This window comes from Tachypleus tridentatus, chromosome 13, assembly GCF_004210375.1.
Source record: "Tachypleus tridentatus isolate NWPU-2018 chromosome 13, ASM421037v1, whole genome shotgun sequence".
NCBI lineage: Eukaryota > Metazoa > Arthropoda > Merostomata > Xiphosura > Limulidae > Tachypleus > Tachypleus tridentatus.
In genome coordinates this window covers 248,660,345-248,732,433 of record NC_134837.1, presented here as the reverse complement: position 1 = coordinate 248,732,433, position 72,089 = coordinate 248,660,345, and the positions used below count along the sequence as shown (strand labels likewise).

The following is a 72,089-nucleotide window of genomic DNA, read 5'->3' as shown; positions in this document are numbered from 1 at the left end:
GGAGCTTCTCTAAAGGTATACTCCACTGGCCTCTCCAATTTCCCTGTAAAAAAGGCATCTATTTTCTGCCTTGGCACAATGAAAGCATATGACTTTTTGAGTCTGATTGTCGAAGTGTAGCCATGGGAACTCATCAAACTACTTGCCCTGGAAGTTGATATTTTGAGATTTTGCTTTCTGTCGTGGTATAGTTGTGCGTCTTGATGATATGGCTTTCCACACTGTATGTGTGGTGTGTCAGATTTTTCATCACTGCACAAACTTGTTTCACAACTATCTGGTGGTCATGATGTGCAATAGTTGCACAAGTATTTTCAGACTCGTCCTCTGATGAACATGGTATTTCCTCTGTATGGCAAGTTTTATTCCTTTGCTTGAGGTTGTTGGATTATCTGCATCTACATTGTCACTTGTAGTACCAGTAACTGGCTTGCAGAACTGTATAATATCGGAAAGTTTCAGATGCTTGCTTGTCATAGTTGGACTCTGTTTCTCAGATGACTCAACAGGTTAAAATACAGTCTTTATTGAAAAACTCTAACATACAACGAACGACGATAGAACAGAATGGAAGTAGGACTGAACTTTACAATGTATTTAAGTCGAACGCGCGAACCTCACAGTGACTACCGAGCCAACTGACCGCCTGGATATCGCTGGGACAATAATGTGTGCTAGTTACAACACAAGTAATTGCAAGTTTCTCGAAAAAGAGAATATATTGTTATTTTACCATAAAGCACCAGCACTTTATTAGAGGGCGGTGATAATCTGAAATTTCATGGATTAATGAGGGCCACAAACACAGGTCTAATGAGCTCTGTTGTAAAATCGAGGCTCAGACTAAAGGGAGCGGAGGGGGTGATGTAGGACGCGTATGGATCCGAGAGGCCCGAAACTGTCGTTAACTGTACACTAAACGTACAGTATGGTCAGCAACTTCGGCAGCTAAAGGTTGTTAGGCGTTCGACAATAAAACCGGCTAGATATGCATAAGAACAAATGGCGTAGGAAAACCGCACAATATACACATAAGATTGATGCAGCTACAATCTACAAATGGCCTGCCAGATCTAGATCACAGGAGTTTTCTCTTGGGAGTAATACTTTCGAATTTCATGCTCTGTTCAATCTATTGTGATGAAAATTTTACTTAATCTTACACTACGTACAAGACGTAGGTAGATTCTGTAATATTGCTTGCAAGCCTTGCATGTATACTTAGGTTTACTGACTGATACTTACGAACTATCGCTTAGTTCGAAAAGCTTAGAAACACGCCTATATTAAAGATGTACATTTCGGCTACTGAAAAGAAAGCTTACATCTAGGCTTAATTATGTAATTCGATTGGTAAGAACGCGAGAATTACAAGAACAAGCACAATTTGTAGGCCTGTGATGCAATAAAACAATTCAACAGACTAAACTATAGGGGGGATGATTGTATGCATCATACCCCCCACCTAAAATAAAGGGGGATGTATACCCTCCACCACCCCAGAATCTACGCCCCTGGTTGTAACAATAGTATTAAAAAGTAGATTTATTGTAACAATAGTATCAATATTTAATCTTATTTTAACAATGGTGTTAGTTGGTAGTCTTATTGTAACAACAGTATCAATAAGTAATATTGTTATAACAACAGTGTCAGTTGGCAGTCTTATTGTAACAAAGGTGACAATAGGTAGCATTGTTGTAACAATATTATTAAGGGAAGGTTTTGTAACAATAATGTCGATAGGTTGTCTTATTTTAACACCAGTGTCAGTAAGTACTCTTATTTTAACAACAGTGTTAGTAGGTAGTGTTATTGTAACAACAGTGTTAGTAAGTAATATTATTGTAACAATAGTATTAAAAGTAGACTTGTTGTAAAAATAGTGCAAACAGGTAGTCTTATTTTAACAAGAGTGTTAGTAGGTAGTGTTATTGTAACAAAAGTGTTAGTAAGTAATATTATTGTAACAATAGTATTAAAAGTAGACTTGTTGTAAGAATAGTGCCAACAGGTAGTCTTATTTTAACAACAGTATCAGTAGGTAGTCTTGTTGTCACAAAAAGTGTTAATTTGAAAGTTTGTTGAATGGGCAATAACTGCCTATTCGGAGACACGAGTGTAGTGGACGACGTTTCGAAAGTCTTCCGCCTTTTGTATTCTTATGAAAACAAAGGCGGAAGACTTCGAAACATCGTCTCTACACTGTCTCCACAACATGTATTTACTATACATTTTACGAAGTTTCATCATGAATACGTTGCCTGAACAAACTATAAAAAACAGTATTAATAAGTTATGTTGTTGTGATAATAGTATTAAAAGGAAGATTTATTGTAACAATGGTATTAATAGGTAGTCTTATTGTAACAATAATGTCAATAGGTAGAGTTATTGTAACAAAGTATTAAAATGTAGACTTATTGTAACAACAGTATTAATAGGTAGTTTTATTTTGACAACAGTGTATGTAGGTAGTCTTATTTTAACCACAGTGTCAGTAGGTAGTGTTATTGTAACAAGTGTCAATAAAAAGTATTGTTGTGACAGTAGGATTAAAAGGTAGACTTATTAAAACAATAGTGTCAATATGTAGTATTACGTGAACAATAGTGTCAGTAGGTAGACTTATTGTAAGAACAGTGTCAAAAAGTAGTATTCTTACAACAATAGTGTTAAAAGTTAAATTTATTGTAAGAATAATTCCTGTAGGTTATCTTATTTTAACATCAGTGTTTGTAGGTGTTCTTATTATGAGAACAGTGTTAGTAGGTTGTCGTACTGTAGTAACAGTGTCAATAAAGTATTGTTCTGACAATAGTTTTAAAAGGTAGACTTATTGTAACAACCGTATCAGTTTGTAATTTTATTGTAACAATAGTGTCAATAGGCAGCATTGTTGTAACAATAGTTTTAAAGGTCGACTTATTGTAACAATAGTGTGAATAGGTAGTCCTACTGTAACAATAGCATTAATAAGTAGTCTTATTGTAACAATAGGATTGATAAGTAGTATTCTTTTTAGCAATAGTATTATTAAAGGTAGGTTTATTGTAACAATGGTGTCAATAGGCAATCCCTATTGTAACAATAGTGTGAATAGGTAGTCTAATTGTGACAATAGTATTAATAGGTAGTCTTCCTGTAATAATAATATCAATAGGTAACCTTATTGCAAGAATAGTGTTAATAGGTTGTCTTATTTTAATAAGTGTTAATAGGTGGTCTTATTGTAGTAAGAGATGTAACAGATATTCTTATTCTAAAAATAGTATTTACAATTAGTTATTGTAAAAATGATGTTAACAGCTAACCTTAATGTAACAATTTTGTTTATATTATTTTTCTTTTTAATAGTTGGTACTGTTGTAACAAGAATGATAACAGCTGGTACTATTGTAATAAAAGAATTTTATAGCTGGCAGTATTGGAAGAACAATGTTAATAGCTGGTATTATTGCAATAAGAATAGTGTTGGTAGCTGGCACTGTTGTAACAAGGGTTAATAGCATGTACTACTGTAATAACCAGAATGGTAATAGCTGGCATTATTGTAACAAGAGTGTTGATATCTGGTGCCATTGTAACAAGAATGTTAATACCTGTAATTATTGTAATAAGAATGTTAATAATATATAGATGGCGTTATTGTAATAAGAATGTTAATAATATATAGATGGCGTTATTGTAATAACAATAGTATTGATAGCTGCTACTATTCTTAGAAGAATGTTAATAGTTGTTACTATTGTAATTACAAGAACGTTAATAACTATTATTATTGTAACAAGAATGCTAATAGTTGATACTACAGTAACAATAACAGTGTTTATAGCTGGTACTATTGTAACAATAGTGCTAATAGCTGTTTCGTTCTTACAACAATTGTGTTAATAGCTTCTCTTCTTCTTATTGAATTAGGTGGACTATCATCGTTTACCAGAGCCATACACTGATGGATGTTACAAAGATGACAAAAACGAACCAGGTGCTTACAACAAGAAGGTTAGTGACGTAACGAAATAGTACGTCACAAGGAAGATATGTCACGTGATAAAGACATGTGCTTTTAATAATAGGATTTTTTTTGTTTTGTTCAGTTGTCATTCAGAACTTAATGTGTTTTAATTCAACCTTAACCTTTGCATTTTAACATGTTTTAATTCAACTATAACTTTCGTATATTAACATGTTTAATTCAAACTTAAGATTTGTATTTTTGACATGTTTTAATTCAACCTTAACCTGTGTATTTATCGTCTTAATTCAGTCTTAACCTTTGTATTTTAAAATGTTTCAATTCAACATTAACCTGTGTATTTATCGTATTAATTCATTCAGAACCTTTGTATTTTAACATTGTTTAAAACAACCTTAACCTTGTATTTTAACGTGTTTTAATTCAATCTCAACCTCTGTATTTTTACATGTTTTAATTCAACCTTAACCTGTGTTTTTTATCGTCTTAATTCAATCTTAACCTTCGTATATTAACATGTTTTAATTTAACCTTTACCTCTGTACTTTAACATGTTTTAATTCAAATTTAAGATTTGTATTTTTGACATGTTTTAATTCAACCTTAACCTGTGTATTTATAGTCTTAATTCAATCTTAACCTTTATATTTTAACATGTTTCAATTCAACCTTATCCCATGTATTTTGACTGATTATATATTACTGTTCCTAGATGCACTGTTGTAAACCTATACAACATAGACACCACAGGCATAGCTTTGTACTTAACTACAAACACACACACACACGATCATTATCCACATATTTTAAATAAAATAATTATAAATATGTATACTGTTTTATTTTTCCATTAATAGCGATAGTAGTAAATGAATTCCATTTGAAAAGACTGAAAAAAAAAAATGTTAACACTGAGGTTTCTAGACTGGGATATCAGTGTTGAAGAGTTTCGTTTGTTTGTTTGTTTGACCCTCGGGCTACCTCCGCTTGCCTACTTTAGCACTGTATTACTAGAGGGAAGGCAGCTAGTCATTATCACCCACCACCAACTCTTGGGTTACTCTTTTACAAACGAATAGTGGAATTGGCCGTCACATCATAAGGCTCCCACGGCTGAAAGGGCGAGCATTTTAGTGTGACCGGGATTCAGAACCCGCGACTTTCAGATTACGACTCGAACGCCTTAACTCACCTGGCCATGCCAGACCCGATAAATTAAAGGGAAGGCAGTTAGTAAGTAGAATCAACTGCCAATTTTTTGGCTACACCAATTTAAACGTGGGATTTAACTTTTACTTCTAAACAGAACCGAATTCAGAAAATTTAAAGCTCAATTTTGCATCAGCAGGGCCCAAATCTTTGGTCTTCGGATCCACACTATACTAGTCACTGGGCGATGAATAACGGCGTATTGTTAATGTCATGATACATTATTGATTAATGTATCTATTATATGCATTTTTGGTGAATTATATACATTAAAGTTTCTTAAGAATATTTATATATTATAGACAACTTGATTTCTATCATAATTACTAGTTACTGATTTAATAACTTTCATCCATTAAAGTATTTCGACATAAATTTTATTGTGACAAATCTGAAATTTCTGTGTTCTTTAAATAATTTAATGTACTTTCCTTAATTTGTTATTAGTGACAGTCAGCTGTTTCTTATACTTACTTATTTACAGGTTAGGGGAGTTTAATAGTTGTGGAGCCTTTTTGTATACCATATATCATCTATTACCCCTAGTGGTGCAGTGCTGCATCTATATAGACCAACCACTAACCACTTTCATTTATAGCTAAGAAATTTGACCTTAGCACCTGATCTCATCCGACAATAATCTACTCAAGGTACTTCGTGGTACCTGAACTCCTCCAAACAATAATCTACTCAAGGTACTTCGTGGTACCCCTACAATAATGTGCTCAACCTTGTTCCTCACATCTCACCTTCCACCCTCTACGTGATACTTTGTTCATGACACTATTTGGAGACCTTAAAATTCTTTACAATAACTACCTTGACCAGCTGCGATCAATCACTTTCTAGTTAAATACGAGGACTGTTTATTATCACACGAGCAGCCAAAACTCTCAAAGGCTTTTTCTATATGTATAATAAAACTTGTTTTATTTCATAAATTCAACAACGTTGCTCAATGAGCTTTTACGTCTTTGTTCTCTCTAGGGATCAAGCCTTAAATTATCACTATAAACAATAGATCTTAGTGCTGAGCTGTATAAACACAATGTAACTGTATGATTGTATAAAAAACCTTAAATTATCACTATAAACAATAGATCTTAGTGCTGAGCTGTATAAACACAATGTAACTGTATGATTGTATAAGCTATTTTATCTTTTATTCTAATGTTTTTTCTCTTTTCTTCACCAGCAATGCTTCCAGAAATGTTTACAACTTTTAAGTAATGAAACATGTGGATGCGGGGACAACAATTAATTTACCTGATGGGTACCACCCTGCCACCTTAAAGAAGCTAATGATGGTAAGAAAAAAACAGTATTTAGTAGTACAATCTTACCATCTTAAGGAACCTACTGAAGGTAAGCAAAGAAACAGTATTTATGTGTACAACCCTGCTACCTTAAGGAAGGTACTGATAATAAGTAAAGAACAGTGTTTATCTAGTACCACCCTGCTAACTTAAAGAAGGTACTGATGGTAAGTAAAGAACAGTATTTATCTAGTACCACCCTATTAACTAAAGGAAGGTACTGATGGTAAATAAAGAATGGTATTTATGTAGTACCACCCTGCTATCTTGAGGATTGTACTGATGGTAAGTAAAGAACAGCTATAATGTAGCACAACCGTGTTATTTTAGGGAAGATACTGATGGTAAGAAAAGAAAGGTATTTATGTAGTAGTACCATGCTTCCTTCAGGAAAGTACTGATTGTAAGTAAAGAACACTATTACTGTAGTACCACTGTGCTAACATAAGGAAGGTACTGAAGGTAAGTAAATAAAAGTATTTATGAACATCCTTATTAAATCTATGTACCAAATAAAATGAATAGTATATGGAAAAAGATAGACATAGGAATTGTATAATTAATAGTTTCTGTGAGTGTTATCAAGACACCATAACTCATATTGACGGAGAGTGTTCGTTTTATTATAACCAAACCACATTGTGCTATTTGTTGTGTCTGTCAAAGAACATTGTACCACTGATTTTCATATTATAAATCCAAACACTTACTGCTGTCTTAACAGTGGATGGTTTACACTATCAACCATAAGTAGTTTAAAAAATTGCCTAAATATCATAAGTGTGTAAGCTCCATTCTACTCTAGAAGTACATTCTTTGCAAATGTTGTGTGAAATGACATTTCTTACTAAGTGTTAGCCTTAGCCTTTGTAACTGCATGATTCGCCTTAGTAACTGAGTGAGTAACCTTAATAACTGTATGGTTAGCCTTATTCGTGGTGGGTGGTGATGACTAGTTGCCTTTCCTCTAGTCTTACGCTACGAAATTAATGACTGCTAGCGCAGATAGCCGTTGTGTAGCTCTACGCGAAATTCAAAACAAACAAACAAACTAGCTGTCTTCTCTCTATTTTTTAGTAGCCTCAGAGTTGACGATAGCCATTGTTGACTAGCTGTATTCTCTGTAGTTTCTTAGTAGTCCAAGAGTTGAAGATGGCTGTTGTTGACTAGCTGTCTCCTCTCTAGTTTCTAAGTTGTCCAAGAATTGAAGATGGCTGTTGTTGATGAGCTATGTTCTCTCTAGAGTCTTAGAAGACCAACAGTTGAAGATGGCTGCTCTTTATTAGCTGTCTCCTCTCTAGTTTCTTAGTAGACCAACAGTTGAAGATGACTGCTGTTGATTAGCTGTCTCCTCTCTAGTTTCTAAGTTGTCCAAGAGTTGAAGATGGCTGTTGTTGACTAGCTGTCTCCTCTCTAGTTTCTAAGTAGCCCAAGAGTTGACGATGGCTGTTTTTGATTAGCTATATTCTCTCTAGTGTCTTAGAAGACCAACAGTTGAAGATGGCTACTCCATATTAGCTGTCTTCTCTCTAGTTTCTTAGTAGAGCAACAGTTGAAGATGACTGTTGTTGATTAGCTGTCTCCTCTCTAGTTTCTTAGTATACCAACAGTAGAAGATGACGATTGTTGTTGATTAGCTGCCTCCTCTCTAGTTTTTAAGTTGTCCAACAGTTGAAGATGGCTGTTGTTGACTAGCTGTCTCCTCTCTAGTTTCTAAGTACTTCAAGAGTTGAAGATTGCTGTTTTTAATTAGCTATATTCTCTCTAGTTTATAAGTAGAGCAAGAGTTGACGATGGCTGTTTCTGACGAGTTGTCTTTTCTCTAGTTTCTAGGTAGCCCAAGAGTTGACGATGGCTTTTGCTAACTAGCTATCTTCTCTCTAGTTTTTTTCAGCTTAATACTTGTGACAACTGTACTCATGTGACCCTTCTATATATTTATGCAAAACTTCTGTAGGAATTAAAGATGGTACCCAGACATATTTGTGAACTAGTCTTTGTCCAAGTCTACTGCTGAGAGGTAGAATTCAACAAAACATTTCTAACTAAAGAGATAAACGGTTAATCGAATGAAAACTGGACTTCATATTTCTCTCTTGCCAGAAGTTATGTGGCATAATATTAAATAAACTACATCAACACCTGACTTAGTTCTTTGCATTTCATTATTTCTACTGCTGGTTGAATGTTCTATGATCTGTATAGGCTGTCACAGATCTTTGTGTTTCATTGTTTCCACCGATGGTTGAATGTTCTATTATCTGTATAGGCTATCACAGATCTTTGGGTTTCATTGTTTTCACTGATGGTTGAATGTTCTATGATCTGTTGAGGCTGTCACATTGTCACAGGTCTTTATTTTCTTAATAACGACAATGCAGTGTAGAAATAGCAAGTTTATCAAATTTGCCAGTTTGCTATTTTTAGTTTTACTCTACAGTTTAGTAGCACCAGACTCTTTCTTAGTCGTTCACTTACTTTGTAATTAATGAAAGAAAATATTATTTTTTTGTAGATTAATTTAGTATTTTTATATCTCTATCGCTAATTTAAATCGTTGTTTGAGATTTTACTTGTTTTATTTCGTGATGACCTGACGATTACCGTAGAAGTTCGAGACGTTGTTCGCTTCTCTACATAGAATTTTCTCCAACCATACCATCCGTTTTTACATATACACTTGGTTTATTTGTAAATGATTTGCTCCTATATTTGCATGGTATACAGTATGAGTTACAGGCGTGCTATGTAGCATTTCGGACTGTTTGGTGTGTAAAACACGTTAAAGAGAACAAAACTATTACAGGATATCTTATAAATTAAACATATAAGTTTGAAAATTAACAGGTAGTTGGGTAAATGTTCTTCGATAATTAAATAATATAAGTATCCTGTATAAATTATACGACACTTTTATATTGAGAAATCAAATAAGTTAAAAATTGTTGACAAAGTGAAGTGACCGTTTATTACCAAATGTATGGACCTCTTTGGGACTACCAAAGCCCTCTACTGTATAAATGATGTACTATATAAAAACAGCAATAATTCAATTATGTCAGGTCATGTGGTGAGGGTGCTCGACTCGTGATGTGAGGGTCGTTGGCTCAAATCCCCTTCACATGTTTGATCTTTTAGCCGTGGGGTGTTATTATGTTACGGTGAATCCCAATATTAGATTTTAAAAGAGTAGCCCAGAATTGACGGTGGTGATGACTAGCTACCTTCCATTTAGTCTTACACTGCTAAATTAGGGACGACTAGCCCAAATAGCCCGCTTGTAGCTTTGCGCGAAAATTCAAAACAAAGAAACAATCAAATATATTCTGTGAAATTCTTATTAGTTGACGTCTTATAATGGCCGTTAGATGGTGTTAAAATCATCAATAACTATAGTATTAGAATTTTTTTTTTGTTTGCCTCTTTGTTTTTAATTTCACGCAAAGCTACACGAGAACTATCTGCGCTAGTCGTTCCTAATTTAGCAGTGTAAGACTAGAGAGAAGGGAGCTAGTCATCACCACCCACCGCCAACTCTTAAGCTACTCCTTTACTAACGAATAGTGACATTGATCGTCACATTATTACATCCCTATGACTGAGAGGGCGAACATGTTGGGTGTGACGGGATTCGAACCCGTGACCCTACCATTACGAGTCGAGTATCTTAACCAAGTGATCATGCTGAGCCATTAAGTGATTTAGATAATCGCCGGTCTTATGTTCGTCAGAATTAACGTTGAACTAGTTAGGCCTGAGAATAAGCGAACTGGAACTAGCCTTTATTCTGGGAGTCAATTTGAAAAACAAAACAAACAAAACAGTATCAGATGTGGCAGTTAACAGCTTTACGTAGAACTAATAAAACTAATTGTTTGAAATGTCACGGCCGTCTTAGTTATTTGGCCCAAGAGTAAAGGCCCTCATAACAAAGTAATCACTTAGTTTAGGGTAGTCGCTGTTGTCGAGACCTGCAGCGTCCCTCTGCTGAGCGTCTCACGTCCAGTGTTTGATAATAACAGCACTAGATAATCTAAACGTATAGTCACCAGAGCTTTTGTCCAAACATTTCAAGCTTCACGCCTAATAAAACTGATAAAATCTTCAATGGTGAGCAGACATATTTTTTGTCTAACACTCGCCTCGCGCCGACCACTTCGCAACCTGCAAGTTGTGAGTTCGAATATAATCAATTTTTATGATCGCTCTTTCAGCAGTGAGGGCGTTATAACGTGATAATCAGTCACACTATTTGATTAAAGTAGCCCACGTAGCAGGAGGTGTAATGTTGACTGGCCATCCTCCCTCTAGTGTAGGACAAAAAAGCTTTTCCGTTTAATTATTACCCATGTTTATCGACTCTTGTTTACCATAACCTTCTTAGCTCACCATGGCTACGTGGTTAAGGCACTCGACTCGTAATCATTACCAGTAAGTAGTACGAAAAACTTCTATTTGGCGCAAAGCTACATAACAGACTATTTACATTCTGTCCGGGCCCGGCGCTTGACTCGTAATCTGAGGGTCGCAAGTTCAAATCTCCGGAAAAGGCGGAAGACTTTCGAAACATCGTCCTCTACACTTGTGTCTCCACAACATGTATTTGCTGTGCATTCTACGAAGTTTCATCATGAATAAGCTGCCTAAACAAACTATAAAAAACAGTATTAATAAGTTATGTTGTTGTAATAATAGTATTAAAAGGTAAAGTTATTGTAACAATAGTATTTATAGGTAGTCTTATTATAACAACAGTATTAAAATGTAGACTATTGTTACAATAATGTGAATAGGTAGTCATATTTTAACAACAGTGTGAGTTGGTAGTTTTATTGTAATAGCTGTACCAATAAGTAGTATGGTTGTAACCAGGGGCGTAGATTTTTTTTACACCCGATGAGGGGATGATTTTTTGCAACCACTTATGTGGACTGTTCAATTTGCAAATTGGTAATCTCTGATTACGTGAACCTGAAAGCTGTAAACATGCAGTCACAGAGTAATCTTGTTGCCATGATACTTCAAGGTTTCCATGTATGTTTGTATAAGTGAGGTGCTGTGAACAGTTTTCAAAATGTTAATAGAATAAAGACAAATGTGCATAAATTAACTGCCACATTAATTTATTCCTGCACACTGCACAGTATGACCATTATCCTTGACAAGGTTACTAATGACTTTCATTGCATGAATTACGTTTTCAAATATTAATAAAATTAGTAATTACCCTTGGTAAGTTTATATCTACTGAAAAACTGTTCATGTTTTTTGATAAAATAATTAAAATGTCTTTGCAAATTCTTAAATTACACATCAATACAATGTAGCAAATAATTATTCATACTTTTCATTGAAGTAAGATTCATTTAGTCCTCTAGTCTACATGTTCCCAAACGTAGAACTCCTTTGTGATGATCTGGTTATGAATATTTTCATAAGCTCTTCTATATTTATGTTGTCGACCTCATATTTGTGAGTGTGACAAACTGCCACATGGTTGAGGCGGCACTGAGACATAGTTGACAACATGTATTTTGTACATTGACCTTAACCACGTCTTTAACCGTCTTAATGAAGAAAAGCTACGTTCACATTCGCAGCTGGTTACTGGACATACAAGCAAAATTTCATTAGAAGAAACACTTCACTAAACATCTGCTGGCTTGTTTCATGCATTTTACAGTAAGCATCCTTCGCACCATTCAGAGATACTGCTTTTGTTGTTCCTTTGAACATGGGCAATTGAAACTCGAGCTGTTGTGCAGAGATTTCTGGATATAAGTTTATAACCGAGTTGTTAATCTTGCCAGATGTGATCATGTTCTCAAGTGCCAGATATTGCCTCAAGTCATTGTTGTCTGCATTGAATCTAGTGGTCAGATGTTCTATGACGGTGTCCACAAATTCAAAATATTGGCTTCTGTAATAATCTCCAGCTGTTGCAGAATGGTGTGCTGAGCCATCATCTGTGATCCTTCTGGGGGGTCTGTGAATGCGTGGTAGTTCAATAGGCACCAGATCTAGAAAATTTACCTAATTGTCAGCTTCATCAAATATCTTGTTGTAATTTTTCTCTGTTCGCAATACCCGCAACTGCTCAACTGTCATTGCAGATGCTTCAGTCATGCCAGATGCTGTCGCTGATTATGCTTGGAATGCACGGTTTAGTTCCTCTAATGCAGCTAATGGATGCTGAGCCATCAACAATCCCAAAACTGTCTTTCCTTTGTCAAATCTGTCCAGCAGACCTCGTACTTTCACTGCTACATCTGATTTTTCATTTGCTAATTCAGACAAAGAATCAACAATGTCACTGTAGTAATCATTAGCACATGTAATTGGAGATAGGCGGCACAAGCAGCGTGTTGGACACAGTGGGCAGATGTATTTAACTGGACCATTGTGGCTGTCTGACGATACAATATTTTCAAATATTCCCTTGTATTTGCTTGACTTCTGAAGCAAGACATCAAGTTCATGTACCCACTGGATAGAATTTCGAACACATTCACAAGCTTCAACTGCATGTTGCATTATTAAATTAGCTTCGTGTGCTCCGCAGTGAAGAAACAAAGCTGATGGTTGCTTCTCTTTTATTTTTGCCTGACATCCACTGTACGCACCACTCATGTTAGCGGCTCCATCATAAGTTTGTGCTCTTAATCCTGACAGTGGTAAATTGAGTCTAGTTAGTACATCACATATAGTCGAGGATATTGTTTCACTAGTTGTATTGGAAACACTGTACAAACCAAGAATTGTCTCATGGACGTCAAGATTCTCATCTACGTATAGTACACATATTGCTTCCTGTTCGGCACCTGTAATATCTTGAGTGCCATCAACCATTCATGCAAAGATTTTACTTTGCTGCACTTCGCGTGCTATGTTCCTCAATATTTGATAGCTGAACATCTCCATTATTTCATTCTGAGCCTGGGGTGATGTGAATGTGGTTTTCTTTTATAAGTAGGCCGTCAACTCAGCATCTTCCTCTTCCAGGAGCTTCTCCTAAAGGTATACTCCACTGGCCTCTCCAATTTCCCTGTAAAAAAGGCATCTATTTTCTGCCTTGGCACAATGAAAGCATATGACTTTTTGAGTCTGATTGTCGAAGTGTAGCCATGGGAACTCATCAAACCACTTGCCCTGGAAGTTGATATTTTGAGATTTTGCTTTCTGTCGTGGTATTAGTTGTGCGTCTTGATGATATGGCTTTCCACACTGTATCTGTGGTGTGTCAGATTTTTCATCACTGCACAAACTTGTTTCACAACTATCTGGTGGTTCATGATGTGCAATAGTTGCACAAATATTTTCAGACTCGTCCTCTGATGAGCATGGTATTTCTCTGTATGGCAAGTTGTTATTCCTTTGCTTGAGGTTGTTGGATTATCTGCATCTACATTGTCACTTGTAGTACGAGTAACTGGCTTGCAGAACTGTATAATATCGGAAAGTTTCAGACGCTTGCTTGTCATAGTTGGACTCTGTTTCTCAGATGACTCAACAGGCTAAAATACAGTCTTTATTGAAAAACTCTAACATACAACGAACGACGATAGAACAGAATGGAAGTAGGACTGAACTTTACAATGTATTTAAGTCGAACGCGCGAACCTCACAGTGACTACCGAGCCAACTGACCGCCTGGATATCGCTGGGACAATAATGTGTGCTAGTTACAACACAAGTAATTGCAAGTTTCTCGAAAAAGAGAATATATTGTTATTTTACCATAAAGCACCAGCACTTTATTAGAGGGCGGTGATAATCTGAAATTTCATGGATTAATGAGGGCCACAAACACAGGTCTAATGAGCTCTGTTGTAAAATCGAGGCTCAGACTAAAGGGAGCGGAGGGGGTGATGTAGGGCGCGTCTGGATCCGAGAGGCCCGAAACTGTCGTTAACTGTACACTAAACGTACAGTATGGTCAGCAACTTCGGCAGCTAAAGGTTGTTAGGTGTTCGACAATAAAACCGGCTAGACATGCATAAGAACAAATGGCGTAGGAAAGCCGCACAATATACACATAAGATTGATGCAGCTACAATCTACAAATTGCCTGCCAGATCTAGATCACAGGAGTTTTCTCTTGGGAGTAATACTTTCGAATTTCATGCTCTGTTCAATCTATTGTGATGAAAATTTTACTTAATCTTACACTACGTACAAGACGTATGTAGATTCTGTAATATTGCTTGCAAGCCTTGCATGTATACTTAGGTCTACTGACTGATACTTACGAACTATCGCTTAGTTCGAAAAGCTTAGAAGCACGCCTATATTAAAGATGTACATTTCGGCTACTGAAAAAGCTTACATCTAGGCCTAATTATGTAATTCGATTGGTAAGAACACGAGAATTACAAGAACAAACATACAATTTGTAGGCCTGTGATGCAATAAAACAATTCAACAGACTAAACTGTAGGGGGGATGATTGTATGCATCATACCCCCTACCTAAAATAAAGGGGGATGTATACCCTCTACCACCCCAGAATCTACGCCCCTGGTTGTAACAATAGTATTAAAAAGTAGACTTATTATAACAATAGTATTAAAAAGTAGACTTATTGTAACAATAGTATCAATATTTAATCTTATTTTAACAATAGTGTTAGTAGGTAGTCTTATTGTAACAACAGTATCAATAAGTAATATTGTTATAACAACAGTGTCAGTTGGCAGTCTTATTGTAACAACAGTGACAATAGGTAGCATTGTTGTAACAATATTATTAAAGGGAAGGTTTTTGTAACAATAATGTCGATAGGTTGTCTTATTTTAACACCAGTGTCAGTAGGTACTCTTATTTTAACAACAGTGTTAGTAGGTAGTGTTATTGTAACAAAAGTGTTATTAAGTAATATTATTGTAACAATAGTATTAAAAGTAGACTTATTGTAAGAATAGTGCCAACAGGTAGTCTTATTTTAACAACAGTGTCAGTAGGTAGTCTTGTTGTGACAAAAAGTGTTAATTTGAAAGTTTGTTGAATGGGCAATAACTGCCTATTCGGAGACACAAGTGTAGTGGACGACGTTTCGAAAGTCTTGTGTCTCCACAACATGTATTTGCTGTGCATTCTACGAAGTTTCATCATGAATACTTTGCCTAAACAAACTATAAAAAACAGTATTAATAAGTTATGTTGTTGTAATAATAGTATTAAAAGGAAGAGTTATTGTAACAATGGTATTAATAGGTAGTCTTATTGTAACAATAATGTCAATAGGTAGACTTATTGTAACAAAGTATTAAAATGTAGACTTATTGTAACAACAGTATTAATAGGTAGTTTTATTTTGACAACAATGTCAGTAGGTAGTGTTATTGTAACAAGTGTCAATAAAAAGTATTGTTGTGACAATAGGATTAAAAGGTAGACTTATTATAACAATAGTCTCAATATGTAGTATTACGTGAACAATAGTGTCAGTAGGTAGACTTATTGTAAGAACAGTGTCAAAAAGTAGTATTCTAACAACAAATGTTTAAAGTTAAATTTATTGTAAGAATAATTCCTGTAGGTTGTCTTATTTTAACATCAGTGTTAGTAGGTGTTCTTATTATGAGAACAGTGTTAGTAGGTTGTCGTACTGTAGTAACAGTGTCAATAAGTAGTATTGTTCTGACAATAGTTTTAAAAGGTAGACTTATTGTAACAACCGTATCAGTTTGTAATTTTATTGTAACAATAGTGTCAATAGGTAGCATTGTTGTAACAATAGTTTTAAAAGGTCGACTTATTGTAACAATAGTGTGAATAGGTAGTCTTATTGTAACAATAGCATTGATAAGTAGTATTCTTTTAGCAATAGTATTAAGAGGTAGGTTTATTGTAACAATGGTGTCAATAGGTAATCTTATTGTAACAATAGTGTGAATAGGTAGTCTAATTGTGACAATAGTATTAATAGGTAGTCTTCCTGTAATAATAATATCAATAGGTAACCTTATTGCAAGAATAGTGTTAATAGGTTGTCTTATTTTAATAAGTGTTAATAGGTGGTCTTATTGTAGTAAGAGATGTAACAGATATTCTTATTCTAAAAATAGTATTTACAATTAGTTATTGTAAAAATGATGTTAACAGCTAACCTTAATGTAACAATTTTGTTTATATTATTTTTCTTTTTAATAGTTGGTACTGTTGTAACAAGAAAGATAACAGCTGGTACTATTGTTCTAAAAAGAATTTTATAGCTGGCAGTATTGGAAGAACAATGTTAATAGCTGGTATTATTGCAATAAGAATAGTGTTGGTAGCTGGCACTGTTCTAACAAGGGTTAATAGCATGTACTACTGTAATAACCAGAATGGTAATAGCTGGCATTATTGTAACAAGAGTGTTGATATCTGGTACCATTGTAACAAGAATGTTGATACCTGTAATTATTGTAATAAGAATGTTAATAATATATAGATGGCGTTATTGTAATAAGAATGTTAATAATATATAGATGGCGTTATTGTAATAACAATAGTATTGATAGCTGCTACTATTCTTAGAAGAATGTTAATAGTTGGTACTATTGTAATTACAAGAACATTAATAGCTGGTATTATTGTAACAAGAATGCTAATAGTTGATACTACAGTAACAATAACAGTGTTTATAGCTGGTACTATTGTAACAATAGTGCTAATAGCTGTTTTCATTCTTACAACAATTGTGTTAATAGCTTCTCTTTTTCTTATTAAATTAGGTGGACTATCATCGTTTACCAGAGCCATACAGTGATGGATGTTACACAGATGACAAAAACGAACCAGGTGCTTACAACAAGAAGGTTAGTGACGTAACGGAATAGTACGTCACAAGGAAGATATGTCACGTGATAAAGACGTGCTTTTAATAATAGGATTTTTTTGTTTTGTTCAGTTGTCATTCAGAACTTAATGTGTTTTAATTCAACCTTAACCTTTGCATTTTAACATGTTTTAATTCAACCTTAACTTTCGTATATTAACATGTTTAATTCAAACTTAAGATTTGTATTTTTGACATGTTTTAATTCAACCTTAACCTGTGTATTTATCGTCTTAATTCAGTCTTAACCTTTGTATTTTAAAATGTTTTAATTCAACCTTAACCTGTGTATTTATCGTATTAATTCATTCATAACCTTTGTATTTTAACATTGTTTAAAACAACCTTAACCTCTGTATTTTAACGTGTTTTAATTCAATCTCAACCTCTGTATTTTGACATGTTTTAATTCAACCTTAACCCGTGTTTTTATCGTCTTAATTCAATCTTAACCTTCGTATATTAACATGTTTTAATTTAACCTTTACCTCTGTACTTTAACATGTTTTAATTCAAATTTAAGATTTGTATTTTTGACATGTTTTAATTCAACCTTAACCTGTGTATTTTGACTGATTATATATTACTGTTCCTAGATGCACTGTTGTAAACCTATACAACATAGACACCACAGGCATAGCTTTGTACTTAACTACAAACACACACACACACGATCGTAATCCCAAATATTTTAAATAAAATAATTATAAATATGTATACTGTTTATTTTTCCATTAATAGCGATAGTAGTAAATGAATTCCATTTGAAAAGACTGAAAAAAAATGTTAACACTGAGGAGTTTCTAGACTGGGATATCCAGTGTTGAAAAGTTTCGTTTGTTTGTTTGACCCTCGGGCTACCTCCGCTTGCCTACTTTAGCACTGTATTACTAGAGGGAAGGCAGCTAGTCATTATCACCCACCACCCACTCTTGGGTTACTCTTTTACTAACGAATAGTGGAATTGACCGTCACATCATAAGGCTCCCACGGCTGAAAGGGCGAGCATTTTTAGTGTGACGGGGATTCGAACCCGCGATCATCAGATTACGACTCGAACGCCTTAACTCACCTGGCCATGCCAGACCCGATAAATTAAAGGGAAGGCAGTTAGTAAGTAGAATCAACTGCCAATTTTTTGGCTACACCAATTTAAACGTGGGATTTAACTTTTACTTCTAAACAGAACCGAATTCAGAAAATTTAAAGCTCAAATTTGCATCAGCAGGGCCCAAATCTTTGGTCTTCGGATCCACACTATACTAGTCACTGGGCGATGAATAACGGCGTATTGTTAATGTCATGATACATTATTGATTAATGTATCTATTTTATGCATTTTTGGTGAATTATGTACATTAAAGTTTCTTAAGAATATTTATATATTATAGACAACTTGATTTCTATCATAATTACTAGTTACTGATTTAATAACTTTCATCCATTAAAGTATTTCGACATAAATTTTATTGTGACAAATCTGAAATTTCTGTGTTCTTTAAATAAGTTAATGTACTTTCCTTAATTTGTTATTAGTGACAGTCAGCTGTTTCTTATACTTACTTATTTACAGGTTAGAGGAGTTTAATAGTTGTGGAGCGTTTTTGTATACCATATATCATCTATTACCCCTAGTTGTGCAGTGCTGCATCTATATAGACCAACCACTAACCACTTTCATTTATAGCTAAGAAATTTGACCTTAGCACCTGATCTCATCCCGACAATAATCTACTCAAGGTACTTCGTGGTACTTGAACTCCTCAAACAATAATCTACTCAAGGTACTTGTGGTACCCCTACAATAATGTGCTCAACCTTGTTCCTCACATCTCACCTTCCACCCTCTACGTGATACTTTGTTCATGACACTATTTGGAGACCTTAAAATTCTTTACAATAACTACCTTGACCAGCTGGGATCAATCACTTTCTAGTTAAATACGAGGACTGTTTATTATCACACGAGCAGCCAAAACTCTCAAAGGCTTTCTATATATGTATAATAAAACTTGTTTTATTTCATAAATTCAACAACTTTGCTCAATGAGCTTTTACGTCTTTGTTCTCTTTAGGGATCAAACCTTAAATTATCACTATAAACAATAGATCTTAGTGCTGAGCTGTATAAACACAATGTAACTGTATGATTGTATAAAAACCTTAAATTATCACTATAAACAATAGACCTTAGTGCTGAGCTGTATAAACACAATGTAACTGTATGATTGTATAAAAACCTTAAATTATCACTATAAACAATAGATCTTAGTGCTGAGCTGTATAAACACAAAGTAACTGTATGATTGTATAAAAACCTTAAATTATCACTATAAACAATAGATCTTAGTGCTGAGCTGTATAAACACAATGTAACTGTATGATTGTATAAAAAAACCTTAAATTATCACTATAAACAATAGATCTTAGTGCTGAGCTGTATAAACACAAAGTAACTGTATGATTGTATAAAAAACCTTAAATTATCACTATAAACAATAGATCTTAGTGCTGAGCTGTATAAACACAATGTAACTGTATGATTGTATAAAAAACCTTAAATTATCACTATAAACAATAGATCTTAGTGCTGAGCTGTATAAACACAATGTAACTGTATGATTGTATAAAAACCTTAAATTATCACTATAAACAATAGATCTTAGTGCTGAGCTGTATAAACACAATGTAACTGTATGATTGTATAAAAAACCTTAAATTATCACTATAAACAATAGATCTTAGTGCTGAGCTGTATAAACACAATGTAACTGTATGATTGTATAAAAAACCTTAAATTATCACTATAAACAATAGACCTTAGTGCTGAGCTGTATAAACACAAAGTAACTGTATGATTGTATAAAAAACCTTAAATTATCACTATAAACAATAGATCTTAGTGCTGAGCTGTATAAACACAATGTAACTGTATGATTGTATAAAAAACCTTAAATTATCACTATAAACAATAGACCTTAGTGCTGAGCTGTATAAATACAAAGTAACTGTATGATTGTATAAAAAACCTTAAATTATCACTATAAACAATAGATCTTAGTGCTGAGCTGTATAAATACAAAGTAACTGTATGATTGTATAAAAAACCTTAAATTATCACTATAAACAATAGATCTTAGTGCTGAGCTGTATAAACACAATGTAACTGTATGATTGTATAAAAAAACCTTAAATTATCACTATAAACAATAGATCTTAGTGCTGAGCTGTATAAACACAAAGTAACTGTATGATTGTATAAAAAACCTTAAATTATCACTATAAACAATAGATCTTAGTGCTGAGCTGTATAAACACAATGTAACTGTATGATTGTATAAACTATTTTATCTTTTATTCTAATGTATTTTATCTTTTCTTAACCAGCAATGCTTCCAGAAATGTTTACAACTTTTAAGTAATGAAACATGTGGATGCAGGGACCCAACAATTAATTTACCTGATGGAGTACCATCCTGCCACCTTAAAAAAGCTAATGATGGTAAGAAAAAAACAGTATTTAGTAGTACAATTTTACCATCTTAAGGAACCTACTGAAGGTAAGCAAAGAAACAGTATTTATGTGTACAACCCTGCTACCTTAAGGAAGGTACTGATGGTAAGTAAAGAACAGTATTTATCTAGTATAACCTTGCTAACTAAAGGAAGGTACTGATGGTAAATAAAGAATGGTATTTATGTAGTACCACCCTGCTATCTTGAGGATTGTACTGATGGTAAGTAAAGAACAGCTATAATGTAGAACAACCGTATTATTTTAGGGAAGGTACTGATTGTAAGTAAAGAACACTATTACTGTAGTACCACTGTGCTAACATAAGGAAGGTACTAAAGGTAAGTAAATAAAAGTATTTGTGAACATCCTTATTAAATCTATGTACCAAATAAAATGAATAGTATATGGAAAAAGATAGACATAGGAATTGTATAATTAATAGTTTCTGTGAGTGTTATCAAGACACCATAACTCATATTGACAGAGAGTGTTCGTTTTATTATAACCAAACCATATTGTGCTATTTGTTGTGTCTGTCAAAGAACATTGTACCACTGATTTTAATATTGTAAATCCAAACACTTACTGCTGTCTTAACAGTGGATGGTTTACACTATCAACCATAAGTAGTTTAAAAAATTGCATAAATATCAAAAGTGTGTAAGCTCCATTCTACTCTAGAAGTACATTCTTTGCAAATGTTGTGTGAAATGACATTTCTTACTAAGTGTTAGCCTTAGCCTTTGTAACTGCATGATTCGCCTTAGTAACTGTGTGAGTAACCTTAATAACTGTATGATTGGCCTTAGTACCTGTATGGTTAGCCTTATTAACTGTGTGATTTACCTTAGTACCTGTGTGATTACCCTTAGTAACTGTATGTGAAGTAGAACAGTAAATAATATTTTAAAATTAATCAAAGATGAAGCTGATAACAAATTAATAGGATTAATACATAAAAAGTTTTCATATGATTTGTTGACGTTTTCTAAACAATGTAACTTCTGAATAAAACTACATACATATATATATATATATATATATACGTATGTGGATATTTGTTTGCCACAATGTCATACAGAAGCAAAATGTATTTACTGTAAAATTGATTTTGGTGTTTCTTTCTATTTTGTATTTATCATGTTTTGTGAAGTGGAACATGTTCTGTTTCACGATTTATATTTCTTGTGTAAACAACTCATGTTTTCATAGTGCAGTGCCCTCCAACTTATCACTGGTTTATTTTACTTTCATTATCTTGCATTCTGTCAGGTGACTCTGGATTGTAAATGGTGAACAAAACCCTTCTCGAGTTTACTACTAAAGTTTACTGGTGTACAACTTACTAAACATCTTCATATATTAGAATATTTTGTAAAATGAATCTATTTAATCCACTTAATAAGTGCCTAACGTAATATATTTATGGTACTAATGTAGAACACTAAGTATGCAAGTTAAAGCTGTAAAAAGGTATTCTCTATGTTTTGATGTTAACTGTTATATATAGCTCTGAATGTAAACACTAGCACTGGTTAAAGAAACAGATGCTGATATCATATTTTTAAACAACACGTAATAACTGTACATTCGTATTATATTTGTTTGTACACAACCTTCAGTGTGCTGCTTGGATAAAGTAATGGCAAAGTTGTCCTCTAGTGAGAAGACCTGCGGTTGTATCACTCCTTGTGTGTAAGTAAACAGTTGTCTCTTTATTTGTGTGTAATTAAAATACTGTTTCATTCCTTGTAATAAAATATTTTTCCCGTTGTTGTCTGATGAGATGTGTTATTTAAATTGTAAATAAAACGCTGATTTCTGCTTACAAGATATTTTTATTTTTCTTGTCTCTAAAATAATTTTATTAATTTTGGGGGACTGGAATGATCCAGTGGTTAGGGTATTTGATTCGCAATCTGAGGGTCGCGGGACATCATATTTTCGGTCAGTCCCACTGTTCGTTGGTGAAAGAGTAGCCCAAGAGTTTACGGTGGTCAGTGTTTGCTAGCTGCTCTCACTCTATTCTGTCACTACTAAATTAGATACACCTTGTGCAGAATATTCTTTTACATCTTTACACGAAATTAAAAACAAAACCGAAACCAAGTTCTTGACTGTATCATCAATTACACGTAGAGAGTATTCGGTTTTGGTTACGAAATATTCTTATTATGACATAATTACATAATTAACATAACTGTTCATTTTCGTGTTTAAATTAGTGCGTAATCTTAGTGTTGTTATGATAAAAACTCCTAACGTTCTGAATTTTGTTTTTTATCACGTGCAGGAAAGAATTTTCATATTTTCCTCTTGAGCCATCTTTTGTTGAATTTTCAAACTAAATCTCTCTTTTTCTCTTCCATTAGTAAGTAACTTGATTAGTTGGCTGGTCAGGGTGACTTGATTGGTAGACTGACCTAGGTAATGTGACGTGGAGTCGCACGTTTAATCACAGGCCTAACTTAAAATGTTTCCCATTAAACCATTTGATTACTAACCACTATCAGTTTGATTAGGATTTATTTTATTTCATCAAATTGTTACACTATTATTCTTCAATTAATTTTAATTTTCTATGCAATGTTAATTTTCTCCGAGTACGAGATTAATGAATACTATGATTTTTACAGAGATTACAAATATACTATGACCATATCTAGAAGTTCAACCACATGGATATCAGAGGTAATAAAAATTACAGAATGTTTATTTTATTTAGTGAATGAATACTTTGCGTTTTAAAGACGTTATAAATTATAATTAAAGTTCTACTTTACATACGAATTTGAAAGTGGCTAGCTAGAAGAAAAACATGAGCAGCTAATTGATGTATATGTAATCAGATACTTTTTAGGCTTATCAATTTATATGTACTCGGCTTCGCTCGTGTTATTCGAATTATACATTCTAGATGACTTTGTCAATGTGTGTACTATGAACCTATTTTAGCAAGGAAGACCGTAGATGAGTTTCGTGGGACCTTGTAAGTGTAGTGAATATTGGTATTATTTAAAGAAGGTAATACAATAAGCTCAAAATAAATAGGTCGTGTGGGATCACGTAGCCACTGCAAACAAAGCTTTTATTTCTTGAACACTTTTGGGTGTCCCTTATAGATTTTTGGCTGCTGATCACGAAAATCACATTCAAATATGCCCATCACGTACCGTTTCATCGAAATCTTCACTTTCACCAGGACATTGCAACAATGGAAAAACGATATCAGGGCAACTGAAATCCGTCAATGCTTGTTGACTGCTGTTGGACACTGCAACGTGATACACTAGACATTGAATACCAACGAAAATCAAGAGCAAAACACTTTTAATTACGTTGAACTTAATAGCGTATTAGAAACATAAACGCAATTAAATACTTTATTACAGTTAACTGTCTATTTCTCAGAGTTACCACGTGATGAAGCAAAACCAAAACTATATTTGTGCATATCCACCAGATACCTGTTTCAATCAGCAAAAACTTTTCAGGAAGCAAAACTTTAAAAAAAAAATTGTTGTGCAGTGTAATATTAGGTTATACTTTTGTTGCTGAGCTACACGACATAAAAACCGTTGTTAGAACGCATTGTTATCAAAACTCACTGGGTTTTTTATATACTAGAAGTTGTTAATCTAACTGTTTTATTACAGGGCATACTATGATATACCTACTCATTTTTAACGGGCTATATTTCTATAATAAAAGAGCGTTTCTCCCCGTAATTTCTATTTGTAATACAAGGAACCATTTACAGTGGTATCTCGGCTCTCGAACGACTCCCTTCTCGAACAATTCGATTTTCGAACATATTGTTTAAGAAAAAAAAAATATCTCGGTTGTCGAACATAAACTCGGTTTCCGAACCAAGCTGTAGTGGCCGGCCCAAACCCCCGAAATAACCCGACTGATGACCCGAACGACCCTTCGACCATTTTCGGCCCACGGCAAGCTTGCTCAAAACATTTTACCCACACCTGTCGCTCAGTCCACACCCCCGCTAAAATCTGCTGTGAACGTTCTCGTTTTTCTTTTTGTTATGCCCCCCGCTAGTACAGCGGTATGTCTCCGGATTTACAACGCTAAAATCAGGGGTTCGATTCCCCTCGGTGGGCTGAGCAGATAGCCCTTCGTGGCTTTGTTATACGAAAAACACACAAAAAACACACACTTTTTGTTATTTTTCTAAATATTCTGATTAAATAAGCCACCATGGGGTCAAAGAAGGATAATGAAAGCAGCAAACCAAAAAGAAAAGTTGTTAGAGCCACAATAGAGATGAAATAGATCTCATAGCAAAGTATGAGAGTGGTGTTCGTGTGTCTGACCTTGCTACACAGTTTGGTATGGCGAAGTCTACAGTCTGCACCATACTGAAAAATAGAGGTCGTCAAAGGAGCTGATGTTGTAAAAGGAGTGACAGTACTTACAAAACAAAGATCACAAACAATGGAAGAGGTAGAAGAACTGTTGTTGATTTAGGTAACTGAAAAACAATTAGTTGGTGATAGCATTTCTGAGACCATGATTTGTGAGAAAGCAAAGCAGTTGCATGATGACCTCCTGAAAAACACCCCTGCAACGAGTGCTGATACAAGTAATGCCTTTAAGGCTAGTAGGAGTGGTTTGAAAAATTTAGGAAGAGAAGTGGCATACATAGTGTGGTGAGACATGGGGGAGGGTGCCAGTTCTAACAAAGACGCTGCTGATACATTTGTTGGGGAATTTAAGGACTATGTAGAAGCTGATGGTTTTATTCCCCAACAAGTGTTCAACTGTGATGAGACACGCTTCTTTTGGAAGAAAATACCAAAGAGGATCTTCATCACCAAGGAGGAGAAGTCATTGCTAGGACACAAACCAATGAAGGACAGGCTGACTCTATTGTTAAGTAGTAATGCAAGTGGGGACATAAAACTTAAGCCTTTCCTTGTGTACCATTCTGAGAACCCGAGGGTTTTTAAGAAAAATAATGTCCTGAAAAGTAAACTAAATGTCATGTGGAGGGCTAATAGTAAAGCATGGGTAACCAGGCAATTTTTTATGGAGTTGGTCCATGAAGTGTTTTCCCCCAAGTGTAAAGAATTACCTCACGGAAAAACAGTTGCCACTCGAGACCATTCTTGTGATGGACAATGCACCTGCTCACCCACCAGGCTTGGAGGACAGGTTGGTGGAGGAGAACAGTTTCATTACGGTGAAGGCGGAGGACGGGTTGGTGGAGGAGAACATTTTCATTACGGTGAAGGTGGAGGAGAACAGTTTCATTACGGTGAAGGTGGAGGACGGGTGGTGGAAAGGGGGTATAAATAAATGCTACTTTAAATGTTATTAATAATGAGTAACAACAGATACTTTATATTATTATTTTATTATGTCTAAGCCCTTCAAGATTAATATTGTGTTTCTACGATTTGATTATAAAAACAGACTTCTATAACTTGGCCTAGGCCTAACTCTTGACTGGTACAACGAAAAGTTCCAATAAGACGATTACCTGAACAACGTATCAATTGTACTTGTTCATTCTATAAACTGCTTATTGCTGAAGGATTAATTTGTCAAAGCTTACCAGTACGGTTGGGTTACAATATCGAAACCGAAACCTTTTTCAAACTATCACTGGGACAAAATCTTGTGTGTCTGTGGGCCATAGCCTTCAATAAGGAAATCCACAAATGACCAGATGTAATAACTTGTATTTTCAAAGTCTACAAAAATCTTTAACAAACACTCATCGAAGATCCATAACTAAGAAACCGCCCTTAAGAAAAGGTTTCGAAATGAAGCAGTCATATGTGCATATGGTTTTTACAAGTTCCTTTTGTGGCTCCCGTACAGTAAAGGTCACAATAACAACAAAGATATTAAGTTTTATTTAATAGTTTTTACAAGTTCCGTTCGTGACTCCCTTACAGTACAGGCCACAAAAGCAACAACGATATTATGTTTTATTTAATGGCTTCTTTTTTCCTCTATGACGCTTACTCAGTTCTTGAGCTTTTCATTGTCTATTTGTGATATTTGATCTGAGGACAATATTCCATGATATCCAATATACAGGTAGTAAGTTAGATATTAAGTTCCGTAGTGTTTACTTGTTTATTTGCAGCACAAAGCTACAGAGTGGATTAACTATGCTACGCCCACCGCGGGTATAGAAACCTGATTTTTTGCGTGACAAGTACTCATCATATTTACTGGTGAGCCACCAGGGGAAAGTGTCGTGAAGTAGAATAGACACACGAAATAAAACAATATAACTTTATGTCAAAGCAAATAAACAATGCACTAAATATTAATTACAATTTAAAGAGTGTTTTTATATATTTATTTCATTCCTCCTTTATTACAACTTTCAGGTTTTTGTATTGATTCTTATGTTTGAACAAAGCACTCTTTTTTTACACAGTGGTTCAGCGGTAAGTTTGGAAGCTTACAATGTTAAATATCGGGGTTTCAATACCAGTGGTAGGCAGAACACGGATAGCTTAATCATGGTTTAGCTTTGTACATCAACAACACTCGAACTTAAACCCAAATGTGGCGTTATGTTCCTAAATAATATTGTAATTACAGTAGTATTGAACTGACCAGATATGTGTGTTTTTTGTGTGTTTTTCTTATAGCAAAGCCACATAGGGCTATCTGCTCAGCCCACCGAGGGGAATCGAACCCCATTTTAGCGTTGTAAATCCGGAGACATACCGCTGTACTAGCGGGGGGCTGACCAGATATGACTTTCCCATTTTCAGTTAAATTTCAGGCATGGCATGGCCAAGCGCGTAAGGCGTGCGACTCGTAATCCGAGGGTCAGGGTTCACGTCCGCGTCGCGCTAAACATGCTCGCCCTCCCAGCCGTGGGGGTGTATAATGTGACGATCAATCCCACTATTCGTTGGTAAAAGAGTAGCCCAAGAGTTGGCGGTGGGTGGTGATGACTAGCTGCCTTCCCTCTAGTCTTACACTGCTAAATTAAGGACGGCTAGCACAGATAGCCCTCGAGTAGCTTTGTGCGAAATTCCAAAACAAACAAACAAATCAGTTAAATTTCAATTGATTTCTAGGCTTCTGTTTGCAGTTGCGTTTTTATATTTTGTGTGTAATTCACTTCTTTTATTCACGTGTTTTATCCAAATTACTTCCTGCCCTTAGTAATCATATTTAAATATTTATTTTTGGTTACTGGCACTTCTAAGTAAGTTGTCGCTATTGGAACGAGGGAATTTCCTTATTATTTGTAAATGAAATATTAAGAAGATAACAAGCAGATACGACCTCTTTTGCTATTTAAAAGTGAAATCGTAATACATCTGACCCTAATACTTTGAATAATTGAAACATTTAAAGTATCCTGAGTTAAAACCGTAAATAAAGTGCTAACAACGTTACAACATTATTTAGGTGTAATTAAATAGCAAGGAACTTATGCGAAAAATAATTTAAAATATATCTAATTCTTCAACTAAAATTCCGTACTAGCTTTGCTTAATTTATGAAATACTAAATAAATATATATTGTGGAATATTTTTCTGTCACATAAAATATATGTTTTGCAAAATCAAGAGAGTGTCGTGAAATTCTTCGATGTATATATATTTCCTCAAGTTTTATTTTACTATTGTTCTTGCAAATATTATCAAAAACACACACATTTGTTGTTTTTCTAATTATTTTATTTCTAAAATAACTTTTTTAATATACGATCCAGTGTCATGATCGAAAAGACAGTGAAAGTGCTTGAGTTAAAAAATAATAAGGTAAATTTGTTTGTTTTTTGTTTTTGTTTTTTTTTTGTAATTTCGCACAAAGCTACTCGAGGGCTATCTGTGCTAGCCGTCCCTAATTTAGCAGTGTAAGACTAGAGGGAAGGCAGCTAGTCATCACCACCCACCGCCAACTCTTGGGCTACTCTTTTACCAACGAATAGTGGGATTGACCGTCATATTATACGCCCCCACGGCTGGGAGGGCGAGCATGTTTAGCGCGACGCGGGCGCAAACCCGCGAATTACGAATCGCACGCCTTACGCGCTTGGCCATGCCAGGCCTAAATAATTCATAAGAACACTTTATTAAGATACAAGTAGTAGCGCTGTGAAACGTTGGAAACGGTTGGTTATATATCTTAATGTTATATTAAATTACATTAAATGTCAGACAAGAACTGTATGTATAATTATTTCTTGCACAGAAATGTTTTGTAGAAGTATATGAATTTTCTTTCCCTGATTGAAAAAGTCTTTTTAGACAACTTCGAAGAAAGTAAAAGCCCGACGAATTAAAGTACTTAGGTTATTTTACACCAATAATTGTAACAGTTATGATCATCCATCTGTTATTGAAATGTCTTAATAAGTTGGTTTTATTTGCGAAATTTTTTAAGACTTCGAATGTTTAGCGTATATCATATTTTTAAGTAAGTGACGCCTATTACAATGATTATTTTGTTTTGAATTCTGCAATGCCTATGAAATGTGAAATGAACTGTACTTATTATAAATTAAAAAATATATTCTGCAGTTACTATTTAAAGCACAATTCAAGTGATAAAGATTCCCTGGAAAATAGGAAAAAAGAGATTTGTTTTATGAAACAAAGCATAGATAAAAGGGAATTTTGTGAAAAATAACGCAGAAAAAAATGGTTTTGTGAAAGATAGGATAGAGAGAAAAAGGGGATTATTTTGTGAAATAGAACATAGAAAATATTTTTGTGAAATATTTATATTTTATTATGTTTGATTCATGATAGTTTCTTTTTTCTAAATGTAATGAAATATATAAATAATTACATGTGAGACTATTTAGAGAAGAAGGTTTAAGCAAATAAAAAATATTATAATCACACTTGTCACAAGACATTAGTAGTAAGCTTATAACAAATACAATGGGGTTTGAATTATAATACAATACTTATTTTAATTCTTGAAATTCCCTAAAGGACTAGATTGTTTTTTGTTGTTTTTTTTAATTTCGCGCAAAGCTACATGAGGGCTATTTGCACTACCCGTCCCTAATTTTGCAGTACGACTAGAGGGAAGGCAGCGAGACATCACCACCCACCGCCAACTTTTGGGTTGTAAAAGAATAGGAGGATTGACCCTCACTTTATAACGCCCACTCGCCTGAAAGGGGAGAATATTTAGTGCAACGGGATTGGAACCCGCGACCCTCAGATTACGAGTCGAACGTCTTAACCCCCCTGACCATGCCGGGCCTGAAGGACTAGATTAGGAACGTAGTATTTAAACATGTAATATACCTAATATTGTCTTATGTGAAAAGGAGTACACACTATAACAACTGTTATTGTATCGAATGAGAAACATTGATTATGGTTGCTTGATAAGATTAATTTGTACACACGTTGTTTATTTTTGGTCATCTGGTGATAACAGAGTTGGATATTAACAGGTTGCACCTTAATCAGCTTATTATTCGTGTATTTTAATTTATTCTGTTTACTGAAATTAAGTGAGATAAGGATTTGGTTTTCCAGCTCAATCAGAAGTTTCCGGTCGAATGGCTAATACACTTTCACTAAAGAGAACCTTCAACGAGTCATGTTACCAGCCTAGCGCTGACGCCTGTTGGACTGCAACAGCGACAGACCTGAGGAGAGTAAAGACTCCCCCTTGCGGAAGTTCTTTACTTTGTGGTTACACTTTGAAGTCCGAGTATCTTTAAATAGCATTTTTATGCAAAGACACAAAGTAACTTAGGCTTTTGTTAGTAAAAAGAAACAACAAACCAACTATAAGGGTCTTGGTGTTCGGCAAGGAATTATCATAACGAGATCATAATTACCAAAAGAAAGTCTACTGATCGATGTTTACATGTTGGTTTGAAAAATAGCATAGGCTTGGCAGACAGCAAAATGTAATGAGTTAGGCTTAGCGTAAGGGCAAGGCCCGATTCACTTCATTTAATTAATCTAATAAATCGAAGAAACGTGGGCTTTTAGTGTCTCACAAATCCTTTGCTTTCTACTACTGCAGCATGAAGGCCAGTCAAACTATCGTTTGAAATTCTCGAGCGTTTACGTAATAGAAACTTGGGTAACTTAAACGAAATTATTATTTTTATGTTCAATATCTCAAATATATTTATAAATTTCATTTTGAATCACCTGTAGAAAACGCTCTTGTCAAGTTTATAAGAAATTAAATATTAAGCACGACTGGGAACGTTTTTATGGGTAAAAGTGTTAATACCAACACCAGCTGTTCTGAAATGTATTTCTTTTTCGCGTTTCGTTTTTATCACATTTATATCCTAGGTCATTTTCAGGTTATTCTTATTAATATAAGTGTTAATATCCATACCAGCCATTCTGAGATACATTTTTATTTTAAGTGAGTTTCTCATTATGATAAAAAATGTATTTAATTTTTTAGTTATTTGAGACATTATAAGGTGCATGAATTTAGGAACTCAAGAGGTTAAAGTATTAGTGTTGTTATATCTTTATAATTATTTGTTATCAGGCAGCACTAATGAAAAACGTTTTATTCCTTAACTACTGTGCTTTTTGTACTTTTTTTCCTTTCTTTCCGAGGACTGTCGCGAATTGTGTTTTCGAACGAGTCGTCGTAAAGTAGGAGCAACCATAGTGTTTGGTTGGTCACAATCATGGTTCACGATTGGCTGCATCTCCCCCCGGTTTCACTACGCGCGTTACCATCTTCGATTTGGATATATTCTCTACCTGCATGCTTACCTTGCTGTTCTTCTGTTTACATTGTTCGGGTTGAAGAGAAGGAAAATCATAACAAATCACAGGATCAGTATTTACTGATGTAACCTTGGTTCGTGGCTCAGGTGTATCTTCTGTTGGTTGTGGATTATCTGTGAGGACTGTTTCACTGGCTGGAGAGGGCATGGCCACAGAACTTTCTTGATCAATAGAGGTTCCTAGATATTCTAATGGTTCTTCCTCTCTTACTGAAGTCAAGTTGAGTGTTTTGGGAGAATGCGGTGTTTCGTGGGAAATAACATTTCTTTCGTCAGAAGGAATAGTATTTATTATTTTATTGTTATCAGCTGTTGTCGTGATCTTCAACTCTAAAGATGGTGCATTCAAAGGGAACATAATCTTTCCAGTATCCATAACGCTCTCATTTCTGATTGTATCTTTACCTGAATCCAAAGGAAGATTCCTTTGTAGAGCCGAAGGCGGAGGAACTAATTTGAGGAACTGTTCGTCGGTAATTGGAGATCTGACAATATTAGTGTTTTTTTATAATTTTTTCTCGTTTATTATTAAGAAGGGTAGTTTTAGATGCACTTTTATCTTTAGGAATTTTTGCTGGCTTTAAGGACTTCTCCGGCTTTTGATAATTTTCCTCATTAGAATCAAACATTGGGCTACCATACCGGTCTGAATCAAATGTGATTGGACAGAGAACATTATGTACTACTTGTTTTATATATATATCATGAACAGTGGTGTCTGTCCATCGGTTTATCTCTGTCTCCTGTTTATGGTGGCCTTTCCCCCCGCTGAGTTTGGAAAAGCGGATGAAGTCAAAGTTCAACATTAACTATTTAAATAATGGAATAACAGGTATGAATAATGTTGACAACAAACAGGATATTCTACACTAAATTGTTATGAATTAATAACACTATCATTCACATATCAACGTCTGACGTAACGGTATGTTATTGTTGAGTGGTTCTTAGCAGAACACTTTCTATACAAACATAGAAAACAAAACCTCATTAGCACACTTACTTTACGTTATTCTAACTTAAAATTATTCTTACTTGCATTTTCTTGATTTAGAGACTTTGTAATATTTGTGGTATGTTTTGAAAGCTGACCAACTGAATTCAGTTCAGCTGCTTAGCACACAGTGAAGGGTCAGGAATAGACAGGATAACTGTGTGCTATTCTGTGTATTCTGGTGAGAATACTACAAATATGAGTTTTCAGTAACCAGAAATCCAACTACAGAACTACAAACAGGGGTTATCAGTAAGCAGAAATTTCACCAGAATAACATGATAACATGAGTTATCAGCAATGAGTAGTCTCACCAGAACACGATGAACATAATTTTTCAGTAACCAAACGTGCCACCACACCACCACAAACATGAGTTATAAGTATCAAAAAATATCAGCATAAGATTACAAACATGAGTTTTTAGTAACAAGAAGTCCCACCAGAGAACTCCAAAGATGAGATATTAGTAATCGGAAGTGTCACCAGAGCACTACAAACATGAGTTATCAGTAACCAGAGGTCCCACCAGAGAACAAGAAACATGAGTTATCAGTAATAAGAAGTCTCATCAGAACACTACAAAAATGAGTTTTCAGCAACGAGAAGTCTCAGCAGCACACTAAGACAGTCATAAAACTTCAGTGAAATTGAAGACCAAGAGTGTTGAAAGAGTCGATAAAAGTGAAGACCAACAATGTGAAAACAGTCACTGAAACTGAAGAACAACAATGTTGAAACAGAAGTGAAAGTGAATGCCAATAATGTTGAAAGAGAGATTGCAACGGAAGACTAACAGTGTTGACACAGACAGACAAACATAACACCAATAGTGTTGCAAAACAGTGAAACTGAAGAGCAACAGTGAGGAAACAGTCAGTAAAAAGTGAAGATCAACATTGTTAAAATTATCAGTGAAAGTGAAATCCAATAGTGTTGAAAGTGAAGACCGACAGTATGAAAACATTCAGTGAAATTGAAGACCAAAACTGCTGAAACAGATTGTGAAATTGGTGACGTACTCTTATGAGACAGTCATTGAGAGTGAAGACCAGTTGTGTTAAAAGAGAGTTGAAGCGATAACATACACTGTTGAAATAGACAGTCAAATTAAAGACAAACACTGTTCAAAACAGACATTGAAACTAAAAACAACGCTGCTGAAACTAAGAGTGAAATTGAGGATCTCCACTGTTGAAACACAGTGAAATTGAACACCAACACTGTTCAAACCGTCAGTGAAATCGAAGACCAATAGTGTTGATAATGTCAGTGAAATTGAAGAATTACACTGTTGAAACATTCAGTGAAAGTAAAAACCAACACTGTTGACTCAGACAGTGAAATTCAAGACCAACACTATTCAAGCAATCATTGAAAGTGAAAACCAGTAGTTTTAAAATATAAAGTGACAATGAAGATCAACTGAAAGAACAGAACCTCCTCTGGGAAGTCCCCTCACGACGTACATGAATCCACATCGAGGTGGTAGTGTAAGACAACAAATATGTTGATGGAATTCTTTGTAACTGTCATGTCCCAGAGATTACAAAGAAAATGAACCACTTCCTGATAAACAGCAATAAGTATCAAGAGGTTAATATGAAGATCTAACTCCTCTCAAGACCAATGGCCCACGAACTCCTGTTCAATGTAATATGCACTCCACCCTAATAATGATGCATCTTTGAAGACATAGCCATCCAGACAGGTACAAAGAATAAGCACCTTCACTGTTTTGTTTTTCCTTTCTAACCACTAAAGAAAGTTGAACTGATGGAAAGAGAAAGGAATATCTGAAAATCCAAAGGGTAGGTGATGAGGTACCAATGAACTTGTAGTACCCACTGGAAGGAAAGCATGCAGACATAGCCCAAACAGATAAGAGCCTCCAGTGATGCCCAAGCCCCTGGAAGAAACAAAACCTCCACTGCAAGGAGAAAAGATGCTGATAGTGCCAACTGAACTAAAACCTCCATTAATTGCAGACAAAGATGAAAAGGCTAGGCTCAATTAATATATAAATTATAAATCAAGCACCCCTAGATAAAGAAGAAATTGAGTGGGGTGGATAGCAGACTTCTCCACCTTGATAAACCCACTCACACCACATCAACGTCTCTGAAGAGGAATTCTGTGTGTGAGGAGGACTCTGTGAAGATGGAAATAGAAAAGGCTGGTCCTACATAAAATGATGATGATTGAGCCAAAGAGAATGAATGAATCAGGCAAACAACCAGACTGCCTGGCTAAACCATAGAGTGCTGATGCCTGTCCAAAAGGAAGAGCTCGAAATTGATAAACACAATCACTGTGGATGAAACACAGAAAAAAGTGATGTGACACTTGAGCAATAGGATGTACAGTTAAACATGAGACAAGTCTAATGTTGTCATCCGAAGCCCTGGAAAAAAAGGCCAATCTGAGATAAGAGAATTCCATGATAGGTCAAGAAGCATCAAGGAAGAAATTGAGATGGAAGAGACTGGAAACAGGACACCAATAGCCAGTCTTTCTAGGAGTGACAAATTCAGGAATAGAATCCTGAAATCACAAGACAAAACTATTTGATGACACCTTTGATGAGAAGGTCTTGAACTGCTTCTGTGAGATGTTAGAAGAAAATGGAATCTTAATTGGGGGAAGAAATTAGAATAGGGTATTAGGTGAGAAATGTGGGAAAAAGAAAGTTCAATCCTTCTCACAAAATGCAAGTAATCCATGAATTAGTGGTAACAGTCTCCCACACTTCTGAAATATAAGCAAACCTCGCCCAGGGAATCTGAATCCAATGAGTAATTAGCAGAATTGGAGACATCATACAAGGTATCAGTGAACACCAGCATAGCATGTTGACATGGTCAAGAGAGAAGGAACTGGTGAAGGAGATGAAAGAGAGAGCTGAGGCAATGAAAAGTAAGGGAACTGTGCAATCTACCTGATACAACAAGGAAGCCCACCAAATACCACACTATAAAATAAAAATGTCTCACACTGTCATGCTAACTCAAAAAGTGAAAATTGAGTTTATTGTATACAGGGAATCAGCTGCAATAGAAGGATGTGTTACACTCCTTTTGGTGGAGGGTTGTTGAATGCTATTTTACACACTTAAACACAACTGAGCCATGCGACATACACGTGTAATTAAATCGTAATTCAAAGCTCGTAATGAGTGATAATCTGTGCACTAGAAGGAAATCATATGAAAAATAGCTATAACTGTGAGAAATAGTGGGTAATTGCATTGGAATTTCAATGTGTGAGTTTTTAGTAAAATTTTACATATTATGTTATTTTCCCCATTCTAACTCAACACCTCACATACCATGAAAACATATTGTCCTTTTTATTTTCTAGAATGACTTCATGACACATTTGTTTATCTTAAATAGTTTAAGCCCTTAACAATATATGTATTTTTATGTTTAAATTTTATTGTTCTATGAACTGTGTCTAACTAATAATCCCACAAGTTGTAAAACACTTTGTAAGCATGTAGCTTAGGTTACCCTAAGAAATTATGTAATGCACTGGTTACAAGTTACAACTAAGCATATCACATGAAAATGTTTTGTATATTTATTTACTAAACCTAATCTAAATCTTATATTTTATTTACCTCTATAATAATAAATAATACACATGAAAAACTAGAATTATAGTACTTACCTGGGTATTTCTTTTATCAACTCTCAATTAAAACTAACTATTATTATAATGGTATTGCTGCACTAAATGATTGTTAATTAATCAAAAGTGTAACAAAGAATACAAAATAACATGTTAAAAGCACACATTGTCCAAGGACTATCAAAATTTTTAAGGCTTTCTTATTATTTAATAAGACCCAATAAAAATTTAGCTAAACTTTCCAATGTGTTTCCTGTGGGAATAAAATTTACACTGGAAGCAAAATAGACAAAGTGCCATACAGAAAACAATGTAACATAATATGCAGTGTGTTAGATTAAATATTTGATTTCTATTGGTTATAAGTAATATAGTTTTAAATATCAAATAGAACTGAATATGGTAAACTTGTGAAAGAGAAAATGTAGTGTGTGGGTGTGGGCTAAAGGGGCTTGATTTTCTAGTTTATCACTGTGTAACTAAATAACATTGAAGGCTATAAAATTATACTTTATCTAAATAATAACAATATTATAATGAGCAACTTGTGTTAAATTGTGTACTTCTTGGAAAAGTGGTCAGTAAATAATAAAAGGGGAAGTACTTGAAGTGAAAATATCACAACTCTGAAACAATGGAAAATTGAAGACATTTTTAGATGTTGTCTTATAAAACTATGAAACTAAAACTATATAGTTTCCAAATTTGTATTACAAGCTAAGTTTTGTTGTCAAGTTTATTTACCATGATAATAAAAATAATTTAATTAAATTTTGAATATAACTCACTAAACTCTCACGACATGCCTCTTGTAATATAATTAATGTAAATATAAAAGAACAAAAGCCCACGCACTGACCCTCAGGTACTCCACAAATAACAAGGGTACAGTGTAATTAAGGCACTCAAGTGATCAATGTTTTCCAGAAAGTTTATTTAGTCTCAAACCAGGTACTCTACATGTAAACCATAAATATGTAAAAAGCCACTGATCATGTGAGTACTTAATTTTTACACTGAACTTTCAGAAAAACATACCATTCACATACTGGTTGACTTGCCAACCCTTTATCTTTATTTATAATAACTTTCACTTTCATTTCTTTCATAGATTACCTGATATTTCCGGTTGTTATTTCATCCAGTTGATCAAAAAGAACAAATTTATTTCCAATGAATGATAAAACTGATATAATGTGCATGTTCACATAATGTAGGAATTACATTTTCTTTCTTCCCAACATTTTACTTATGTTTATTCATTCTAAATTTTAAGTTTCTTTCAGTTTGATCTATTTATACAACAAAATAAGCTAAAACTATAGCTTGTCAAAATTCTATCAGTAACAGCCTTTTATTTACTAATATTCTACAGCTTTCCTCACTACCAAAGATAGAATAAGTTGACTAAATTTCTTTAAACAATATTTATATCCTTTTGTTTTTTTTTAATTATACATTACCATCTACACCACACAGTCAAAAATAACATTCACTTGTTATTAAAAGACAGGAATATGAAAATGTATTATAAATTAAAATATACATATAGAAAGACAATCTCAGTTCCTATTAAGCCTCATTCAAAACTTATATAATTTAAACTGATGTGAATTACTTTCACCTGCTTTACTTAATTATTAATAAAGACAACTTAAACCTCCAAGACTCAATAAATAACTCAGTGTGTTGCCTGTGACTAACTATTTAAATATGTATAAATATCACAATTCATTTTGGCTAGTGTTGGTTTTTAATTACCTTAGCATGTTAATAAATAAATCCTGGTTAAATTAAACTGCTGAATGGTACCAAAATTTTTTCAACAAACTGAAAGACAAGTTACTTGAAATGTTTAAACTTTTTAAAGTTACATGAATCTAAGCAGATACTTAAAACTATAGAAATTAACTTATGTTCCACTTACAAGTGTGTCCTAACATCCATTCAAAATCATAGAATCTTTACAGATGGTTCAATTCACACAGACAATGCCCAGCATGTTGAAGCTTGTTTCTGTTGTGCAGATAGTCATGGGACAACACCACTGATATAATACAAAATTCTGCTTTACCACATGGAAGGAAGGAGTGTATAATTCAACTTGAACTTTTAGACAGGCTAGAAACATGGCATGAGGTACAGCTCAACACAAGTACTTGTTTATAAAAACACTTATTATGCATTTTCAAAGATTTTGTAGCTCAAAAATTACATCTCAATGATCCCTTCATTTATTCTGAATATGTATATGAAGATCAAAGTTATAAAATAGTAGGTTATACTATAATTAATATATATTAATTAAAGTGTAATTTTTCTATCTCATTTTCTGAAAACATACTTTTTATTTACCTGAAAGAAAAAATAAAGACACAAAAATAAAACTACATTATTTTAACTTTAATCCACACATGACTTTTAATACTTACACAAAAAGACACAACATAGAATTTGTTCACTAGCACATACTGTTACTCAGTTTTTTTAAGTTTGATGTTAAATCTTTCTCATACAATACTTAAAAATACTTACATACAAACAGAGGCTTTGAAGAATTTTTATTTTTATTTTGTTGTTGTTTATTAAATACAACAACATTATAAATCTTACAATAATACAATTTGAAAAAAAACAGACAGCTGTCAGGTTTGCACTTAGCTGAGCCAGTTTTCTATCACAGTGAGCTTTAGAAATCTCTATACAAGTCATACTTATTCACCAACCTAATATCATATCTCTGTTACTATACACAAATATTGAAAATTTTGTTTACAAGGAAGTTTTGTAAACAAGTTTCCGAACATGAATTCAAATGTTATAAGTCTAAGGCTGTGACTTGAAATGTCAACTCTATATATTTCATCAAATTTTCACACATTTTATTAGTAGGATAACATTATTTGTGAATATGGATGTCTGTCCACTCCATGCAAATATATTTTCAATGTCTAATCAAAAAGTCTCAGAAACACCGTAAACCCTTAAAAAGTTTGAAAACTAAAATATTTTCTATTCAAATGCCCAATTTACATTCCATTTTCATGGAAGTGTGATCCACAATTGTTTTATCCTTTTAGGTAATACTTTTACCCAGTTTGTCTGTAATTCATCCTTATTATCAAAATACAGATTTTCTTATTGCTACTTCCTTTGAATGAACTGTACCAATAACCTTTCATTGATGAGTCAATCATGAGTGTTAAACTCTATGTGTTAAACAAAGAAAGTACTTTTACTAATTCGTGTAGTCTAACAAAAATGTTTGTTACCATTGTAATTCATGAATATTTTAAGATGGACATAAAGACCAGGAACCTTCATGGCAACAGATTCACAAGAAACAAGCAGTTGAGTGAAGACAATACTAATAAGCTTAGTAAGAGTACAAGAGAATCACTTGGTAGTCACAGGCTGATGATACTCATAGATCTAATACCAGTTTTAGGGCTAACATCTAAGCACGATTCCATGGTGCAAGATGCTTCAAAGAAAAAATTTGGACATCTGTATACTTTGGAGGTACCATACCAAAGAAAAGAAATATTACACAAGAAAATGTCCACAGTGGTAATATGTTTGTTGATGAGGACACTACCAGAAGTAGCAAGGGAGTTTTGTCAGTATTTGTGAGAGATTGGTTGGTTGAGTTAGTGTTTTATAGCACAAAAAGCAAGGCTATCTGTGCCAAACATCCAATAAAAAGTTAAATGTAAATATAATAAAATTCATAAAAGTAAATTAATGTAAAACAAAAAAAAATTTGAAAAAAAACATAAATAGCATAAAACCAAAGTTTACATCTAGTCTACAATGTTAAGAAAAAAACTACAGTAATTCAAGTTGTAAAGGACTTTCTGTAGCATAACTGTAATTATCGTAACTCTCCAGGAAGACTAACCGGTCAGTACAAAAACCATCGTCAGTCACCAGAAGTTGTCCTTTCCGGTCCTGGTTCTGAATTATTTGACATTATGGCCATTTTCAAAAAGGAAAGTAATAAAAAGATTTTAAAAGATGTGTAGCAAACTTATAATAATAACTCAACTCGTCAGGATGACTAACAGGTAGTTCAAAAGGATAGTCCAAACAGCAGCGTTAATCACCTGAAGTTGGCCTTTCTGGTCCTGGTTCTGAATTATTTGACATTATGGCCATTTTCAAAAAGGAAAGTAATAAAAATATTTTAAAAGATGTGTAGCAAAATTATAATAATAACTCAACTCGTCAGGATGACTAACAGGTAGTTCAAAAGGATAGTCCAAACAGCAGCGTTAGTCACCCAGAGTTGGCCTTTCCAGTCCTGGTTTGCAGTTATTTAAGTTATTTAACAGCCAGTTTCTAATTTCAAATCAAATTAGATGAACTGTGATTTTTAAAAGGGAACCACATTAAAAATGAGTACTGTACATGTTAAAAAAACTTAAATGGCATTAAAAAGATTAATGGCCTTTAAAAAAACTAAAAAACATTACCAAGGTGGACACTGTCACCATCACCAATAACACTGTCTAACATTATGGACAAACCTGGGGACAGAACATGTTTAAAATGGTGCCGTTGTTGAGAGTCATTATGACGTCAACAGAGTAAAATGTGGCTTATTGTGACCTGAGTGTTACACAAACTGCACACTGGTGCATCAGAACAACTTCCTACTTCCGATCATTATGGAAGAAGGACGACCAAAGTCCAATATCAGGTTTTATTTGGAAAAGCTTGATTTTTTTTGTGTTGGTCACTCCAAGTCAACTGCCAGCTAACACAGAGCTGAGCCTTGATAACAGGACCATAGTCCATGTATGGTACAGGCACAGTGGTGATAGTGCCAAAGCAGATAGACTTAGCTGTGATGTCGGCAATCTCGTTCCTGCGAATACCAATGTGGCCCTTGTATCCAGAAAAACTGGATAGAAGTACATGTTAAAAGGAAATGGCCCATACGGTTTTTGAATATTGGGGAGAACAGGGTGTGAAGCAACATGAAGTGATTCTAGGACCAGTAGAGTACTGGCAGTTTGAGTAGTGCTTAGCTTTTATGTAACTCAGGGCAAGAGAAATGACGTACATTTCACCAGTGAACACAGAAGCTGTAGAAGGGATTCTTCAAGCAACCACAGAACCACAACAAACCATGGCAGGGCCAACACAATCACCTGATTTCAAACTGTAAGTATAAATAAGAATGGAAGGATGGTTCAAAACATGTTCAGCAAATAGCAGATAGTATTTCCAATCAGGTGTGTTTACCTTAAAGAAAGTTCACATTTGGGGACTGTAAGAAGCCATGGTGGAATGGGCTGACCAGTGGATACAGCAATGTTATCCAAGGATAAATATGAAAAATTACTTTGTTCTTATAACTGTCTATAGCTGCCGCTCAATATACCTCATGTTTGATAACTGATGTGAGAAATAAACGTCATCGACATAGAGCCAATTTGTAACAGTGAGAGAGAATTGTTCAGTGATGGCATTAATTTTTATTCTGAAAAGTGTGAAACTCAGAGCACAGCCCTGAGGGACTCCAAGAAAAGAACGGGAAAATGTTGAACCCACACAAACTTGGAATCACCTGTCCATTAAAAAAATGTTTAATAAAAATGGCAAATGGCCATGTAACCCATATATATGGAGGTCTCGCAAAATGCCATACCTCCATGCTGTATCATAAGCCTTCTCAATGTCAAAGAATATTGATACAAGATGTTGTTTGATAAAAGCTTCTCTGTCTGACGTTTCAAGTCGAATCAGGAGATCCATGGTGGAGAGCTGTCATCAGAACCTACCATGAGTGAGCGAGAGGAGGTTCTTTGATTTGAGGAACCAAACAAGACAAGCATTAACCATCCTCTCTAGGGTCTTACAGAGACAGCTCATCTAAGCAATTGGATGGTAGTTTGAAGGAATCGTTGGATCCTTCCCAAACTTAGAGAAAGGTAAGACAATAGCCTGGAACTGGGCATCAGGAAAAACATTTGGAACAGAATGTCATAGTGTATATTACCAGGTCCAACTGATGTACTGCCAGACTGATGAAGGGCCAGTTTCAGTTCCACTAGTGTAAAGGGATGATTATAGTTATAGAGACAATCACCTTGAAAGGAAAGAGATGATTGCTCTGCTCAAGTCTTGATGACCAAGAAGGTGGAGGAACAAGCAGAAGTGCTAGATATCCAGCAAAAGCTTTAACCTAGAGTATCAGTGATGCTCAGGGTATCAGTTACTTCCTTGCCATAAGACGGCACGATCGAGAGGAGGGCAGAATTATATTGCCCACAGACTTTTCGAATGTTGTCTCATATGAGTTTGGAACAGGTGGTAGAAGATATGCCAGTTCTGAACTTAATCTAAGAATCCTTCTGGCTTTGATGTCTTACCCACCGAGCATGTGCATGGGACTGCTGAAAAGCAAGGCAATTCGAGAGTGTGGGATATCTTCAGAAAGTATCCCAGGCCCATTTTGGAGACATCTGTGCCATGTGGCAAGCAGGATTCCACTACAGACAAGGATATAGTAGAAAACGTGTTGAGGTTTTAGGAATACATTGAGCAGCTGCTTGTATAATACAGTCAGTTGCTGATGCCACACAATTGTCTATTGACGGTTTAAAGATGATGGCAGGATTAAGTTCTGTGAGAGTAGTGAAAGAGAGCCAGTTTGCCTGATCCAGCTTCCACTGGGGCACGCTGGTCGTGTGGCTTCGACCACAGTCAGTCTCTCTCAAAATCATAGGAAAATCATCACTGCCTTGTGGATTATTGTCAACCCTCCATGAAAAATGGGAGAATAATGAAGGGGAGCAAATTGAAAGACCAATAGTAGTAAAGGAATGGCTAGGTGTTTGTAAATAAGTAGAATAACCAGAATTGAAAAGAGAAAGGTTGTGACCAGAGAGCTTACACTCTACAGAGCAACCCCTCCTGTCAATATCACTGCTTCCCCAGATGGGATGATGTCAATTGGAGTCCCTTCAGCAGGATTAAAGAGGGATATGGTAGCTGTTCAATGAGAGCATGAAGGTCCAATTGATCACAGGTTTCTCCAGACAGCAGGTAGAGAGAACAAACAGTGATGGCACGACCCAAGGAAACACGGATCGCTACGGCCACCAAGGGTGTGACGAGTGGCAAAGACAGGGTGGGCACATGCTGATCAACCAACACTGCTACTCCTCCATGAACTTGTTATTAAATAAATACTTATGACCTTAGGTCAGTACACATGAATACGAGTTAACAGATGTTATGCTTCTATTGAAAAACAAATATTCTTTCAAACAGTTTCAAAACTTAATTTCCAAAACTGTATGAATCCAATGCATACCTGTTCTTCCTATGGTTCAATGGAGTGTGTACTGGTCTTCAGGAACTGCATAACAGCTGGACTTAGATGGAATAATTGTTTTTAAAGAATGAAAAAGTCTTCTTAATGTAAGAAAAACCACTTTCATACAAAAGATTATTCTACGGTTTGCTTCAACTTTTCTTGAGCAATAGTGAAACAATCACATTAAACATTTTTAATGGTTAAAAAAAGGCAAATGACAATCACATTGTATGTGAAATAATTTTAAAATATTATAATATTTTAACATAATATATTATAACACTTGGAATACACAAAAACTTTTCAAAGTCAGAATTCATTTCATCTTCATTTAGAAACCGTTGAAGCAAAAGAAAGAGCACATTTATATTAAATCAGAAATTTAATCTAAACATATTACAAGCTCAATCTGTTTTATAAATAAAATACTATTAGCATGCCAAAATAGTCCCTCAAAGCAGTAAACTTTCAAATTAATACAAAATAACTCCTTTGATTCTCAACAGAAACAAGAACCATACCTTAAAGTTTCGAATTACAGGAATAGATCTACAGTTTAAATTTTACAAACAGCAAAATAATTTTTTGTTATTTCAGTGATACTGGGAAACAATAAAATGTGTGTTAATACAGCATTACATTTTTCTCATGATGTATGTGCACCCAGTACTAGTGTGGGAATTACAAGGACATGTGGGTAACCCAACTGTTACACCATAAGTAAATGTTATTGCAACACCGTTTGGTAAATCCACTTGTCGCACACAACAGCTTTAAATGCCAAGTCAGATAAATCCAATGACAGCATCCAAAGAGTTTTAAAAGTTCCCATTTGCCAGATTACAGAAAGGTTGGATGAGAAAAAGCAAAATATTGTTATTAATGGACTGGCAAACAATCTGTGCACTAGTTACTGTCACTTCACTTTCCGTTACAATCCTGTTCTTATTGTGTAAGAAAGGATAGTATTTATTCAAAAGTATTCAAAGAGCTACTAGGATTACTTCATGAATGGAAGGATTGACTCATGGGAATAGGTTAATCATACAGTCTAAGCTCAGTTAAAGTGCACCTTATAAGTTATATTGAAAATTAAACTGAACTTTATTATCCATGTATGTTAATACACTAGACATTAAAGCATATTTATAATTAAAAGTTTTATATTATCTGATGTTCATGATTTAATTTGTCAGGTGTGCAGCTTTAAGCTCAGCAGCAAACAATGTAACATTTTTATTACTTGGATAAATATAATTACCAAAAATAGAGAAAGTTGTTATCTCTATTTGCAATTAGTTTATTATTATAGTGACAATTGATTTAGTCATAGTTTTGATTAGACTACATAAACCTAATCAATGTAAACACTGCCTGAAGGTAACCACGTATGATGTAATGTATGCTTTTCCATATCAACTGAAAGTTTAAGAAATCCTCTTAATTTTTAAATATAAAATCCAACTTCCAGAAGAAATTCACTTCCTTCCCTCCAAATCAAATACACAACAGAATGTTTGAAAATTTTCCAAACAATCACATTTAAATACTTTTTTCTCCATAAATAACATTCCTTAATTGTTTCTAGCTTCATGATAAAGATTGAAATAGTTGTTCACATTTGCTCAAGATATTGAGAATTTGTTCACTAACTACAAACCTTCATACCAACAGAGACCAATTCTGATTAATTTTAGTTGACAAGTTGACTTACTCCCAAAATTCTGCTGTCATCCCATGTCTGAAAGTAAGAATGAAAAGACAGTAAAAGACCATATTTATGATGAATGTCCTGAGATAGTATGTTTCACCATGAGAAACCCATTCTTAAATTTATGAAATCATGGAGTGTATTTTAATAAGCTAATTAATTTTCTTTGCTCTTATAAGAAAAATAGCAAGTGTCACAAATTAGCTTTAATATTTGTAGAACAAGTGTCTAATCCTGCAGAAAACTCCTCTTCTGTTGATCTTATCAGTGAAAAACATTTTCCAAATTCATGTTCACTCATTAAACCTTTTAAATTAAAGACTTTCTCAAAAGCATCATCTTATCATCACAGTAATCGCTCTAGTAGGTCACAAGTCTTTCAAAATATTTGAATTTGTTTGGTTTTCATTTTTTTTTATTTTATAAAATTTTACACTAACAACTTTAGTTATGCAACATGAATGTACAATCTCTTTCTGTCAGTATTTTTATCACAATCATTAATATGTATTAGTGAAAATAAATATATTTTAATGAATTCAAATAGTGAAATGTGTAAAATCAGAAGGAAGGACTGCATTAAAAACAGCAAACCTAAACCTCTGACTAATTATACTAGTTTGTTATTACTCAAAAACATGTGGGAAGTTCTGGACTTGAGCACCCACACCTCTCTCTCCTAATTTCTAATTCTATATCTGTTGCTACTCTTTATTTCTTATGTGAGACTGTCAAATGGAGATAAAGACTGATAGATGGTGTATCCCCACTGCAATGTGAGTCCTATTTTTTTAGTCACCTCCAAAACCTAGGGTACATATCATAATCCCACACTGTAGTTTATACCCTAGGATATTTTCAGTCAATGCAGCATTTTTTATTTAATTTATTTTTTAGTTATAACAAACTAACACACCCATCATTTCTATGGTTACTAATATTCCATTTCTGCCTTTACTAATGCATCATTAGTGAAAGAAAAAGGTATAAGTTGCAAGTGTCAAGGTTTCCCCATTTAAACCCACACAGTTCTCCTGGAAGCATATAAAACAAGGGTTTGATACATATAAATATCGAAGGTCCCCAAATAAGACACTGATAAACTAAAATTATAATGGTTATTCAAATCAAATAATGTATACTTTATACCATTCTCTTCTTACTACTTAATAAAATTTTTTTTCACTTCTGAAACTCTTCCAACTAAAACTACAAAAACTAATACAACAATTAAGTTTCATGCAGAATGATACAAACATGTTAAAATGATTAACATCAACAGATAATGCCTTTAAAAATTGCATAAACCTCACAAACAATATTATAAGTTGGTAAGAAAATAAATATTTTATATTGTAAAAAACTTCTAAGTGTCAAACATTATTCTACTGTCAGTACAAATATTTAATACTAAATATTAAGCTATTTGTTAGACCTCAAGCATGAAGCAAGAACTTCATAATTCATGGTTTAATTACAAGTACTAAACTAACAAAATTCAAATCATAAAACCACAGAAAAATGACCCTGTAAATATTATAGGCAATATATGTTATTCATTTACTCAGAGTATTGTGAATGTAGTATCACTACCACTGGGATTCTTAACCAAAATAATTCAAATTATCTTAAGTCTTACTCTTACTTGGTGGCCGGGCATAGCCAGGTGGGTTAAGGCGTTCGATTCGTAATCTGAGGGTCGCGGGTTAGAATCTCCGTCGTACCAAACATGCTCGCCCTTCCTTCGCTCTTTATTACTAATAATTTACAATATGTACATTTACAACTTAAAGTTATAATTAAATCTAAGTCTGGATACAAGAGGCCTACATATACATAACAAGTTGGTGTGTCACTTCAGTTCCCAGACAGCTAAATTTGGCTCAAAATCGAATAAGACATCAAATTTCATTGAGTTTGAATCGGATTCTGAGTCATAATCTGTCTTTTCTACAAAGTTGAAGTATCAAATATGTCCGCATAATGAAGATATTCTCGTAAGCGCAGATTAATAATATATTATTGTGGTGATTTATAAAAAAAAACATTAATTAACAAGAATCAAATGATTAACGCTAACTACAAATTTCAATGACTACATTTACAAATTATATCCTAACTCTAGCATGCGGCCCGATCTTCATAACTTTCACCATTGAATCAGTTTGGCCAGTGACAGTCAAGTTGCTTTTGTGACGACTCCACATAGATTACATTTTAAAGGAGCATCGAAAACAAATTAATAAATGTGTTTCTTTTGAATAAACTATTTGTAAAAACTATGTGATTTGAAAACCATTAATATTTATAGATTTTTTTTTCACTATCAAACTGTGATACATGCAAGTTCACACATAAGATTTAAAATTTCGTTTGTTTCAGAAGTTTTCATGCAAAGATGTTGTTGTTTTGAATTAAGCGCAAAGCAACACAATGGGCTATATGTGCTCTGCCCACTACGCATATCGAAACCCTATTTTTGGCGTGGAAAGACCGCTGAGCCACTAAAGGGCAAAAGTTACATTTCCCAGGTGAGGCTCGCACTCACAACCCAGGTATACCCCACAAGTACTGTCTTATAAGTACCGTGCGTTATCCAATTGCGCCACTGGGGATTTATGCACGCAATCCTAATCAAATACATTTCTACGCATAACCGCCCATAACTTTGAAATGATAAACTAGAGTTTGTTTATTTGATTTCTGAATTTCGTATAACGCTACACGAGGACTATTTACGTTAGTCTTCCCTAGTGTAAGATTACAAAGAAACCAGCTAGTCATCACCACCCATCTCCGACTCTTGGACTACTCAGGATACGACTGGAATTTTAGCCCGCGACTTGCACAGCATGAGAAGAGCGCACTAATCACCACTAAGTGGCATATTCATGCCGGGTTAATAGATTAAAGCGAAGGCAGTTAATCAATAGAATACCAATGCCAACTTTTTTTTTAATTAGTGTTGTTTTAAAAATTAATGTGTTTTGATTGAAATTAGATACGAAACTGTGTAGGGATCGGAAATTGGACGGCTCCTTCTCATGACCTTTCTCATGTCTTACCCAATCACTATGTCAAGTGTGTTGCTCTTTTATCATTAAATGTGGAAGCGTTTAATGAACAGATGGACCCATATAGTGACGTTTATGTAAACAGAAGATGAAGGTTCCTACTCACCCCTTCATGACTTCAAGTCATCGTACGTCACTGTGTAAAGTTTTGTGTTTATTGATCAAGAAATGGAGAAACGTGGAAAGAAAAGTTATTCAATGATAGTTATTATTTTACTCGACAATAGTATTTGTAAATACTTGGCTGTTGTCGTTTATTGATAAAACAATGGTTTAAATAATGTATTACGTAACAATAATTGAAAAGTAATGCTTTTCTTTTCACAGTGTCTGTGAAAATGTTGTAAAGGAAGTGACGTCATCAAATTGTAAGAAGCGAAAGTACGAAGATGAAAACAGAAATTTTAAGCCAGAATGGAAGGAAAAGTTTACATTCACTGTTAAAGGAGGTAACTCTTTGTATGTTACGTGCAACGTGTTACTCAGTCATTACAAACCAGTAACTTGAAACGCCACTATGAAACAAATCACAAAAACTTTCATCTTATTATCCACTTAAATCAGAATTACGGGAAAAGAAGTTAACTGTGTTAAAATAATCATTTAATAGCCAGCAGACACTGTTTACAATGTTCAGTAAGGAAGTTGATATTGCTGAAGTTGCTGCAGTGTAACATCCAAATAACACAAAACTTCAGTGATTAATAGCACAACCAGTTGCTTCACGCCACACTACAGAGAGACGTACAGTCATGTGGAAAAGTTAGGACACCCTATGAAAGCCTGTGTGTTTGTGTAACATTTTTGGATATATAGGTGTTTAATCTCAATTTTAACAATACTGAGATATTATAGGAATATAACTAAAGAACTAAAACTGAAGAAAAGACTTTTCAAGATCTTCTGTAAATGTCATGCTACAAAAATGCATATTCGAACTGAGGAAAACGTTAGGACACCCTACCCCCTAATAGCTAGTGTTACCCCTTTGGCTGAAATAACTGCAGTGAGACGCTTCTTGTAGCCATCTACCAGTCTGTGACATCGGTCTGAAGAAAGTTTGCCCCACTCCTCAATGCAGAATTCTGTCAGCTGTGAGATGTTTCAGGGGTTTCTTGCATGTACAGCCCGTTTCAAGTCACCTCTTAGCATCTCAATGGGATTAAGATCTGGGTTTTGACTCGACTATTTCAGGACTCTCTATTTCTTAGTTTTCAGCAAGTCCTTGGTGGATTTACTGGTATGTTTTGGGTCAGAAATATATTATGACAAGACTAAAATTTTGTAAGATGGTATCTGATTAAAATATCTCTTATTGCAAATTTGGATATTTTTTTTAGATGTATCCGTGTTACGTACGCTCAATATAGTCGAAGTAACAATCAGCCAGGATTTTGAAAACATTTTGTATATATATATGTGTGTACTTTGTAGTTATTGATACTGATACAAATTAACAGTTTAAAAACTATACACATTAATAAATATCATTACATGCATGTATTTATTAATATTTATGAATAGCTTATATAACACAATGTGTATGTAACATTAAAAGTGTGTGTGTAATATTTGTTCATGTTCTCAAACATCTGAAGTTTATGGTGTGTGGCTTTTACATTAAGCAAGTTTGGCCGCCCCTGCTTTAGAGTATCACACACAATCTTACAATTTGTTTTTATCACTACTAGTAAATTGTATATCCTTTCAACTTTAAATCTTTGTTTCTTATTACCATCTATTTGTGTACTTTAATTTAATCATAAAACATTTTGTGGTTCTCTCCATATTTTTATTTCATATAATATATATAAGGTTAAAGACGACAAATAAAACTTGTCACGTCTAAAACTTGTTTTGAAATCTAAACGAACAAGCCGTTATACACGTGATCGCGAGGAACAACCATTTATTTATAACCTTGGTACAATTTGTTAACTACCTTTAAAGGAGAAATTGTCTTTTTTATAACTCACCTTTCAACATCTGTCTTTTCCCACTGCTGTCCCTCACTTTCCTGTTTTATATTTTTGTCTTCATTTTCTTTCTCTTTCGTTTACGTCATATATTTACAACTGATTGACAAGTATTTCTTCTTTTCTGACGAATACAAACTATCAAAGACAACAATCAAATGAAAGCATAATTATAATTGTTGAATATTTGCGTCTAGTAACTAAGGGAACAAGATATTAAAGTAGAAACCGAACTGTGGGAAGAAAGAACTAAATTTTATTGTCAAAAGTTTCTCACCTTGCATTCCATGGGTACTTCGGCCAGTACAATTTGTAAGTAGAACGTTTTGTATAAATATTTTAATTGTATATTCACTTAAGTTCATTAAATAATTCTGAATTAAATTCTTGAAGTAAAAAACAAAAGTTAGACAACTAGTGAATAGCATTTACGTTACTATGTAACCTGTGTGAAGCTAAGTAATTAGGGTTAGCAAACATTGGGCTGGTTTAGATGGCGTCAAACTGAAAACTTTAGTAAACGTGAATATTTTATAAGAAAAAAATATTCTTTTTACAGCAAGTACTACAGGCGAAAAGTGTTCGGATTTTGCTGATATAAACTGTATTTTTTATCCGTTAAATGTGGTAACGTTTGTTGAAAATATAATAAAAAAATTCCATTCCTTAAAATTATAAATTACACCATTAAAGATATAATCACATTTTCCGGCTCAGTCCCAGTGAAAGGTCGAATATTTGAATAAGCGGCTTATGTTTCTTACAACACTTACAAACGAAATTTCCAACGGTCATAAAATTGTAATTAAAATGTGTGAAAATATTTATTATATGGTTCAAAGTTTCACTGGTTCAGTAAACACTATATGATCTGAGGTCGCAGGTTGTTTCAGTGCTACTGCTCATCTATTTTATGTCTGTCAAATTTCGCAGTATATGTGTATGAAGGTGTTATTTGTGCACTTGTTCATAAAATTTATTGCTCTCTTGTTTTAAAGTTGTCAAGTTTTGAATATGGTATAATGTGGTGTTAAGTTTACCTTAGTTTAGACAATAACACAAATGCAGTAGGCCTAACTACGTATTTGCTTACAAAACTATACTACTTCGGCTACCGGACGTTACTGTATAATATACACATGCATATTACTATATATATATTCATTAATGTTTACATTTTAGTTATATTTATTAAAACATAGAAAGTAAATGAGAAATACATTGATTTCAAGGGCTCCATGAAGCATAGTTTAAAAAACCACGAGTATCACACAATCTTACAGTTTGTTTTTATCACTGTTAGTAAACTGTGTATACCTTTCAAATTTAAATATTTGTTTCTCAGTAGCATCTATTTGTGTACTTTAATCTAATATTGAAACATTTGTGGTTCTCTCTATTTTTATGTTTCATATAATACATACATATACTGTATATAAATAAATATATATAAAAGGTTAAAGTCGTATGTGCAGAATAAACCTCCAGACAACAAAAAAACTTGTTGCTCTGAGATCTACACCGACAAATCGTCATACACGTGACCGCGAGAAAAAAACCCTTTATTTTATCTGTGTGATCTATTAAGTGTGTTATCGTTTAGTTAAAAATTGACAGTTTTTTAACTCCTTTCCTTAAAACTATATTTATAATATTTATAAATTACATTAATAAAGATACAACCAAACCTTCGGATTTCGTCCTAGTGAAAGTCAAGTTCTTGTTACGAGGACAAAACTTTAAAATTTTGTTCATTTATTAACAAAGGTTTGTCGTATGTATCGTAGTTATTTTCATAATTGTCTGAATTTAGGATACCAAAGTGGGAATTTTTATAGATTTTTTTTGTGTGGTGCCATTTAATAGATAGTGACACAATGTATTTATTATTTCGGTCACATAGATACAAATGTGCACGCCATGTCCTTTAGATAATAGTAAGATTAGAAAATATAGCGTAATTTATTCTTTATATTGGATTTACTAAAATATATTTTTTCAGTATAATATAATGCTGCAATTCTTAATAGATAGCCTATACCATGTTGCTGTATTATTAATTAACTGTGCTTTTAGTTCGTGATTTTAGTAAATTTAGAATATTTATATCTATATAACCCACAATAGCGACTTAATATACTGTGATGGTTTACCCGGTGACGTCTCGTCATTAGTCAAATGTCTACGACATTTTTATTTGTAAGTTCTCTCAGGTACCTTTGGAATGTTTCCTCACGTTGGACGATAATGAATAGGCATTGATAAGGAATTTAAATGTGGTAGAGTTGTCAAGAATAACCAACATTTTGATCAAGTAATTATTTTAGTTAAGAATAATAATGGTATTGTCGGACGATATAGCATAAATATTTTTATTTAATGAGAGTTCTTTTAAAATATTTCTTCAGGGTACAAACGGTAAGGACGAACATTAGAGATAAAATCATAAGAAGTAGAAAAGGCAGATTTCTTTATTTTCGTCATGAAAAAGTTGCTGAGTTGATAAAGAGTTATTTTATCTTTCATAAGAAGGTCCTTCAGGTGTGTGTATTGTGATTTGAAAGTGTAAACTAAATTAGATACACAGAGTTTACGTGGTTAACAATCTGGTCGCTAGGACGAAACTAGGAATGAATGCTGTTAGTCAGCCTCAAATTTTGGACATGTTCACACTGTACAATTTGTTTTCATTCCACTGGTTCCACTTGTTTAGTACAGTACACTTTGAACTTTTTCAGTAAATTTTATGTTCTGTTGATGTTTTGTTCGAAATTCTTAATCCAACTTTTACTCCACCAAACATGCTCACCCTTTATGATATGTGTGGGGGAAGGGAGAATAGTGTTAGGGTCAGTCTCACTATTCGCTTGTGAAAGAGTGGTTAGTGGATGGTGATTACTAGGTGCCTCTATTCTTTCACTGTTAAATTACGGTCGACTAGCGTAGAGAGCCCTCGTGTAGCTTTAAGCCAAATTTAAAACAAACCAATAGTCTCTTTAGACAAATCTGATAATCTAACGACTTTTGAACATTTCCCTTTGGTTCTTTAAAGTGGAGAAACTTTGGATTCACGTTTCGAAGAATGCATTTTGAAAGAAAGCAAATTCCAAGGTTGATGATTAATAGTATAACTATATTGAAGATGAAGAAATAGATTCATACAACAGAAGGGAATAGACATAAAGTTTTCAATATTTTGCAGATTCAGTATTTAAAGCAAAAAAAAAATAAAAAAAATTTTGATGACGAGAAACCCACTTCAGATAAAAATGTATATCAGAATGTCTGGTGTGGGTACTAACACTTGTATTATATATCAGAATGTCTGGTGTGGGTACTAACACTTGTATTATATATCAGAATGTCTGGTGTGGGTACTAACACTTGTATTATATATCAGAATGTCTGGTGTGGGTACTAACACTTGTATTGTATATCAGAATGGCTGGTATGGGTACTAACACTTGTATTATATATCAGAATGTCTGGTATGGGTACTAACACTTGTATTATATATCAGAATGTCTGGTATGGGTACTAACACTTGTATTATATATCAGAATGGCTGGTATGGGTACTAACACTTGTATTATATATCAGAATGGCTGGTATGGGTACTAACACTTGTATTGTATATCAGAATGGCTGGTATGGGTACTAACACTTGTATTGTATATCAGAATGTCTGGTATGGGTACTAACACTTGTATTGTATATCAGAATGGCTGGTATGGGTACTAAAACTTGTATTGTATATCAGAATGGCTGGTATGGGTACTAACACTTGTATTGTATATCAGAATGGCTGGTATGGGTACTAACACTTGTATTGTATATCAGAATGGCTGGTATGGGTACTAACACTTGTATTGTGTATCGGAATGGCTGGTATGGGTACTAACACTTGTATTGTGTATCGGAATGGCTGGTATGGGTACTAACACTTCTATTGTGTATCAGAATGGTTGGTATGGGTGCTAACACTTGTATTGTGTATCAGAATGGCTGGTATGGGTACCAACACTTGTATTGTATATCAGAATGGCTGGTATGGGTACTAGCACTTGTATTGTATATCAGAATGGCTGGTATGGGTACTAACACTTGTATTGTATATCGGAATGGCTGGTATGGGTACTAACACTTGTATTGTATATGAGAATGGCTGGTATGGGTACTAACACTTGTATTGTATATGAGAATGGCTGGTATGGGTACCAACACTTGTATTGTATATGAGAATGGCTGGTATGGGTACTAACACTTGTATTGTATATCAGAATGGCTGGTATGGGTGCTAACACTTGTATTGTATATCAGAATGGCTGGTATGGGTACTAACACTTGTATTGTGTATCGGAATGGCTGGTGTGGGTACTAACACTTGTATTGTATATCGGAATGGCTGGTATGGGTACTAACACTTGTATTGTATATCGGAATGGCTGGTATGGGTACTAACACTTGTATTGTGTATCAGAATGGCTGGTATGGGTGCTAACACTTGTATTGTGTATCAGAATGGCTGGTATGGGAACTAACACTTGTATTGTATATCAGAATGGCTGGTATGGGTACTAAAACTTGTATTGTATATCAGAATGGCTGGTATGGGTACTAAAACTTGTATTGTATATCAGAATGGCTGGTATGGGTACTAACACTTGTATTGTATATCAGAATGGCTGGTATGGGTACTAACACTTGTATTGTGTATCAGAATGGCTGGTATGGGAACTAACACTTGTATTGTATATCAGAATGGCTGGTATGGGTACTAAAACTTGTATTGTATATCAGAATGGCTGGTATGGGTACTAACACTTGTATTGTGTATCGGAATGGCTGGTGTGGGTACTAACACTTGTATTGTGTATCGGAATGGCTGGTGTGGGTACTAACACTTGTATTGTATATCGGAATGGCTGGTATGGGTACCAACACTTGTATTGTATATCAGAATGGCTGGTATGGGTGCCAACACTTGTACTGTGTATCAGAATGTCTGGTATGGATACTAACACTTGTATTATATATCAGAATGTCTGGTATGGGTACTAACACTTGTATTATATATCAGAATGGCTGGTATGGGTACTAACACTTGTATTGTGTATCGGAATGGCTGGTATGGGTACTAACACTTCTATTGTGTATCAGAATGGTTGATATGGGTGCTAACACTTGTATTGTGTATCAGAATGGCTGGTATGGGTACCAACACTTGTATTGTATATCAGAATGGCTGGTATGGGTACTAGCACTTGTATTGTATATCAGAATGGCTGGTATGGGTACTAACACTTGTATTGTATATCGGAATGGCTGGTATGGGTACTAACACTTGTATTGTATATCGGAATGGCTGGTATGGGTACTAACACTTGTATTGTATATCGGAATGGCTGGTATGGGTACTAACACTTGTATTGTATATCAGAATGGCTGGTATGGGTACCAACACTTGTATTGTATATCAGAATGGCTGGTATGGGTACCAACACTTGTATTGTATATCAGAATGGCTGGTATGGGTACTAACACTTGTATTGTATATCGGAATGGCTGGTGTGGGTACTAACACTTGTATTGTGTATCGGAATGGCTGGTGTGGGTACTAACACTTGTATTGTATATCGGAATGGCTGGTATGGGTACTAACACTTGTATTGTGTATCAGAATGGCTGGTATGGGAACTAACACTTGTATTGTATATCAGAATGGCTGGTATGGGTACTAAAACTTGTATTGTATATCAGAATGGCTGGTATGGGTACCAACACTTGTATTGTATATCAGAATGGCTGGTATGGGTACCAACACTTGTATTGTATATCAGAATGGCTGGTATGGGTACTAACACTTGTATTGTATATCAGAATGGCTGGTATGGGTACTAACACTTGTATTGTATATCAGAATGGCTGGTATGGGTACTAACACTTGTATTGTGTATCGCAATGGCTGGTGTGGGTACTGACACTTGTATTGTATATCGGAATGGCTGGTATGGGTACTAACACTTGTATTGTATATCCGAATGGCTGGTATGGGTACCAACACTTGTATTGTATATCAGAATGGCTGGTATGGGTGCTAACACTTGTACTGTGTATCAGAATGTCTGGTATGGATACTAACACTTGTATTATATATCAGAATGTCTGGTATGGGTACTAACACTTGTATTATATATCAGAATGGCTGGTATGGGTACTAACACTTGTATTGTGTATCAGAATGGCTGGTATGGGTGCTAACACTTGTATTGTGTATCGGAATGGCTGGTATGGGTACTAACACTTGTATTGTGTATCGGAATGGCTGGTATGGGTGCTAACACTTGTATTGTATATCGGAATGGCTGGTATGGGTACTAACACTTGTATTGTATATCAGAATGGCTGGTATGGGTGCTAACACTTGTATTGTGTATCAGAATGTCTGGTATGGATACTAACACTTGTATTATATATCAGAATGTCTGGTATGGGTACTAACACTTGTATTATATATCAGAGTGGCTGGTATGGGTACTAACACTTGTATTGTGTATCAGAATGGCTGGTATAGGTGCTAACACTTGTATTGTGTATCAGAATGGCTGGTATGGATACTAACACTTGTATTATATATCAGAATGTCTGGTATGGGTACTAACACTTGTATTGTGTATCAGAATGGCTGGTATGGGTGCTAACACTTGTATTGTGTATCAGAATGGCTGGTATGGGTACTAACACTTGTATTGTGTATCAAAATGGCTGGTATGGGTACTAACACTTGTATTGTGTATCAAAATGGCTGGTATGGGTACTATCACTTGTATTGTATATCAGAATGGCTGGTATGGGTACCAACACTTGTATTGTATATCAGAATATCTGGTACGGGTACTAACACTTGTATTATATATCAGAATGGCTGGTATGGGTACTAACACTTGTATTGTGTATCAGAATGGCTGGTATGGGTGCTAACACTTGTATTGTATATCGGAATGGCTGGTATGGGTACTAACACTTGTATTGTGTATCGGAATGGCTGGTATGGGTACTATCACTTGTATTGTATATCGGAATGGCTGGTATGGGTACTAACACTTGTATTGTGTATCGGAATGGCTGGTATGGGTACTAACACTTGTATTGTGTATCGGAATGGCTGGTATGGGTACTAACACTTGTATTGTGTATCGGAATGGCTGGTATGGGTACTAACACTTGTATTGTGTATCGGAATGGCTGGTATGGGTACTAACACTTGTGTTGTATATCAAAATGGCTGGAATGGGTACTGACACTTGTATTGTCTATCAGAATGGCTGGAATGGGTACTAGCACTTGTATTGTGTATCAGAATGGCTGGTATGGGTAATAACACTTGTATTGTATATCAGAATGGCTGGTATGGGTGCTAACACTTGTATTGTGTATCAGAATGTCTGGTATGGATACTAACACTTGTATTATATATCAGAATGTCTGGTATGGGTACTAACACTTGTATTATATATCAGAGTGGCTGGTATGGGTACTAACACTTGTATTGTGTATCAGAATGGCTGGTATAGGTGCTAACACTTGTATTGTGTATCAGAATGGCTGGTATGGATACTAACACTTGTATTATATATCAGAATGTCTGGTATGGGTACTAACACTTGTATTGTGTATCAGAATGGCTGGTATGGGTGCTAACACTTGTATTGTGTATCAGAATGGCTGGTATGGGTACTAACACTTGTATTGTGTATCAAAATGGCTGGTATGGGTACTAACACTTGTATTGTGTATCAAAATGGCTGGTATGGGTACTATCACTTGTATTGTATATCAGAAAGGCTGGTATGGGTACTATCACTTGTATTGTATATCAGAATGGCTGGTATGGGTACCAACACTTGTATTGTATATCAGAATATCTGGTACGGGTACTAACACTTGTATTATATATCAGAATGGCTGGTATGGGTACTAACACTTGTATTGTGTATCAGAATGGCTGGTATGGGTGCTAACACTTGTATTGTATATCGGAATGGCTGGTATGGGTACTAACACTTGTATTGTGTATCGGAATGGCTGGTATGGGTACTATCACTTGTATTGTATATCGGAATGGCTGGTATGGGTACTAACACTTGTATTGTGTATCGGAATGGCTGGTATGGGTACTAACACTTGTATTGTGTATCGGAATGGCTGGTATGGGTACTAACACTTGTATTGTGTATCGGAATGGCTGGTATGGGTACTAACACTTGTATTGTGTATCGGAATGGCTGGTATGGGTACTAACACTTGTGTTGTATATCAAAATGGCTGGAATGGGTACTGACACTTGTATTGTCTATCAGAATGGCTGGAATGGGTACTAGCACTTGTATTGTGTATCAGAATGGCTGGTATGGGTAATAACAATTGTATTGTGTATCATAATGGCTGGTATGGGTACTAACACTTGTATTGTGTATCGGAATGGCTGGTGTGGGTACTAACACTTGTGTTGTATATCAGAATGGCTGGAATGGGTACTGACACTTGTATTGTCTATCAGAATGGCTGGAATGGAGACTAGCACTTGTATTGTGTATCAGAATGGCTGGTATGGGTAATAACACTTGTATTGTGTATCAGAATAGCTGGTGTGGGTAATAACACTTGTATTGTGTATCATAATGGCTGGTATGGGTACTAACACTTGTATTGTGTATCAGAATGGCTGGTATGGGTACTAACACTTGTATTGTGTATCAGAATGGCTGGTATGGGTACTAACATTTGTATTGAGAAGGAGAGAAAACCGTTTCGACCTTCCTCGGTCATCTTCAGGTTAAGAAAGAGAGAGTCTGCAAGTGACCGTTGCCGGGAACATCATAGGGACGAGAGTATTATCGGATACGGGAGAAACAGGTACGGAAAGTTATTCAACCATTGATGAAATAAAACATGCTTATTTTACTGTCAAAACAAGGGCAACTTGCTATCTGCAGTGCCGTATATGGAAGCGTCACAAACCACGAGAAGGTCTTCCCCCAAATTTTAGCTAGCCTGTAGCTAGGAGAAAGGTCGAATTTACACCCTGGCAGGCAAAGCCAAATTTTCACTTGGGGCACTCAACCGTGCGACTAATCATTACTTTTACATCTGTACAACATACGCGTACATGCCTGTTTCACTACTTTACTAGTACATCGCTACGACATACATGCCTTCATTGACTACTTTACTTAAGCATCTGTAAAACATACATATCGTGTTGACTACTTTATTGATACCACTCAACAAAATACATGTCTGGTTCACCAATTTACCTGAACATCTGAACAACATACATGCCTGGTTCACTAATTTACCTGAACATCTGAACATCATACATGCCTGGTTCACTACTTTACTAGTACATCTGTACAACATACATGCCTGGTTCACTAATTTACCTGAACATCTGAACAACATACATACCTGGTTCACTACTTTACTGATACCTCTGAACATAATACAATTTTTTATTCTCATTTCTTGACATACTAAATACTCAAGTCGTGTTTTTCCTACAGTTTTTCTTAGTGGTTTACTTTTTACAGACTTTTTATCGTACCCTTTTATAATACTGCAGAATTCGATCTCAACAACAGTCAATGAAGACCGACTTTGAAAGTAGCTGTAGACAATATTTGAATGTGATTGGACAGAGAACATTATTTACTACTTGTTTTATACACTCTGTGAACCGTGGTGTTTGTCCATCAGTTTATCTGTCGCCTGTTTATGACGACTTAACTTCTCATGTTGAGTGTGAAAAGGTACGGATGAAGTCAAAGTTCAACATTAAGTTTTCAAATAACAGGTATGAATAATGTTGATAACAAACAGGATATTCTACACTAACTTGTTATGAATTAATAACACTATCAGAATGTAAAATGTCATAACGGTTTGTTATTGTTAAATGGTTCTTAGCAGAACACTTACTATACAAACATGGAACATCAAACATAAAAAATAAAACTCATTTAACACACTTACTCTAGAGCATCACACAATCTTACAATTTATCTTCAATCACTGCTGCACAAGGGCTATTTGCACTAGATGGCCCTAATGTAGCAGAAAGACCAGATGGAAGGTAACTAGTCATCGCTACCCACCGCCAAGTCTTGGTCTAGTATTTTATCAACGAATAGTGGGATTGACTGTAACATTACAATGTCCAAATGGCTAAAAGGTCGATCATGTTTGGTGTGGCGTGGACAAGTACACCGGATTTTTGTACCATTTGCAAGTGTATATCTCATCATATACAAACATGGATCCCCATTAGCTTTCTCAACTCAAATCACTACAAGTTGGTGTATATATAAATAATTTACGTAGGTTCTCATACACTTTCTCGCTCCATTTACTGCGATAACTGTATTTATATATACACATATATACATATGTACATAGATGTAGACGGACGGGAATATTAGGGATTTTATTGGAAAGAAATGTAAACATCTTTCCAAAGGAAAATAAATGTCAGAATAGAATAAATAACTGTTTTTATAGGAAAGTCATCAAAGCACTGCGCTTCTTTTCCGTTTACTCGGAATCACTTATCTTCTCTTCTGCATCAGTCCTCATGACGATACTCATATAGAGAAGGAGTACATGGTCACTAACGCCTTATAGCAGTCGTCCAAGTAAGTCTCTCAAGTATAATTTTATATGAACGGGGAAAGCGAAGAATGTGGGTATGGTTCTTACTGGCCAAAAATCTGTTATTTTCGCAGTTCGTAAGTATAAGACAAGTACGATTCGCCTGTCGCATCAGGAAATGAAATAAAATAGCGCATTGGTGTGACAACTTGCGAAAAAAAACTTTCCGACTCTGCTTGTATGTGTGTGTTTTCCTAGCGCAAAGCCACATAGAGCTATTTACTATATCCACTGAAGGGAATCGAACCTTTGATTTTAACGTTGTAAATCCGTAGAGGAACGTTCCTACTCTTTTTCCTATTTTTCACAAGTTCACATCCAAGTCGATGACACGTTTACTGAGTCTTGCTCTTTCAGTCCAGTAAGAGAATAAATTTTACAGTAAGGCATTGCTCTTAGTGTTGACATAATTTAAGAGGAGTTCCCAGTGGCAGAACAGTATGTCTGCAGGCTTATACTGTTAAAATCCGGGTTTTGATACCCGTGATGGGCAGAGCACATATAGCCCCTTGTGTAGTTTGTGCTTAACAACAAATAACGACAATTTAAGAAGGATTGTTTAAGGTATAACACAGTACTGTTCCTCAACACACAGATGAAAAACTCAGATGGACTGCAATGGTTAGAAATTGATTCCTGTTTACAAAACCGAAAACTGTCTGACAGAATATTTATTAATCATTTCTCTGGTATGTCAATGTATGTATAACCACAACTATCTGGCTATAATTCTCCAGTCTTTTGAACTGACTAAAAGAACAACAGTGGGAAATTATCATTACTTAAACTTAAGTCAAATTATTTACCGACAAACTAACTCAGTGTAACTTCTAAACTGGTCATAACCAACCATCGCCAAATCTTGGGCTACACCTTTACTAACGAATAGTGTTATTGAAGGTCACATAATGACACCTCAACGGCTGAAAGAGCGGCCACGTTTGGTTTGCCGGGAATTCGAACCCACGACTCTCAGATTGTGAGTTGAATACCTTAATCACCTAGCCAGGCTGGGCCCAAGACTTATAGAATTGAAATGTTTGATTAAATTGCTTTATGTGTGTGCACTAAAAAACTATAAAATAATTATAATTCTTTATCACATGCAGGTTTCAAGGTTTCTAATGATTATATTTCCCAGTGTTTTGTTATCTATCAGTTTTCAAGACAGATGTAAATTTTAATTTACAGTGGGCATGTGTTCGTGTAATCGTTGCGTTCTGAGCTGTAATAACAAATTGGTGGTGGGATAACTTTTAACCTTACAATTTTATTCTTGAAGTTATCTCAGCTATACTGATAAAATCTTAATAAACAATAACAGGAAATGTGACACAACACTGTAAGTTCGTAGAAACCTGGTTTCGATACATGTGGTAACACAGATTATGTATAGCTTTATGCTACAAACAAATAAACTGCTACTCAAGGCTTACCTCTCGTACACATAGGTCCACATCTTTCACAAATAAGGATATATGGGAAAAAAGTAGAAATTGTGTGGAGAGGTGAGGGAAAAAACCTTAGAAAGAACGTAAGATAGTCGAAATGTTTGAAAAAATTAGATTTCCACTGGACAATATAGAAAAAAACAACAACAACAACTCCAATCCTTTGTCAGTGTGAAGTGACTGAGAAATAAAAGAGTTTACTTTAACTTTTGACAATAGATCTTACATAGAAACTTAAAGGAGAAACCAGAAAACCTTTTCACACTCACATCTCAAAAACATGTTAGTTCATTATAAACGTATGGCTAACACTAAACCACCCCAGCAGGACACTTCCTATACAAAAACGGAACATCAAAAATAGAAAAACAAAACCCATTTAAAGTTTCTTAAATATCTTGAAGAGATAAATATATGGAAGTTATACTCATCAACGAAATCAATACAAAAATTAACACATACAATGGATGTTATATGTAACTAAACCAACATTTAAAAACAACACAAAATAACAAAACACTTTAAATTATTACTTTAACATACTTACTTTAGAGTATCACACAATCTTGCAATTTGTTTTTATCACTGCCAGTAAATTATGTATCCTTTCAACTTTAAATGTTTGTTTCTTTGTAGCGTCTATTTGTGTACTTTATAATCATAAAACATTTTGTGGTTCTCTCTATTTTTATATTTCATAGAATACAAATACATAATACAGTAAAGTCTGTCTAAGCCGGAAACTGTGTATGGCGGAAGCTTGTACAAGCCGCAAATATCAAAATGTTACAGCATTATCTTAAGATTTCTCTTATAAAACGCCCTCTATATGGCGGAACCTGTTTAACGCACAGATGCCAACCATTACGATTTTGGTGTATACATTATGACTATACACTCATACAGACAAATATTACGACTTGTTGCAACTCCTAAATTATTATATATTATATAGGCCTAAACAATAAAGTGATAAATTGTTCCCCCAGGGCTTGAAAGGGGTGAAAAGAAAATTTCTAGTGAGATACAAATAAATTTTTATCACAAATAAAAGACACAGTTCAAATGGTTACTTGCGATAATCATGTTTGTACTTGAAATAATAAAGAAATATTTGTATCTCCGACGTCTACCAATAGTTTGAGTGCAGTGATTCTCCATACTGGGTACGTGGGGGAATACATAGTTACATCATCAGTGCTTGTCAGCCAATCAGCGCTCGCGTAAATGGGTATTTCTCATTTTCTATGCGGCATAGAAACACCAATGCGATCGTTCACAAGTTGGGAAAACCTAGGCCTTGTTCACCAGATTGCCTTGTTTCTGGCAAATCTAAAAGTACTAAAACTGTCAAAGGGCTCTGTCTACAATCATTACGCCCAGTCATTTGAAATAGTTAGCATCTCTGGAAACGCGTACGGAAAACTATATTCCGCCTACCTCATCTATCAACAAGTAGAATTAGAACCTGAGTAAGGCAGAGAAAAATGTTTTTGATTAAATACTAATTTCTTATTAATTAATAATTCTCGGACATTTTGTTACAGTAAGTATTGGTTAAATATATTCTGTTATTTTTCTGCCGTCATTATTCCAGAGGTCGCTATTTGAAAGAACGATTGACTGTACTTTTGGTCGCTCTCTCTCTCTCTCTCGGGATTTGGGTAATCATATGTACCCTGGATGGTCAGGTGCTCTTTGACCTCTTCCTCCATTTGCGATGATTTGTTTTAGAATTTCGCGCAAAGCTACTCGAGGGCTATCTGCATTAGCCGTCCCTAATTTAAAAGTGTAAGACTGGAGGGAAGGCAGCTAGTCATCACCACCCACCGCCAACTCTTGGACTACTCTTTTACCAACAAATAGTGGGATTGACCGTCACATTATAACGCCTCCACGGCTGAAAGAGCGAACATGTTTGGTGCAACGGGGATTCGAACCCGCGACCCTCAGATTACGAGTCGAACGCCTTAACCCACCTGGCCAAAATTGATAAGTGAAGGTGAACAGTGGGAAAACTCAGAAGTTATAAAAAATGAAATTACTCTTTTAACTTAGTTAAGAAATTGGTGTTTGGTTGGTTTTGCGTTTTATGACGCAAAGCAACTATGCTATCGGCTTAGACAGTGAACGTGCATTTCCTTAATTGTGTATAATTTTTAGCGGAACGTTATACTTGCTTGACTCAAGGGAAGTAAGACGTTGGTGAATAAAGTTATTATACTGTTTATGTTATATTTATTAGAATAAGAACGAAAATAGATATTCAAAATATACATACAAGTCCACAAAATCTTAATCAAATTTTTTGAAGAAAATGTCCAATTTCAACAGTTTAGTTTTCTAATGGACTTTCTCATGCGGTTAAAAGAGAATAACAATTCTACGGCCTTTTCATGAAGTTCATTTTCCACTTCATTTTTGCATACACTTTGACTGAATTAATATAACTTAACACTGGCGATGAAGTAGGAATTTCTATTTCTTCACTATCTTTTCTTTTGTTCATCATCTGAATCTCTCGCACTGTTACCATCTTGAGATTCTATTACAGATTTTAAATCAGTTTATGTTAAAACATTCCTTTCAACGTTCACAAAACTTTCCGCATTCACAGAATCATCTGCATCAATCAGAGTTTGGATTTCACTAGAATCTTTATAACAAACAACATTTAAAAACATGAGGGCATAAAGTAAATATTCCCTAAATTTTAAAATTAGGGAAGATAAGAATTTATTTCTTCGTGATAATTATTTCGTGAGTAGAATTTTCCCCCTTAAAAGATAAAAATATTTCTACAAATCATGAATCTAATTTAACTGCAAAATTAATGATTTTCATATTTACCTAAGACTCATGGTTTCTATAGTTTTCCATCAGCAAATGGTCCGGCATGGTCAGGTGGTTAAAGCACTCGACACGTAATCCGAGGGTCGAGGATTCGAATGTCTGTCACATAAAACATGCTCGGCCTTTCACCCGTGGGACTGTTATAACATGACGGTCAATCCCACTATTCATTGATAAAAGAGTAGCCAAAAAGTTGGCGGTGGGTGGTGATAACTAGCTGCCTTCCTTCTAATCTTACACTGCTAAATTAGGGACGGCTTGCACAGATAGCTCTCGAGTAGCTTTGTGTAAAATTCTAAAACAAACAAACAAACAAACAGTTATCAGTTTTATATTTCTGTCATTCTCCTTCTATTTTGCTTACGTCACTTCATTACAACAATTGATTCACCAGTATTGTTACGCTTACAACTAGTTAAAACTGTAACAACAATAAAATGGAACCACAATATTATTGATTATTTGCGTATAGTAACTAAGGTGACAAGATATTAAAATAAAAACCGAACTGTGCGAAGAAAAAACAAAATTTTATGGAAGAAAGTTTTTCACACTGCTGTTCATGGGTACTTCGTCCAGCACAATTTGTAGGTATAAGGTTTTGTATAAATATTTTAATTGTATATTCACATAGAAACATTTTATACATCTGAATTAAATTCTAGAAATAAGAAACAAAAGTCAGACAATTAGTAAGTAACATTCACTTTACTCCACTACCACCGAGAAGCCTAGTAATTAATGTTAGCAAATACTTGTCTGTTTTCGATAACGTCGTATTGAAAAGTTTAGAAAAATTGAACATTTTCTATAAAAAAAAAAAAAAGATATTCTTTTTACAGCAAGTACTGCATGGGAAAGGTTTTCGGATTGTTCTAATATACACTGTATTTTTTATCTATTAAATGTGGTACAGTTGATTGAAAAATTAATTTTTTAAACTCCATTTCTTAAAACTGTATCTATAAATTATATCAACAAAAAAGACATAATCAAATCTTCAGGTTTAGTTCTAGTGAAAGTCGGGCTCTTGTTATACGAAGAGTACTTAATATTCATTTCTATGGCAAACAAACGCTTGTTGTTCGTATCGTGGTTACTTTTAAAATTATCCGAATTTAGAATGCCGAAGTGAGAATTTTTTATAGATTTTTCTTTATAGTGACATTTGATAAATAGTGACGCACTGTATTTATTATTTCCGTCAAACAGACATAATTATGCACGTCATGTCGTTTATGTAATAGTGAGATCAGAAAATATAACTTAATTAATTGTTTATATTGGATTTGCCTAAAATATATATATCCTGAATATTATATAATGCTACAATTGTTAATACGTAGTGTAAAATATCTTACATATTCCACTTTCACTATTTAAAGCAAAATAAAAACAATACATCATTTCTTACTAAATAATTAAAATGCATTGCTGAAATAACAATCACTTAATGAAAACTAAAATACATAAAGTAAATTACTGAAAATAACAAAATGCTGTACATATTTTAAATGGTACAATTTTAATGAAGGTTACATGATATTTGGTGTTGGTTAAAGTTGTTTAATGTGGATGGTTTCTTTAAGTACTAATTCCAGATCAGTGTCATCTCTACAAAGAATACTAATACTTTATTGTTCGTGTCCTGTTTCTTCACTGTGTTGGTGTATAAACGAAAACCATGAGTTACTCAACTTTACGTGTATTTCATGAACAATCCCATATTTTATTTAGCTCTTACTACTAGATAGAGTTCGGCTTTGTCAGTATATCAGGCCATACAGTTTTCTTGGGCGAAAATATGGACAAGCCATGAACAAAGATAAATTCGGATGTCTTTAGTCAGAAGAAATCCGATGTGTATGATATGGGGTTAAAACTAATTTAGAACTAAAACATAATTTGTGAGTTATAAAAAACAACTACCTATCACCATATCGCTCTGTATTTTTTATCCTATCATTTTTAACTTACCTGTTTTTTATCTGACCACAATTTGTGAACACCTTTCATATGTTGAGTGCACACCCACATATCATATTTTAAACTCTAAGTAAAACATTATTCTAAATGAAATTTATATGCAAAAACGGCTCGTTTGGGCTGAGAAAACACTTTACATAGAAGAGCGAACAACGATTCGACCTTCTTCGGTCATCGTCAGGTTCACAAAGGTCATCGTCAGGTTTCAGCCGTAGGGGCATTATAACGTAACGGTCAATCCTACTATTCATAGGTAAAAGAGTAGCCCAAGAGTTGGCGGTGGGTGGTGATGATTAGCAGCTTTCCCTCTAGTCTTACACTGCTAAATCAAGGACGGCGAGCGCAGATAGCCCTATAGTAGCTTTGCGCGAAATTCAACAAGCAACCTTCTCTTTCGCGTTCGTCATATATTTATAACAATTGATTGACAAGTATTCCTACGCTTCTAACCAATACAAACTGAGAAAGACAACAATAAAATGGGACCATAATATTATTGAATATTTGCATATAGTAACTAAGGTGACAACATATTAAAGTAGGAACCGAACTGTAAGAAGAAAAAGCACAATTTTGTATTCTAACGTACCTTAGATTTCATTTGTAATTACAAATTGTCTGAATCTAGAATACCAAAAGTGGGAATTTGAAAATATATTTTTGTTTGTGGTGCCATTTGATAGATAAACCATAATGTATTTATTGTTTCGGTAGATAGATATAGATATAAACGCCATATTATAGTAAGATTAGAAAATATGACGTAATTCTATATATTGTATTTACCAAAAATATATATCTTCAACAATGTATCATGCTGCAGTCGTTAATATATAGCCTATATTATCTATATTATGTTGTTCTATTATTAATTAACTTTGCTTTTAGTTCCTGATTTTAATAAAGTTTGATAATTATAATTATATAACCCACAACAACTTAATACAATGTGATGGTTCACCTGGTGTCGTATCATCATTACTAACAACAACTTAATATACTGTGATGGTTCACCTGGTGTCATATCATCATTACTAACAACAACTTAATATTCTGTGACAGTTCACCTGGTGTCGTATCATCATTACTAACAACAACTTAATACACTGTGATGGTTCACCTGGTGTCGTATCATCATTACTAACAACAACTTAATATACTGTGATGGTTCACCTGGTGTCGTATCATCATTACTAACAACAACTAAATATACTGTGATGGTTCACCTGGTATCGTATCATCATTACTAACAACAACGTAATATACTGTGATGGTTCACCTGGTGTCGTATCATCATTACTAACAACAACTTAATATACTGTGATGGTTCACCTGGTGTCGTATCATCATTACTAACAACAACTAAATATACTGTGATGGTTCACCTGGTATCGTATCATCATTACTAACAACAACGTAATATACTGTGACAGTTCACCTGCTGTCGTATCATCATTACTAACAACAACTTAATACACTGTGATGGTTCACCTGGTGTCGTATCATCATTACTAACAACAACTTAATATACTGTGATGGTTCACCTGGTGTCGTATCATCATTACTAACAACAACTTAATACACTGTGATGGTTCACCTGGTGTCGTATCATCATTACCAACAACAACTAAATATACTGTGATGGTTCACCTGGTATCGTATCATCATTACTAACAACAACGTAATATACTGTGATGGTTCACCTTGTGTCGTATCATCATTACTAACAACAACTTAATACAATGTGATGGTTCACCTGGTGTCGTATCATCATTACTAACAACAACTTAATATACTGTGATGGCTCACCTGGTGTCGTATCATCATTACTAACAACAACTTAATATTCTGTGACAGTTCACCTGGTGTCGTATCATCATTACTAACAACAACTTAATACACTGTGATGGTTCACCTGGTGTCGTATCATCATTACTAACAACAACTTAATATACTGTGATGGTTCACCTGGTGTCGTATCATCATTACTAACAACAACTTAATACACTGTGATGGTTCACCTGGTGTCGTATCATCATTACTAACAACATCTTAATATTCTGTGACAGTTCACCTGGTGTCTTATCATCATTACTAACAACAACTTAATACACTGTGATGGTTCACCTGGTGTCGTATCATCATTACTAACAACAACTTAATATACTGTGATGGTTCACCTGGTGTCGTATCATCATTACTAACAACAACTTAATACACTGTGATGGTTCACCTGGTGTCGTATCATCATTACCAACAACAACTTAATATACTGTGATGGTTCACCTGGTGTCGTATCATCATTACTAACAACAACTTAATATTCTGTGACAGTTCACCTGGTGTCGTATCATCATTACTAACAACAACTTAATACAATGTGATGGTTCACCTGGTGTCGTATCATCATTACTAACAACAACTTAATATACTGTGATGGCTCACCTGGTGTCGTATCATCATTACTAACAACAACTTAATATTCTGTGACAGTTCACCTGGTGTCGTATCATCATTACTAACAACAACTTAATACACTGTGATGGTTCACCTGGTGTCGTATCATCATTACTAACAACAACTTAATACACTGTGATGGTTCACCTGGTGTCGTATCATCATTACCAACAACAACTTAATATACTGTGATGGTTCACCTGGTGTCGTATCATCATTACTAACAACAACTTAATATACTCTGATGGTTCACCTGGTGTCGTATCATCATTACTAACAACAACTTAATACACTGTGATGGTTCACCTGGTGTCGTATCATCATTACCAACAACAACTTAATATACTGTGATGGTTCACCTGGTGTCGTATCATCATTACTAACAACAACTTAATATACTGTGATGGCTCACCTGGTGTCGTATCATCATTACTAACAACAACGTAATATACTGTGATGGCTCACCTGGTGTCGTATCATCATTACTAACAACAACTTAACATTCTGTGACAGTTCACCTGCTGTCGTATCATCATTACTAACAACAACTTAATACACTGTGATGGTTCACCTGGTGTCGTATCATCATTACTAACAACAACTTAATATACTGTGATGGTTCACCTGGTGTCGTATCATCATTACTAACAACAACTTAATACACTGTGATGGTTCACCTGGTGTCGTATCATCATTACCAACAACAACTAAATATACTGTGATGGTTCACCTGGTATCGTATCATCATTACTAACAACAACGTAATATACTGTGATGGTTCACCTTGTGTCGTATCATCATTACTAACAACAACTTAATACAATGTGATGGTTCACCTGGTGTCGTATCATCATTACTAACAACAACTTAATATACTGTGATGGCTCACCTGGTGTCGTATCATCATTACTAACAACAACTTAATATTCTGTGACAGTTCACCTGGTGTCGTATCATCATTACTAACAACAACTTAATACACTGTGATGGTTCACCTGGTGTCGTATCATCATTACTAACAACAACTTAATATACTGTGATGGTTCACCTGGTGTCGTATCATCATTACTAACAACAACTTAATACACTGTGATGGTTCACCTGGTGTCGTATCATCATTACTAACAACATCTTAATATTCTGTGACAGTTCACCTGGTGTCTTATCATCATTACTAACAACAACTTAATACACTGTGATGGTTCACCTGGTGTCGTATCATCATTACTAACAACAACTTAATATACTGTGATGGTTCACCTGGTGTCGTATCATCATTACTAACAACAACTTAATACACTGTGATGGTTCACCTGGTGTCGTATCATCATTACCAACAACAACTTAATATACTGTGATGGTTCACCTGGTGTCGTATCATCATTACTAACAACAACTTAATATACTGTGATGGCTCACCTGGTGTCGTATCATCATTACTAACAACAACTTAATACAATGTGATGGTTCACCTGGTGTCGTATCATCATTACTAACAACAATTTAATATACTGTGATGGCTCACCTGGTGTCGTATCATCATTACTAACAACAACTTAATATTCTGTGACAGTTCACCTGGTGTCGTATCATCATTACTAACAACAACTTAATACAATGTGATGGTTCACCTGGTGTCGTATCATCATTACTAACAACAACTTAATATACTGTGATGGCTCACCTGGTGTCGTATCATCATTACTAACAACAACTTAATATTCTGTGACAGTTCACCTGGTGTCGTATCATCATTACTAACAACAACTTAATACACTGTGATGGTTCACCTGGTGTCGTATCATCATTACTAACAACAACTTAATATACTGTGATAGTTCACCTGGTGTCGTATCATCATTACTAACAACAACTTAATATACTGTGATGGTTCACCTGGTGTCGTATCATCATTACTAACAACAACTTAATATACTGTGATGGTTCACCTGGTGTCGTATCATCATTACTAACAACAACTTAATATACTCTGATGGTTCACCTGGTGTCGTATCATCATTACTAACAACAACTTAATACACTGTGATGGTTCACCTGGTGTCGTATCATCATTACCAACAACAACTTAATATACTGTGATGGTTCACCTGGTGTCGTATCATCATTACTAACAACAACTTAATATACTGTGATGGCTCACCTGGTGTCGTATCATCATTACTAACAACAACTTAATACAATGTGATGGTTCACCTGGTGTCGTATCATCATTACTAACAACAATTTAATATACTGTGATGGCTCACCTGGTGTCGTATCATCATTACTAACAACAACTTAATATTCTGTGACAGTTCACCTGGTGTCGTATCAT

At 34.6% G+C, this 72,089-nt stretch overlaps 1 long non-coding RNA gene across 1 annotated transcript; it reads right to left on the bottom strand.

Moving 5' to 3' along the window:
• Window positions 1–23,835: 23,835 nt before the first annotated feature.
• Window positions 23,836–47,439, bottom strand: LOC143238246 (uncharacterized). Its single transcript, XR_013020472.1, has 3 exons — window positions 46,896–47,439; window positions 38,137–38,256; window positions 23,836–24,117 (listed from the first exon to the last, which is right to left on the bottom strand). It is a non-coding gene; the product is annotated as an uncharacterized LOC143238246 (long non-coding RNA).
• Window positions 47,440–72,089: the final 24,650 nt, after the last annotated feature.